Below are 72,089 nucleotides of genomic sequence, written 5' to 3'. Positions count from 1 at the left end.
GTCCTCAAAGCTATAAGGAGACCAAGATAGGCTAGATCTCACCAACTGGGGTGAGGCAAATGGGACTACTGGAGCATTAACTTCTTAAAGGCAGGAACTCTTGCACAGAGAGTCTAGTCATACTCAATGAATTCATCCAACAAGTATTTTTAAGGGCTGACTACAAGCCAGGTACAATATCAGGTACTGGGGAATTTAAGAACAATCACTAATAATAAAGATTTTATGTTAACTGAATAATTATTGTTACTTAATGTTGAACGAGAGGAAGAAATATCAATTTATCCATTATTAATCACATACTATGTGCTGAGGACTCTGCTAAATGCTGAGAATATGAAGAAAAACACAACACTGTCTGCCCTCTAGTACTTTACAATCCAACGTGATTTTCTCCTAAGTCTTACTCTTGCCTCCTTGGGCCCCAATTCTCCCTCCAAATAGCCCTGTTCAAAAAATTTTTTCCCAGGCTTCTTCAGAAATCCTGGATTTTGGGTCAGAGGAGTTTGATCGTAATGTTGACTCTGTCACTTACTAATTATGTGATGAATAAATCAATCTCTCCAGAACTCAGTTTTCTCATCTGTAATATAAGGGACCAGACAAGATAACATTTATTGGCCCTTCCAGGTTTGATCAAAATATTAATACATTTTCTATAAAGAATAACAATCCTTAAAAGAAAAATGGAAGCTCTTTTTCATAGACATTATTTGATGTCTCCCCCTTGTTTCCTTGTTTCAGAGTGGGAGAGAGAACTGATTTGTAGCAGAGAGAAAGCCTTTGTTTTATACTCCTTTCCCCCCCTAACACCAGTGCAGACCTGTCCCTTCATCACCACCCAGATTGCAGAATTCAGCCTGTTATGATTGAGTTAAGGAATTATTGGAAGACACATCTTATAACTCTTGTTGTAATTAATGTGACAAGAAATAATAATTGACTTAGTAATGTAATCAGATCAAAATGTATTTGATTTGATCTGTCAAGTTGTTATTCATATCTCCAGTCTGGATCACTGGAGCTTTCAGCACCTAATTATTTCTGAAAGCCAGGAAAGCAGGGGCAGGAAAAGCCAGGCACAGTTGGACATCTTAGGGAACTGTGACCCTCCATCCCTTTGGTGAGGCAGAGGAGGCAAAAGGCCGTGGCCATTAATTATCCAAATAGAAAAAGGCAGATGTCATTTGTGCTTCTGCTACCTGACCTCTGCCAACCACTTTCTAGAGTAGTATACAGCAAGTAGTGGGGTCAAAGGACTGACTCCCACACTGTATTTACAGGCAAATGTCTTCTTAAAATTAAAAGTCCTTTGTGACTGTGATTCTCCACACCATGCACAAGGGGGGTTGGTAAGAATAATCAAGAATAGGAGTTTCTTAAGTAAATGGCAGTTCTGGTTAATTCTAAAAATGAGGGAAGGGAGTGACTGGACAAAGATCACAAAGGTTGCTAATTCACTGTCATTATATGAAGAATCTTCCTCCCCTCTCCCCTTTTACTTCCAAGTTCCTTCCAGTTACTAAAATTCTATTTTGTTTGGGAGGTCAGGTCTGTGCCCCTACCACCCTCTACAAACATGAAAGATGGATGGATAGATAGGTAAATAGATAGATAGACAAACAGATAGATATAAAGGTAGATAAATAGATAAGAAAGAGAGAGAGGAAGAAAGAAGAAAAAAGAAAGAAAGAAAAAGAGAGAGAAAGGAAGGAAGGAAGGAAGGAAGGAAGGAAGGAAGGAAGGAAGGAAGGAAGGAAGGAAGGAAGAAAGGAAGGAAGAAAGGAAGAAAGGAAGAAAGAAAGAAAGAAAGAAAGAAAGAAAGAAAGAAAGAAAGAAAGAAAGAGAGGGAGGGAAGGAGAGGGAGGGAAGGAGAGAGGAAGAAAAAGAAATGTAGCTAGATAGAATGGTAGACACATAGAATATAGGCAGGTAGATAGATAGACGAGAGAGAGAGAGAGAGAGAGAGAGAGAGAGAGAGAGAGAGAGAATGAGAATTGTGTAGGTGGTTAATAGATAAGTAGATAGATGATAGATAGATAAAGATATAATATATACACTGGTTAAATACGTGTACACACAGATGCTAATTCCTTCTCTTGGAATTGCCTCCCCCCAATGTCAGCACATAAAGATAGGGAAGAAAGTCTACCAAATTAATCAATCACCCCACCTCAATTAAAAAAATTATCTTTATCAAATGAGAACATATCTATTAAATTATTCTTCAGTTGAAGGCTTTGAACAAAGGGTGAAAAATTTTAATCAATTTTGAAGTAGTGAAAGCCCCTGGAAGAAGTAAAATGACCTCACATAGAAATGTTCTCAGATTAGTAGAGAAGATGTGGCCATGCTCCATGGGTAAAATTTACCACTGAGTAAAATAGCAAATCAGTTTGGACCCCAGTTTTTTGGGGAGCAGGACTGCTCAATGATTACAATAGTTCTGTCCAAGCCCTTGAGAGGGAATTTCTTGTGGAGAAGTGCTTTTGTGGCTTCCCTCCCTTTTCCCTTACACCAGGGGATGCCTAGTGAAGGATTGGAGGATTTGGACTTCTCCTAAGTGGCCCAGGGATGTCCTAGAATGGCAAACAGCAGAATCTATGTTGGGAGTTAATGACAAACTAGGAACTGTAAAGAAAGGCAATTGGGAGCTTCTCCAATGAATCCAGTACAAGGACATATCCACAAACCTAAGAGAATCTTTGTGAGCCCTCCAGAAAGGGAGAAAGGACTTCCATCCACCTAGGAGCTGTAAGTTACTCTTTTGAAACGTGTTCAATATATGTATGCCAATTTTCCTTACAGGAGACTATGTTCCAAACTTTGGGGACAACATTTTATGCTGATTATTCTTAATATTTCATCTTAGTAAATAAGTGACTTGATTTGACATCAGATAACAGAGCAGAACGGGACATAGAGTCAGCAGACTTGGGCTTCCCAGCGTGACGGCAAGACATTATAGCGCCTGGTCTGGGGCAAAACTGAGGCTGGCAGACCATTGAGACTGGGGAATTCTGATGGGAGAGGGTAACACTGGCTGGGTGTCAGAAACTGATCCAAATGGCTCACCAATAAAATATAGAGGAAACCAATTATATTGAAATAAAGATGCATTTTTTTCCTCCATTCAAATTCATAGACCCCCAGAAATTTGACCTGTAGTTAAGAAGCCCTGGAATAAAGATTGACAAAACCCCTCCTAGCTCTAAATCCTCTGCTGAATATTTCAATCCCCAGGTTCATGAAACTATATTGTGGTACTGAGAAGAGATCAATAAACTGGCATTGTCAGATTGAAAGGGAGAACCTACGATATTAATATTAATGGCAGAGAAAGACCTGCACAAAATACTGCAAAGCAAAATGAGCAGAACAAAGAGAACATTGTATATATACAACAAATGCAATATTGTTTTAAGAATGACTTTGAATGAATATGTTATTTTGAATATTGTAAATATCCAGATTAATTATAAAGGATAGATGAAAAAATATGTTATATGCATCTTGAGGGGGGGAAAACTTATAAATAGAAATATGTATAGAATAATTTTACATATACATATACACATGTGTGTGCACATATATGTTATATACAATCTGTGTTTTATATGTATATATACATGTAAAACAGATTGTATAGAATTTAAGCATATATATGTTATATATATAAATATATATATATATATATATATATTTATATGTAGGTCTATTGAATCTAATGAAAGCCATCTCTAGGGCAGGAGGGGGAGGGATGAACAAAAAGAAATCCACATAACCATTTTGTTGTATATTTGGAAGAAATAGCAAAGTGTGCATAGTAGGTTAGCACTTTTATGTGCCATCATCATTTTATCACATTATGTTATAAAAATATTTTCTCTATTCCATAAATTAAAAATATATTAATGGGGGAGAGTTTGCAAAACACTCTAAATTCATTGTCTCTTTTGAGACTCACAATATTCTTATAAGACTAATACTGTGGGTATTATTTTCCCTGTCTTGCAAATAAAAGGAGTGGAAAAGGGAACGAAGCTCGGTGGTGGTCATATAGCTAGTATTTGTCAAAAGGAGAATGTGAACCAGATCTTCCTCACTTAAAGTTCAACACTCAATTCACTATACCTCACTTTGAAACCAGATATGATTAACATTATTTAGTTATAATCACCTCATTTTACAAATGAAAAAAATAGAATCTAAAGAACCATTATATCTGATGGACACAGAATCTAAGCACGATGAATACAGAATCTAAGGACGATGAATACAGAATCTAAGGACGATGAACACAGAATCTAAGGATAATGAACACAGAATCTAAGGATGTGAAACTCACTGCTGAGCTAATTTGACAATGCTAACCAGATTCAGTGGTGTCTGCAATCCAGGGCTTTGGGAACTAGAATCTGGATAAAATCCACAATATTATTTTATGGCTTTTAACATTTACTGTTAAACCCCACTGTCATGTTCAACATATGCGTTAGGTTTTCATAACAAAAAATACAAATCAGATTGGCCTGAGGTTTAGACAGAAGTTGTAAAAACCTCCTAGAGGGCAATTGACTATATTAAACAAACAAATGAAAAATCCTTTCATTGTTAATTAAGCATTGATTAGAAAGGAGGGAAACTCAGTGGAAAGAACAGAACTCCATTGCTTGAGTAAATTAGTTACCTAGGGAATCATCTCCTGATTGACAGGTGAGAGTCTTGGGGTTTGGCACATAATTTCATGAGTCATTATATAGCAGAGGTTTCTCACTCTTCCCATTTGGGAATGGAAGATCAAACCCAAGAACTCAAGGGTATCTTAAAGAGGCCAAACGGAAAGGAGTATGTAATGTTAACTGAAAGTGAGCTCCCCTTCCAAGGACAGGATAAGGCAATTTGAATAAAATGGAAATTATATATTTTATACTTAAAGGAAAAAATTCTGAGATCTCAGGAAACAGGCAAAAGTGGCAAATCTCTGGAAAACTGTGCACAAGCCAGGGCTTGTAAAATCAAACTGAAACGTTTCTAAGGCATCACTAATGTGGTTAACACACATACAAAGTATGTCACCCCAAGAATAAAATCACAGAAGCCCAGTGGTTCTAATGCTTACATAATAATTTAGCCAGATACGAGGGACTTAATAAAAGCATATTTAAAGGTTGGAAAATAAAACCATTGGTTGAATAATTTAAACAGAGCTGATAGCATTTGAGATTAGACACAAGACATCAATTTGTACCTATGTTATAGTTAATCAGATTTTGCTCCATTTTATGTCTCATCTTTATACCTTTCACAAAAACTTAACTTGGTTTAGTTGAATCAATATTTACATCAATATTTATTTGCTTGGTTTTTAGGGACCCATCATTTTTCTTCTAAGGAAGTCTCATTGAAGATATGCCCTTTACAAATCTACAATTCAGTGTTTCACACATTTGCCAGGAATCTTTAAGAAGTGGAATGATTTGCTTAGAATCTCATAGCTGGTATGTCACAACTTTAATTTTTGTTTGTTTGGTTTTGTTTTAATTATTTAATATTTTTATTCCAATTCAAAACAAAACCTTTTTTTTTATATTTGTTCCTAAAAATCTTTGAGTTCTAGATCCTTTCTCTTACCCCCAGTCACAATTAAATTATTTGTGAAGTTATACAAAACATTTCCATAAAAGTCAAATTGTGGGGGGAAAAAACATGTCTCTCATTCTAAGGAAAATTTAAAAAAACCTTCAAGAAAATTAAGTTTGAGAAAGAGAGAGACAGAGAGAGAGAGAGAGAGAGAGAGAGAGAGAGAGAGACAGACAGACAGACAGAGACAGAGAGACAGAGTGAGAGAGAGACAGAGTGAGAGAGAGAATGCTTCAGTCTGTATTCAAACACAATCACAACACAACAATCACAAACACAAACACAATCCTTCTCTGGGTATGGCTAGGATTTTTCATCATAAGTCCTTCCTCTCAGAGTAGTCGTGTATGATTGTTGTGTCACAACTTTAATCCAAGAATGTAATTCTTGACTCCAAGCTAAGCACCTCTCAATCAGCATTTCTACTGTTGTTTTAATGGAGATACTATTTTTCTAGATAAAACTAAATTGACTAGAATGCCCTAGCTTTGCTCCATTTTCACATTATCATTGCCTTGGCAGAGATTAATTGTTCAGGGTACAAACAACTAACAAAATTAAGAAATACAAATATTGATGATTTAAGATGTTAAGATCTTGGACGTGACTAAAAAAAACAAGATTTAAACATAATTGCTATCTATGTTGATCCTATATTTGAAGAGCATGTTGATTTGTGTGGTCAACTTCTAGCAGAAAAGATGTGATTCCAAACCTTTGTCTAACGCTCACTGAGTCTGAGTAAACCCATCTTTAAATTTCAGTTTCTTCATTTTGAAATTCAGATACTTAAATTATAGCTTGTATGTGAAGAAAACACTTTGAAAGCTGAGTTATTGATTTTAAATTTGTGTATTGAAGAAAAGTAGGCTAGCTATCACTCATACCAAAAAATGTCTGAGACTGATAATCCCAATTCTCTTTGTCATAGCTAATGAATTTTCAGATAGGAGGGACTTGGGGGATTATTTTAGGATAGTATATTCAGGGGCAAAGAAAACTTTAATTCAATTCCCTCATTTAACAAATAGGGAAACTGAGACACATAGAGTGGAAATAGAATTGCATTTTAAATTTAAAGCTGAAATGGACTATTGAAGTCATACAGTCTACCCACCATCCACTTTATGAAAAGAAAATTAATTGTCCAAGGTCATATGGCTTAGTAAGTAGCAAGGTCTGACTTGGAGTGTGACATAAATCAACACTCTAGCTTCATGATATCTCTTCAGGGACAATCTGGTGATAGTAGAACTAGTTATTGCCTCTAGTTGCTACATATCTAATACTCCATCATCTAATAGCTATTAGTTAAGTGCTTACCCTGGGCTACATGGCATGATGGATAGTGCTATATTGTCACTATTAGAATAATAAAAATATGGGTTCAAATCTAGCCTCAGATACTCACAAGTCATGTGATCCTGCTCACTCAATTTCCTCATCTGTAAAATGGACTAAAGAAGGAAATCGCAAACAAATCCAGTATTTCTGTCAAGAAAACCCCAAATGGGTTCATGAAGAGTTGCACGTGACTAAAATGATTGGATAAAAAAATACCATGAGCACAAGGAACACATTCTTTTAAAGGAGACAGCATTTAAATAAACATATAAACAGCACATTTATTAAATACTACTGTGTGCTAGGCATTGTGCAAAGTCCTTAGAATGCAAAAAAACAAAATCAAGAGGCAGTCCCTGACCTCAAGGAGACTCACAGATTCACTTTAGTGAACACTTGAAGGAAGCCAGGAGCTAAAGGGAGGAGATAAATGTCCAGTTTGTGGCATCTGCCCTCAGTGTGCTCTTCAGTGCAATGTTTAATCCATAGCCATTTTTAAAATTTATTTTTCCTTCCTCAATTAGCTTTTTTGATTCTTCCTCATGCACATGAGAAGGCTTGAGTTTTAGTATTACTTGGGAGCTTGCCATCTAAAATGTGACCGAAAAAATGGCAAGTAAATTGTCTATTCCTATCATATTCGAGTTCCATAAAAGGGGAATAATGATTACTTCCATCTCATAAGGCCATTGAGACAATCAAATGTAAAAGCACTTTACAAAATTTGTTTCTAAAAACTACAGGAATATTTGTATTAGCTATTAGATGTTGACTTACATTGGTAAAGGGATTTTTCTCATGTGATGAAAAAAAATAATTATATATATATATATATATAGCCATCAAAATCACAAATTTCTTCCCATAGTCCTATGTGCCAGACACTGGGACAAGTCCTGAGCATGCAAAGACATAAATCAGATCAGTCCCTCACCTCATAAAGCCTATAGTCTAATTCTTATGTACACAAATACATACAAAATAGATATAAGGGTATAGGAGAATAGTACATATATCCATAAGATACTTTCAGATTTAGGAGGTCTTCTATGTCCATTATACTGTATGAGTCTCTCTCATTAGACTGGTGCTGCAGGTTTATTTAATATATGTTGATGTATATTTGAGGAAATCAAGGCTGAGATTTTAAAAAACTCCCCAATGATCTCACAGCTAACAAGTGTTGGAAGCATGATTCTAACCCAGGTGTCCCAAACTTCTTTCCATGTCACCATGACACCGTTCCCTAAGCTCATTGATTTGATCATGTTTAGTCTGAACAATTAACCATTGACATTTTATCATTCATCTGTTGCTTTTCAAAAACATTAGAATGTCTGTACAATAGCTGTAGGTATAGATGGAGTAGCTGACCTATTTATAGATGACACTAAGCTTGGAGGGACACTGAGCACACTAAATGATAGAGTAGATTTCTAAGTGGTACAAGGAATATAGTGTTGGACTTGGAGGCAGAAAGATTAGCCCAAATCAGGCTTTAGTCACTTCACTCTTCACCTCTGCCTATCTCACTGCCTCCTTGGGGTTAATAATTAAACTTATCTCCCAGAGTTGTTGTGAGGACAAATTGAAATACTTAAAAGATACTTTGAAAACCTAAAGTAATTCATAAATGCTAGTTATTATTATTATTTTTTATTATTTTCTTAGAGAATCGGGATCTAAAATGATCTCTAAAGACAAAACTATTAAAATGAAACTAAAATGAAATTCAATATGAATTTGAGTACCAAAAAATAAAATAAACTTGAATACAAAGCAAAGGAAATGTGGATAAGATAATCACCGTTGTTTTATAAAAAGAGAGATCTGGCAGCCTTAGTGCACCTCAAGCTCAACATAAATTAAAAGTATGATAATGGCAGCTGAAAAAGAGAATGAAATCTTGGATTATATTAAGAGAGACAGCTTTCTGATCACATGAGACCAAACCCAGTACATTGCATTCAGTTCTGGAGAGCACCATATTGAAAAGACTTTGCAGATCTAGAAAAGATCCAGAGGAAGGACACTAGTGATAAAGGACCCTAGGTCCATATCTTGTGTAGATCTTTGCTTCCTCACCTTTGTTCCTCTTCGGGTTTTTTTTTTTTTTTTTTTTTTTTTTTTTTTGTGTGTGTGTGTGGTTTGTTTGTTTTTGTTTTTTGTTTTTTTTCTGAATTCAGATGCTGCTTCTGACACCAACTGGCTATGTGACTCTAAGCTTCTGAGATTGGACTTCTCATCAAAATGGACAGATCCTTAAAAAGCTCAATTGTGGGAAAGGTGCTGACTTGAATTCTAGAATCCCCTCATCAGGGAGGTCCCTGTACCAGTGAGAACACAGATTCTGTCCTATCCCCTACCCTATTTTGAATCGACTTACCCCAGGCTCATGTTGTTCCCTTCATAAAACTTAAGCCTGGTTTTTTAAACTCTCTACTGCTTAGCACAGCACCTGCCCCATAGGGGCTATTTAGTAAAATGCCTGTTACTAGACTGATCCATTCATTCCATAGTTAATGCTTGGGGGAAGCCAATTTAACCTTAATTATAAAAAGAAATTAGACGAACCAGATCATGACTCACCAAATCTAATTCTTTTAGATAATATTGATAATCAATTAGACTCCATTATCTCAAGCAAACTGTCTACTATGGGATGCCATGGAAAGGATTCTCGATCAGATTTGTATTGAATTTCATGACCTCAGAGATTCTATCTAGCTTGGAGACTCTAGGATTCTGGGACCTTTTCTTTTACTTGTCTAAAGAAGATCCAGGGCTAAGAAGATGAAACAGTTTTTATACAGGTCTTGTTCATCTTATTACCCTTAGAACATGTGTTTTTGGTCCTGATCTCTGATTTCCCTAGTACAGAGAGCAAACTGGCAAGGAAAATCCCTCTACCAAGTGCACAGCATCCTCTGCTCAGCAACTTATAACCTCAGAGGGTAGAAAAGGGAAGTGTTTTGTGTGGGGTCATGTGTTATATGGTGAGTTATCAATATTTGAATATAGTCATAGCATGGCTGACTCAGAGCCCGTTTTCTCAAACTAATACCCAGAAAGCAATGGGAAATCACTTTCCCTATCATTGGCTCAAGATGCTACCAGTTGGATTCCCCCCCAATTTTAGGGGATCAATGATTCATACCCCAATTCCATTTAACAACTTAACATCATATTAACTTTTACAAAGGGATACATATTTCAAAGTTATAGGATAGATAAATTTGCAAATATTTTCCCTACAGACACAAAGGAATATACAAACAACCTCTTCTATTCTCTTTCTCATTTTCAGAAAATCATAATTCTTCTCTCAGAGCTGCAGGCAGCAAGTCCGAGGGAGGACCATCCTGCTAACATTTGCAGATGTCTAGGATGTGTCCCCTTCAGGGACACATTATTGAATTTAGACTAAATGACCTATTGTTACTTTACTGGCAGGATGGCTTAGTGAATAATGATAAATTGGGATTTAGGAAAACCTGGATCTGAATCTCACCTCACACACTTTCTGTCTAAAAAATTATTTAATCTCCATCAGCAATAGTCTTCTCATACACAAGATGTGGGAAATACCAACAAAACTGGCCATGTACTGAGGGAGTCTGACTCCCTGGGTTTTAGTTTCTTCTTCTATAAGTTGGACATGATAGCACCTACCTAAGAGGGGTGTTTTGTGATCTGCTTTGCAAATCTTCAAGTGCTATGAAAATGTGAATTTTAAATTTAATTATGAACAATATTGTAGATCATTTTACTGTTTCTATGTCTCTATTCATTTTAGAATGAAGAAAGAAAAGATGATGTTTTCTAAAAGACTTCCTTAAAGTTGAATTCTTCATTTGAAATACATTTTCAATTCCTTAATATTTTTTTAATTTTTAATTTTTTTTAAAAAAAGTCATATTATTTGAATTTGTTTCCTATTACTATCTGAGGATTTTATGTATTTGTTTTTTTTTTTTTCTAGACGGAATCATAAAATAACCACACTGGTTGTTAGATACATGACAAGTACTGAAGGATCATCTCCGGTGACAGAGGAATGACCTTAGTCTTGACCATTCATGACACAATCAATCCACCAGTTAACAAGAACTTACTAAGCAGTTTTAAATGCTCAACACTCTAATAAATTCTAGGAATACAAAGAAAGGCTTTCACTTTAAGGGAGAAGGCAATATTTGTTTAAGATAAATGCAGAGTAGAGGGAAGGGCAAAAGTCTCCAGGAAGAGGTGATCACTGGGTTGAGTCCCAAGATGGCCAAGGATTCTATGTCAGAGCTGGAGAAGGAGAGCACATTAGGTGTAGCAGCAAGGACCCTACATAGCACCCCAAAGAGAATTAGGAAAGTCAGCCTCCAAGAGGACCCCGAAGTCTTCTCAGAGCCTTAATGGGCCATCCATTCCCTGACTCTCTCACCCTCCACAATATGACCATCTCAAAAAGATCAGGTTCTACCTGTATTTAAGGAAACAAAGCTTCCAGATATGGTTGGCGTCCCTGAGGCTCCTCTCATATGGACAAGCTCAGTTACACTTCTGCCCCCACATACATAGTGAAGACAATAAACAAGCAAACAATAGTCTACATATTCATGTCATATTCTTTACTCAACACTTTCAGAGAAGACAAGAGCCCTGTTTTCAATTTAAACCCCTCAGTAAATGAGTCATCAGTCAACCCATTCCCTTTCTGGGGACGCCCCTGGGCACAAGGCTCAGGGATGATGGAGATGACAAAGTTGACTTGGCTTCCAGGAAGCCACATGTTTACTGAAATCTCACTGACCTTAACTAACTTCAGGTTGGTTGTGGGACCTTTTGGAAGCCAGCTTCATGTTTAAAAAGGAGCAGTGACAAGCTCTTGAGCATGAATCAAATCACTGATAATAGTTTCGCTCAGGAAACTGAAGGATTTGAATGACAAGTGATTGATAACTTCAAGAAAGTCCAGCCCCACTGCTCACTCTTCACTTCTTGGTCCCCCTCAAACCTGTTCTAGGAACACTTAATCTGTTCCACTTTCACAGTGGCTTCCTGGCCCTCTGAGGAAGATTAGTGACTGGGAAGGAACTTTTGCCTGGAACCACCATATAGGGAAGAAGCCCCCATTCACCTCTCACTCTACTTCCAACTGAACCTGTGCCAGACAGGTACCACCATCACACCTGTCTCTCTCCTCCACTGGAAGTTCAAAAATTAAGCACTTAACAAAGGCACATGTACGTACAGATGGATGGATATGTACTATATATGGATGTAGGTCTGTGTGAGAGAGTGTACATACATACACACATATATGTATACCTACATTCTACCTCTCTCTTTCTATGTATAATATATATCATATATACTACATATATAACTATATATATAAGTACATAAATGTGTGATTATATATATATACATTCTACCTTTCTATGTAAAATATATATTTTGTATACTATATAAGTACATATCACACATATATTACATATAAGTACATGTCATATATATATGTATACTACATATACATATAAGTACATGAGTGTGGGATTACATATACCTACATTCTACCTCTCTTTCTATATATGAATGATATATATATATATATATATATATATATATATATATACTATATATGTATACATAAAAGTGTATGTAATTACATACACACACATATATCCCTTATTTCCACTTGAGGCATTTATTAAGTGCCTAATATGTGCCCGGCACAATGCTAAGCACCAGGAACATCAAGACAAAATATTCTGCATATTCTCAAGGAGCTTCCAGTCTGATGGAAGATAATCAGCAGGTGGAAGATGCTGTCACTGGCAAGGATTGGCAAAAGTTTCTTGTAGAAGGAAGGATTTTATCTGGGACTTGAAAGAACCTGGAGCGAGAGAGGATGAGGAGGGAGAGCATTTAGACAGGGGGAAGAGTCAGTGGACATTCCCCAAATCAGGAGGTGGGAATGTGTGAGGAATAGCTGACACTCACTCTCTCTCTCTCTCTCTCTCTCTCTCCCATTTCTATCCCTTTGTGTATATCTCTCTGTCTGCATTTTGCTAGTCAGATTCTCAGTTTTCTCAAGAGAATAGAAAACATAAGCAAAGCCAGTTCTCTTGATGTTTCCCTACTGAGGCAAGGAAAATGTTTTGTTTTGGTTTGGTGTTTTTTGGGAGGAACTTATGGGGAAACAAACACTATATAGGAAAGTCACCATTACTGGAGCTTTGCTGCCTAGTCAATCAAAAACCAATAATGAATATGGTTCTCTTTTGTCCTTTTGTGATCAGATATCAATCCTCAACAAATATAAACCAAGTTCTTTCATACCCATGTTTCAAACTGGCTTCCTGGAGGAATGGGGATGACCACAAAGGTCTAGGAAAGTGGCCACACCTGATCTCCTGAAGCATACAGGTGTGGACAGAAATGTCTACATCTACACAAGCTGGTTTTGTTTTTCCTTGGGAAAAAATATGGGGAGGGGAGCACAAAAGAGTCATCACATTTTGAATGAAGATCTTGATTCCTTATTAGTGAATGAATAATTTATCAGCAGCTCCCTAAGCTGGATAATGACACTTTTGTTGTCTGCCCAAAGAGCAGGGTTACTGTTCGACAACAGTAAGAATAGTTTGGGGAAAAACAAAAACCGTCTTTTTCACCCTTGATCTTGCCTTGTCTGAAAATTGCAGACATATTATTAAGGGACTAGCCCTGCCAAGGAACATGAGATAGTCTCCTGTTTGTGTGAGTGTGTGAGTGGGGGGAGTATACATGAATGCACATGTGTAGTTGTTTTTAAATGAACAGAATCCCCAACAAATCACTTAATACGTTTTAAAGAAGTATTTCCCACCACTCCCACTATTTTCTCAAACCAGTAACATTCCACGCTGAGGGATTTTTATTGTAATTTTACTGAGGTTAATTATAACCCTGTTTTTTATAAACACATTACAAAACATAGCTCAACTTAGCTTAGGGAAGGTTGGCCCCAAACTCCATTATGGGGACTTATGGAACAACAGGCAGGTACTGATAAGCAGAACTGAGGGAGGGGAAAAGAGGGGGAATGGGTACCCAATAATACGATCCCCAACAATGGTGCTGGTAAGGGAGGAGGCCATCGGCTGCCCAGCTCCTACTGGAGAATGGGGAGGAGAAAAGTGGGTCTGACAGCGGGACATCATGGTAATGGAAACGTGTCCCCAAGGGGGAACATCCAAAGAGAACTGTACCAGGTACCATGGGCTATTGTAATACCCCATAAACTCAATGATCACAAGAGAAAGAGGAAGCACTTCTTTCTAAATGTGAGTGCTCCAGGACAAAGCTACTTATGTTCTCCCTCTAACCACTATACTTAAGGAACAAATGAGGCAGCATTAAGTCTTCTTGATTCTAAGTGGCACAGGTAGGATGCCAAGTCTGGAGTCCAAAAGCCTCATCTTCCTGAGTTCAAATCCATCCTCAGACACTTACTAGCTGTGTGACCCTGGGCATGTCACTTACCCCGATTTGCCTCAGTTTCCCCATCTATAAAATTACCTGAAGAAGGAAATAGTGAACCACTCCAATATCTTTGCCAAGAAAACCCCAAATGGGGTCATGGAGAGTTGGGCATGATGAACAACAACAAAATCTCCCTCACCATCCCCTGCCCCAGGCTCAGTCTTTAATTCCACAGGGCAGTCTCTTAAGAACATCCAAATCTATTCTAACAAAGCTGCTGTATAGTTCAAGGTCTCTATTCAGAATCGCTTTCCATGGGTTAATAAAAGACCTTTTTTTCAAAAAGCTGGTGTGGTTCCAGAAAATCATTTTATTCCTTAAAACTAAAATCTCTCCCCATCCCACTTACTTCCCTACTGCCTCCAAATAGTGAGGAGGCGAGAAAAGGGAGAGGGACAAAATTATAAGAGGCATTAAACGTAATGGGCCCCAAGCGGGCCCTTCAGAGAAACCCAAGTTTAAAATGCAGGAAATCTGCCTAACCCTCTACCTCTCCCCACTCAGCCTGCCCTGTAGCCACAGATGTTACTAATTCAGTGGGAGAGCAATTCCCAGCTCCCAGAACAGAATCTGAGTGAGAAAAATCGGAAAAGTCATTGGTTGCTATTAGCTACGCATTCTAAAGTACAAAGGAGTGTGGGTAGCCAGGAATCTGCGGCCTGGATTAGGGAGACCCTGGCTATTAAAAAACAATGACAAGAGCATCTCAGTGGCCCAAAGAAGGCCAATGGGAGGTGAGAAGTGGAAGCTGGCCCCACCACCCAGACTCCAAGAACTGGCCAGCATTGCTGCTAGAGGTCAGGTCTCCCTTCCTCCTGACCCACACCCCTTTGGAAGTGACTTAACTGCATAGCAGGGCTGAGGATTTTTTTTTCCTTTCTTAGCTTGCTAAATAGTCAGTCAGAGAATCATAGATTTAAAGCTAGCAGGATATTTAATTCAAACCACTCATTTTCTAGCCTCAGACACTTACTAGCCGTGTAAGTCTGGGCAAATCACTTAAACTCTGTCTGACTCAATTTCCTCAACTATAATATGAGAATAAATACTAATACCTATCTGGAAAGACTGTGAGGGTCTAAGGAGGTAATTCATTGTAAAGCACTTAGCACAGTGCCTGGCATCTAATAGATAGTATATAAATGTTTATTCCTTTGCTTCCTCCTTTTTGTTGTTGTTGCCTAGTTGGGGGTTTCTTGGCAAAGATGTTGGAAAAGTTAAACATTTCCTCTCTACAGATAAGGAAATTGAGACAAACAGGATTATGTTACTTGTCTCCAGTCACACAATTAATGAATGTCTGAGGCCAGATCTAGACTCAGAAAGAAGGGCTTCCCCACTCAAACCCAGCACTCTATCCACTGCAGGACCATCTACCTGCCTTTCCTTCCCCTTCTTCTCCTCCCCACCCACCTTCAAATTACTTATTTTCTATGTGGAGAAACTCAGCAAAACGAAATGGTTAGTCTAAAATCCCATAGATAGTCAGAGATTCAGGGGGTCAAAGCTCCTCCCGCTCCAAAGCTGGATCTCTGTCCATTTTGCCAAACCATTATGGTACCTTGACATGGTGAGAGTGGTCTAAGAAATAAAGCAAATACTGCTTGTAATACTAGGAAATGAAAACTCAGATTCTGATAATAATTGATTGCTAGCAAATAACAATCTCTCTGAGACTCAATTTACTCATTTATAAAATGAGGATAATAATAATGAGATTCAACTGGACTAGAAACTCAATTTGAACACACATCAAATGCATATGAATCCTGGTTCTGCTCTGTGACCTTGACTCAGCCTCATTGAGACTCAGTTCCTTTATGCATAAAATAGAAACAGTGGCACAATACAAATTAGATAAAAGTCAAATACTATTTTTATCTCTCATTTTGTAGTTATCAAGCACTAACTTCTATTTTAAATTTTTATCTTTTTATGTTTTATTTTTAATATTTGCCTTTTGTGTGAAAAAATTCTATTCTATTTATTACTGTGCCTCTGTCAGTGTCCAGAACAGTGCCTTCCATTGGGGTCAGCATGCATTAAATGCCCATTGATTGAGTAACTAAAGATTGCTTTTTAACTTTTTTTCCCATTGATCCATCTACAAACTCCATTATGCTTTTGCCTCTTCAATTTTTCTTCATCTCTATCTCCTCTATGCTTTGAATTAAAATCCATGATTCATCTGAAGAGTTCAGGAAGTTCCACCACTGTGATTTCACAGTATTGCTGTAGAGTCAGAAGAGGTAAATACTTTTATCCTGTGAATAAACTACATTATATTAGATGTAGTCATTCATGAAGCATCATCTGTCAGCTCAGTCTACAAGAGTCCATTCATAGCTTATTGCCAAGTACTTCATGATTGGTTTTAAATATCTATCAGTGCTACCACTTGTTTATATTTGTTCCTAACAAATGGGCAAACAAGAATATAATGTGTAACATGTAATATTTGAGAACCACTGTTTTGTTTTTATTGTTTTAGTTTTGTTTCAGTTGACTCTCTAGGGTTTTCTAAGTAAATCATCAGGATTGGATTTTTCCCCTTGGGCTTCAATCCAAATATATATTGTCAGAACCTAAAACCACCTTCACCAAAGAAGATCACTTGTCACTATCATGACTTTCTAGATTTGTTTCAAAGACCATCTTTACATCAAGCTAATAAAATTTACAAGTATTTGGTTAATTCAGATAAAGGAGGATTTATAGATTTCATACCTCAGAGAAGCTAGCTAAATACAGAAGTGGTAGTAGTGAAGGGGAAATGAAAATTTCAGAAAGAAAACATTATAGGTACCGGTATTTTTATAGTACGTGAAGGTATGTAAAATCATTTAAAGGTATTTGGTCATTGCACAATAATCCTGTATGCAATCTGTTTTACAGGTGATAAAAGCAAAGCCCAGATGGAGTAAGTTACCTGCTCATAATCAAATAGCTAGAATCTTTCAGTGGAAAGATTCAAACGCAGAAGGCTACTGACCAGTTTTCATACTGTTTTGACTAAATATATGTTGCCTCTGAAGGATTCTTAAAATTGGGATATTTATGAGACTTCATTCATAAAGAATCATGAGTAATTTCCATAAATTCTGTTATTTCTAGGAAGAAATTATGAAATCAAGTAACTATAGATTGTTATATCTGAAAGGGATCTTAAAGAGCTCTAGGCTCAGGAGTCCTGGTGGCAAACATAAAAGGGAACTTCAGAATCTTAGAACATGGAATTTTAAACCCAGGAGGAATGTAGAACATAGAATTTTAGAACCTGAACCATTCTAGAATCAAAGAATGTAAAGGAAAGAGTATTAAAATCTAAACAACTTTAGAACTCAAAATGTCAAAAAAATATATATTAGCAGTAAAAAAAAAATTAGAACACATAATGGAAGAACATAAAATGTAGGTAGAATACATTTTTTCAATGAAGAAATCTTCTTGGTTTTTTTTTCCTTTCTTCTCATCTCTATTTCCTCTATCCCTGGGGAAAGAATGAAAGCAAAGGAGAGAAGGGGAGGGAGGGGGAAGGATGGAGAGAAGATGGAGGGAGGGAGAAGGATGGAGAGAAGATGGAGGGAGGGAGGAAGGAAGGAAGAAGGGAAGGAAGAAAGGAAGGAAGGAAGGAAAAAGGCAAGGAAGGAAGGAAGGAAGGAAGGAAGGAAGGAAGGAAGGAAGGAAGGAAGGAAGGAAGGAAGGAAGGAAGAAGGAAGGAAAGAGAAAGGGAGGGAGCAAAAGATGGAATAAAAAAAGAGGTAGGAAGAGAAAAAGAATAAAGTGAGGGAGAAAGAGAGGAAGAAGAGGAGAGAGGATTAAAACCATTGTAACAAAGATGCTTAGTTATAGGAAACAAATCTCCCTATTGGCTTTGTCCAAATATGTGTATCATTCTGCACATTTAACCCATTGCTTCTCTGTCAATAGAGGAGTACCATTGTTTTAATTGATCCTCTACTACCATAAGCCAGCAATATATTGATTAAAGTTCCTAAGTCTTTTGCTGTTGTTGACTTTCCCAGTGCTATTGTTACTATGTAAAATGTTCTCCTGGTTATACTCTTTTCACTATTCATCCTCTCTTCAATGGATGGAGTTCCCATTAGTTTCCAGTTCAGAACAACAGCAGCAACAACAGAAGAACTCATATGTTGTTTACAAATACTCTTCTTTTATCTCTTTGGGGTATAATAGACTTAATGTGGAATCCCTGAGCCAAAGAATCCAAATGATTTAGTAAATTTTGAGGACTGGTTTCAAATTGTTTTCCAGATATTTGTACCAATTCTCAGTTCCACTAACAGTTTATTAACATAACCTGAAAGGGGATTTAGAATATTAAATATTACAGCTAGAAAGAACATGAGATCTAGAATGTTATAACAACCTATAGAATGTCAAAGGTCAAAGGTACCTTAGAATCTAAAATGTTTTTGGTAAATGAAAAGGAAGAACAGTAGAAGAGACAGATTAAAAATATTTTTTTTAAAATGGGGTGAGGTGGGAAATAGCCTAAAATATTAGAACCTAGCATATCAGAATAAGAAACAAACTTTAGAACCCAGGACATCAGAACTCAAGTGTTAGAGTTGGATGGCAATTTAGAACATTAAATCCAGAAAGGATTTTGAAACACAAAATGTTTGAATGTAGTTCATAGTCTGTTTAAAATGGAAGAGATTTTATACGTTAAATAGAATTAGACAGAAATGGAATCGTAGTACAAAGTATGTTATATATCATTTTGTTCCACTCCCTGCCTGATTTTTTCCTCTCTCCAATGAGAAACTTGAAGCCCAAAGTCACTTGTCAAAAGAAATTGAGAAATGCATGATGGGCAGTAAGACAAATCCAGAAGTCCCACTTCCACTGGACTCTAGCTCTGCCATTAAGTAGCAAAGTAACTTTGGGGAAGTCACTTCAAAAATGGGGGTGACAAAAAAGGTAGGTGGCTGCTTTAACAGAGAAAACATTTTTCTATCAAATGATCCAAATGGTTCCCAAGACCCCAGCTTTTAGCAAAGGAAAAAAAAAGCCCAAGGGACCATGGGACCATCTTTATGCTTGTTTGCTGCCCACTCCCTTTTTATAGAGCTCTTTTCACTAAACATCTGAGCCTCTGTTTAATTTCAGAGATCATCTCTGCCTCATTATCTGGCCTTGGCTATTGAAGGGGGCGTGGGATGCTGCTGGTCCTAGAAGCAGATGGGAGATCCCTGGTTTCCAGAGGGAGGGCCAGGGCCTCTGTTCTGTGTCACAGCCACATCCCAAGGCTTCTGGATTTCATCAGTCCCAGTTTCCCTACAAATGTGCACGTCATTACTGCCTCAGACCACGGCTCCCTCAGCAGCCCAGGGAACGATGATGAGAATAAAGGATGGAGCCCCTGGCAGTGGATTTATAACTAACTGGGACAGTCTAAAGGTGTGGGATGCACAGAAAAAAAGAAAGTTGAGGAAAGAGAAATGACTAGGGTGATGAAAGAAAGAGAGGAGGAATGAAAAGCCATTTTGTGTCAGAGATTTGTTTATTGAGTACAGACCTGAAATTTCCTCAGGATAAGGAAATCCCCCTGTGGGATCCAGTAAGTATCTGAATCAGGATTTGAATCAGCATCTTTTTGTCTTTAGGACATTCATTCTCACTCTGATCCCATATACCTTTCAAGCTAACTTCTAGAAACTAGCAAAGACCATTGAATCCAGTAAACATTTTCATTAAATACTGAATGAAAGAGTTAATTAGTTCTAAGTTCCAACCATTAATTTGTCACTCTCTAACTGTGCAACCTTGACAAAACCACAGCATTAGGATTTTGGAAAGGATGTCAGGCTTCAGACAGTCAAACAAAAGGAACTTCTTAAGTGCTTACTGTGTGCCTGGAAATCTGCTGAGGGATGGGGAAAAAGAAAGACCAACCAATGAACCAAAAATAAAAACAACAATCCCAGCTATAGGAAGTTTATATTCTTTTTTGGGGTTCCACATGTACAACCATGGTAAACATGTTTCCATATTATTCATATTCTGAAAGAAGATTCAGAACAAAAAGGAAAAACCACAAGAAAGAAAAAAAAGTGAAAATCATCTGTTTCAATCTGCATTCAGACTCCATATTTTTTCTCTGATTGTGGTCAGCATTTTCCAATATGATCCCCTTGGAAATGTCTTGGATCATTGTATTGCTGAGTCTATTGTAGTTCATCATAAGTGTTGCTCTTACTGTATACAATGTTCTGGTTCTGCTCACTTCACTCAGCAACAATTCATGTAGGTCTTTCCAAGTTATTCTGAAATCCACCTGCTGATCACTTCTTATAGAACAATAGTATTCCATTTCATTCATATATCATAACTTATTCAGCCATTGCTCAATAATTGTGCATCTTCTCAACTTGTAGCTCTTGCTATCATGAAAAGAGTTGCTATACATATTTGTGCACATGAGTGTTTTTCCCTTTTTATAATATCTCTGGGACACAATCCTAGTACTGGTATTGCTGAATCAAAGAATATGTACAGTATAGCCCTTTGGGTATAGTTCCAAATTCCTCTCCAAAATGATTAGTTCACAACTCCACCAGCAATGCATTAGCAAGGAAGCTTATATTTTAAGAGATATGTTCAAGTCTCAGCTCTTCTAATTTCTAATTATATGGCTTTGGCCAAGTCACTTTATTTCTGGGGCCTCAGTTTTCTAATCTGAAGTAATCAGATTGATTGGTTTATTAAACTTCTTTCAAGATCTAAATTCCTATTAGTTACTTTTATGTGCCTTGGTTTACCCTTATGTAGGATGAGAATACTTGTTCTATCAACTTCCAGAAAGAGTCAGGAAATGACTGAACAATGATACAAATAGAAATAAAGGGTTCCTAAGTTTGATCCCAGAGCAGAAAAAATTTCCCTTTCTATTGGTGAGCTCTGGATGTTCTATAGATGCGAAATATTAATTCTGTTGTCAGATGTGGGGATACATTGACTGGCTTTGCTTAACTTTTTTCCCTCCTTTGTGACAAGGGATGTTTTAGGAATTGGGGGAAAGAGAATATCAATAAATAAATCAATATTTGATTAAGTGCCTAGTCTGTGTGATACATTGTGATAAGCTCTGAGGATACAAAAAAAAAAAAGAAGATACAAGGTAGTCCTTGTCTTCAAGGAGCTCATGATGTAATGGAGTATATCCATAAATGACTGTTATGGGCCAGAATTCTGCACTTGAAACAAGGATTCTTATTAGGTGCTAATGAAGTGGAATTGATAAGATAATGGTGATCTAGTTTAACATGGTGATTAATAGTTCTCTAGTTCAGTACATGTACTTAGTACTTAATATAGTTCTACAAGATTGACACCTATTCTACAAGATTCACACCTATGATAATGTAATTAGAATAGAGCATATAAGCTGGGACAAATTCAGCCAGATTCATTCCATCTCACACTACCATGATGGCAGGCCTCTCCTCCTTCATTTCTCCACTGAAACCAGGGCTCATTTGAGCCAGAGACAGACTTAGAGGGCTTGGAGACAGACTTGGGGAAGACAGAGGGCTGGAGGCTGGAGCACAAGCTCCTAGACTGAGATAGACTTCAAGACAGAGACCATTTTGGTGGTCCTCCTGCTTCCCCCACAGAAACCGAGACACATTGAGGAGGAACTCAAGCTAGCCCAGGCCCCAGGTAAGGAAATAAGACTTCGAAGGAGATAGTAAAGAATTTGGACTTGCTATTGTCGTGGTGATTACTTTGCTGAAATGAAGGCTGCTCCAAGACCTCCAGAAAACCAACAAGAACACTGCAAATGATCATGACATAGTAACAGAATATCATTAATACAATTTTTAAAAAGAAAAAAAAAACTTTACAATCGAGAAAGATAATGATATAAGGATCTATATCTTCTAATTTTGTTGTTTTTCTCTGAGAGTTTGTTATTTCTGCAAAGAATCATGGGTAGATTAGTCTTTATGACCCTGAAGAACTATGAGAAATTGCCTTTTTAAATGGAAATGTTGTTTCAAGGAAAAACAATGGACAGTTCAATCTGCCTTAATCACATCCTATTAATATATTGCTTGTTTTTTGAATGTCCCAAATGAACCCCACTCTGCTCTACCCTCATTTGTCTCACATAGTTGCATTACCCTCATTTGTCTTCCAATATTTTGCCATTACCATTTATCCTTTTGTTTTTCTAAACCACAATGAATGACAATAAAATGAGTGTAACTAACTCAATTTGGAGAAAAACTTGGCTATGACCTGAATTAGCTTAAGTTTTTCTTCACAGCTTCCAAATCAAAATATACCTTGACTTTTAAAAAAAGGCCAAAAAGTAGAGTTAATGGTTCCCTTGTTCTGTGCCCTGGTCAGTATTGTTCAGTTAGGGGAGCCCATTTGACAATGAAATATTGCAATATATCTAACAGGGGGGAGCAGCTTAGTGAAGTTCTTGAGATGCTAGCATAAAAGACATGGAAGCAACTGGGGATATTCAGCCTGGAAAAGAAAAGGAAGAACATGGATTCTGTCTTTAAGCATTAAAGGATGTCAAATAATCAGACTGAATTCTATTTGGTCTCAGGGAATGGAACCAAAGGCAAGAAGTGGAAGCTTCCAAGAAGCAGCTAAAGCTTCAAATTCTGGAGGGCTTTGATATGTTCCTCAATTGTTCATTGTTGAGAAGAACTCATTCAAAATTAGACCTGCCCAGGAATGGAATGGGTACTCTCCAGAGTTAGTAAAGAGAAACCAACAGCAAAGTTTTGGTTTAGCTATTACACGGGGGAGAGACATAATTAAGAGATTCTCTGAGGAGCTTTAACGATTGACTTTGTTACCTAAACTATATACATACATATACACATGCATACATAGATAGATATAGATACACACACATGCATGCACATATATACACAGAGATGATATTTTACATATAAATATAGATATAGATACAGGTACAGATCTAGATCTAGATGTGGATATGGATATATAGATATGAACATGGACATAGACATAGACATAGACATGGAATAGATATAGATATAGATATATGGTATGTCAAATGTCATAGTGCAGCTTTAAGCCATGAAAGCTTAAAGTGAGCTACTAAAACTGCTTTAAGCACTACAATTGTTGGGACATTCTACATCACACTTTACTGTCCCCACTCCCTATTCCCCAATCACCGTGCAAATTGTGAGGTTTGCCAAAATTATACCCTTAGTGCTTGAAATGAGGTTCCACACTGCATCTTCCTGAATCCAAAAAGTGATCTTTCCTTTACCTTGAAAGGAGTTCAAGTGCTGTTCTTGAGATATAAGTGACTGCTGCCATTTACTTAAAAATGAGTTTCTGAGTCACCTTTCATCTATGAATCTATGATTTTATCACATTCAAAGTAATTATGTAAGTCTAGAATATTGTTATCCATATTTTCATAGTTAAAGATATCATGACTGATGCTAAGTGAAATGAGCAGAATCAGGAGATCATTATATACTTCAATGACACCGTATGAGGATGTATTCTAAATGGAAGTGGATTTCTTTGACAAAGAGAAGATCTAATTCAGTTTCAATTGATCAATGATGGACAGAAGCAGCTACACCCAAAAAAAGAACACTGGGGAATGAATGTAAACTGCTTGCATTTTTGTTTTTCTTCCTGGATTATTTATACCTTCTGAATCCAATTCTCCCTGTGCAACAAAAGAACTGTTCAGTTCTGCATGCATATATTGTATCTAGGATCTACTGCAACATATTTAACATATATAGGACTGCTTGCCATCTGGGGGAGGGGGTGGAGAGAGAGAAGGGAAAAATCAGAACAGAAGTGAGTGCAAGGGATAATGTTGTAAAAAATTACCCTGGCATAGGTTCTGTCAATAAAAAGTTATTATAATAAAAAAAGAAAATAGTAATAATAATGATAATAATAACAAAAAAGATACCATGATAAAAGTAACAACAGATATAATAGCATCTAGCATTTTGAAAAAGGCAACTAGGTTTCTCAATGGATACACCACTGGATCTGGATTCAAGAAGACTTGAGTTCAAAACCTGCCTCAAACACTTACTAGTTGTATAACCCTGGCAAGTTATTTAATCTGTATTTGCCTGAGTTTTACAGAAAAGGAAACAGCTTTTAAGATGTTAAGTTCCTTGAAGAAGGTTATACAGGTAATAAATATAAATTAATTGAGTTTAACATTTCATTTAATGCTCTGGACCATAATCTCTAACTTCTTGATAGAAGGGAGCAAAGTCTTATTATCATATATCCTGGACATTACATTGTCAGAGCTTCTTTCTTATGGTAGATCCTTCCTTTCTGCACAAGTTTTCCATCTCAAAATGTTTTTTGGAGTAGAAGTGACAACACTCTAGACTTTAAGATAAAGAAAATCTCTGGCTAGACCAGAGCTTAAACTTTTTGTACTCATATCCTCTTTTTGCCTGAGAAATTTCTACTCAACCCTGGCTATATAGATAGATAGATATGTATGTGTGTGCAAATCAAACATTAACTGACAACAAATCATAAATAAATTTATTTTTAAAACAATTCATATGTATGTAATTTTACAATTTTGTTAAAGACAAAATCAAATTTGCATACTAATGCAATTTTACATAAAGAACTAAATCTTGGTGGGATATTTGATACTGCAGGTTGCAGAACATTCAGGAATCTTTTACTGTTGCCAAAGTTTTCATGACCCCACATTTAGTTGTACAATCCCAGATGGGGTTACAGCTTGCACTTTAAGAAACTTTGAGTTAGATTGTGGGATGCATCCTAGATTTAGGAAGAACACATTTCAAAGGAGTTGAGGGAGAATAAATGGAATCTACTGGACTACAATGCTACTGATGAAGTCACTTCTAAATGGTTGGGTGACTCTATGGCACAATTTTTTGAAGCTACAAGAAAGAAGAAGACGTATAATCAATAAATCAGGGGGCAATGTGAAACATGGGCTAGAGGACATATGGCATCAAGAACTAGCACTGGCATCAGCCTTACTTAAATTCTAGTCTTATCTTGGACAAGTACTGTTGTGTTATACTAGCTAAGCCATTTAACTTCTCAGGTAGTCAGACAATATTTAAGAACTATGACTTTCAAGATAGTTAATGTTCAGCATTTGGAAGGAGGAGTTTACTCACCTAGGAATTCTCTACATTAAGAAATTATAGATACTGATAAATAACCAATCAAGAAAGATCAGTTAAATACCTACTGGTTGACAGGAAATACATAAACCAATTTGTATATCAAAAAGCTATACATTTATAGAAGATAGATGAAAGAGCAAGACTGAAAAGACAATGACAAAAACTGGGCACATTCATGGAAAATAAATGCTATATGAACAAAAGTGTATAATAAATTGAACCCAATGACTAAAACCAAAGCCAACAAAAAAATGGGGAAATAGAGATTCCTTTGAGGAGGATAAGATCATTGACCTAAGTCATGCAATTTTTTTAAACAAAATTTTCTTTGGTTTTATCCAAGAACTACTTATTTTTTGTCATTGTATTCCCTAGTCTTGAACATTTTATGCACTTACTATATGCTTGTTGATCATTGGATTGAAAAGTGTCCTGAAATATTGATACTAAGTATTTGATACTCAAATCAACTAAGTATCAAATACTTAGTATCAATAAGTATTTGATACTCAAGATTATTAAGAAGATAGTATATGAATTGCTTTTGATGGGTTCACAAGACTCAGGTGAACTAACTGAGCAAACTGGAGGAATGAACACATGTGAATACTGTGCTACTGGCATGATCTGTGAAAGAGCATTTTGAATGGAATGGAACCCAAAAGACAGAAAAAAAAAGAAATGTTCTGATTTTCAAAAAAGAAAAAAAAAGAAAAAAGATTTCATACTCTAGATCAGTGAAATTTATTCCTACTCTTAACAAAACTCTAGAGTATATCACTAAAAGGATTATTAGTGAATATATGAAAAGTACTGGGGCACAACATATAGCCAAATCATACCAAAGTTGGGATAATTGTGCTCAAGTCCCATGTCTGACATATTAACTGGGTGACCACGGACAGTGTTCTAGGCAATTCTCTCAGATTCAAATATGTAATGAAAGTGCTAACTTGTCTTTGTAGAGGGACTTTTCTCATCCAGTAGTTCCCTAGGCTGATGAAATCGTAGATCTAATAGATGGGATTATTTTTCTAGTGAGTTAAAAGGGAGAATCAGTGTATTAACTTTATCCAAGAAATCATGGTTACCTAATCCAACTTTCCTTTTAGAAAAGATTATTGATCTGGGAGATTGGGGAATCTTACAAATGGAGTTTGTCCAAATTTCAGAAAATATTTGACAATATTGATCATGATTTTTATGGAATAAATGGAGGGGGATGAGATAAAAAATATTACAGTGGGGTAGATACAGAAGTGGTTGAATTACTGGGCACAAAGAGAGTCGCCACTGGTAAAATGTCAAGCTGTATGATTCTTGTGGCACATCCCAGGAATCTGTGTCTTAACTCTCGTGCTTTATGACATCAATGAATTGGTAAAGACAACAATGACATCTTTATCATATGGACAAATGACACAGAAATACAAATCTAGCCATTTTCTAAATGCAAAGGTAGGATTCCAGAAGGATTTGCCAACATGGACCACTTGACCTGATCTTGCAATAGGAGAAAATAGACCATCTTACAATTTGGTTCCCAAAAGTAACTTCCCAAGTACAGTAGTGGAGTGCTGTATTATTATGAACTGAATTTTAGTAAGACTGCAAGCTCAGCAGAAATCAGGTGTGGGTTATGACAGCTGAGAAAGCTAATGCAAACTCAGGCAATATTACAAGAGACACACAGTCCAGAAATAAAAAGGTGGTAATCCCATTATACTCTTCCCTCATCAGACCACATCTGGATTTTGGTGTTTGGTTCTGGGGACTACATTTTAGGAAGGAAATTGAAAATCTTGGGAATACTAGGGAGTGCATCAAGTTGATAAAGACCCTAGAGAGCATTACATATTAAGAGCAAGTGAAGGAATGGGGGATAGATTTTGCCTGGAGAAGAAGAGATTTAGTGAGGATATGATAGATGTCTTTGGTTATTTATAGGACTGGAACATAGAAGCAGGATTAGCCCTCTTCAGCTTGGCCCAGAAGGCAAAAGAAAGAGTAACGGGTGGCAGTTATGAAGAGGCAAGTTTAGGCTAGACAGACAAACAAACTTCCTAGCAATTAGCATTAGATTATAGATAAAGAATTGAAAGAGATCTTAGAAGCCACCAAATCCAACTTCCTTATTTTACAGATGAGGAAACTGAAATACAAAGAAATTAAAGCGATTTGCTCAAAGGCACCATTTTCCCCTTCTGCACACGGCCTGCCCCTTGAGGAGGGCTAAATGTTGACTTTATCTATGAGTGTTTCCACATGTCTCTGAATCTTCGAAACTCCATCTCCATCCTCCGCTACAACAATCACAGTTCTGTGTCACTTATTCACAACTTAGAGATTGTCAAAGCCTATCAGTTCCAACAACAAGTCTGTATTTAACTTTGGTTGAATTTAAGGAATTTGTAGATAGGAGCCTTAACCAAGCTGTCACCATCCTGCCTCATCACCCTCAAGCAAATGGTCAGGCTGAAAGATGAAGCAGACTACAAAGGATGCCCTTTAGCAGATTGTTGGTCACTGGCCAACAAGACTTGCCAAGTTTCTCATCACTCATCATGTCACTCTATCTAAAAGACTATAAACTCTATGACATACTCCTCCATACGAACACCATTTCTTCTCTATCTTTGTTTCCTCTATTTTTCCTGGGACGGTGCTTTATACTGGATAAACCCTGGTAAAATAAAATAAAACCAAGTTAATCCTGATGAAGAACTACTATGATTTTAAGATTTAAGATTTAAAATTATTTTCTCCATCCAGACTTATCTGAGTTTTTATTAGGCAAACATGTATTCTGATATTCTTTAAGTAGCCTCCTTCAATTTCATTCTTCTTTCTTTCCTTGTTTCTTCTTTTCTTCCTTCCTACATTTTCTCCATCCTTCCCTCCCTCCATTTGTTCTTTCTTTTTCACATCCATCCTTTCTTCCCTCTCTCTTCTCTGTTTTTCTTTCTTTTCTTCCTTTTTCCCTTTCTTTCTATTTTCTCCTTTCCCATCTCTTTCCCTTAATTTCTCAGTTCCTTAATTTTTCTTTCCTTTTTAAAGTTTCCATTAATAAAATTAAGGTAATAGGGATTATCTGCTCAACAAGAGTACAAATGGGTCACTGTAGTAACATCATGTTGATCACTTATAAATAAATTCTTCTTTGGGTTATTTGACAATGGCAGGACAAGGTAAAAACATCTCTTCTGGAACTATTTAACATAGATGTTTCTGGTTTTATTGCCTAAAAACTTCCCCAAACTGTAAAGTGAAGGAATAATAATTTTCTTTTGTTTCGTTTACAGCTGAAGTGGAAATCATTTATTTTTAATACAAATTTTATTGATATATTTTGCTATTATGTCATCTATATTTCCTAATGATTTGTTCCACTCTTACCCTAATCTTCCTCCTAGAATGGTACACCTTGTAGCAAAAAATTAAAATAGAAAAAAATAAAGCAAGAGTCAATCTGAACTAACCAACTCACAACCTCTGCATAGAAAGGAGGGAACTGCTTTTTCCTACCTCTAATTTAGGGCTCAATTTAATCAGTATCATTTCACAGCAGTTTCTTTTCACATATTGTTGTTTTCATTATGTGTATTATTTTTTAGTTTTCATTGTTTCTAATAGCACCACAATATTCAATTATTTTCAACTTCTTTATTATTATTTATTATTAATTATATATTATAAATTATATAAAAATATATAAATATAAATTATAAATTATATAAATATATACTAATTATGTTAATTATTTAACACTTCTTTTTTTTTAGCCATTCCTAAGTTAACACATATCTACTTTGGTTACAGTTCCCTGCTACTACTAAAATTTTTGTTAGCCATATTTTGGTCTCTCTGTCTCTTTCTCTGACTGTCTCTCTGTCTTTCTGCCTCTGCATTTTTCTCTCTGTGTGTCTGTCTCTCTTTCTTAGTCTCTCTCTATCTCTGTTTCTCTCTCTCTCTCTCTTGATCTGTGTGTGTGTCTCTGTCTCTCTCTGTCTTTGTGTCTCTCTGTCTATCTTCTACCATAATATAATGTATATACCACATATATATATCATAATTTATATATAAATTTGTATATTATATATAATATGTATGTGTGTATACACACACATATATATTTAATCTATCCATGTATCTAAAGTCATATCTATGTATCTCTAAAGATCTATGTACAGATCTTGAAATCTCTGAATATATCTCTATCTTTATCAACATCGATCGATGATCTCTTTTTTAAAGTATTGTCTTCTTTGGGGGATATGTTTCAACAGTGGTTAATAGAAGCCTCTGCTTTGAGAGTTGAGAGACAAATTAAGGACAAACTATATCCCCGGAAATGCAGCTTCAAGACTCTCCCAGAATCCTAATCCTTGGATCTCGGCAGACAGCTACATCTAAAGACAACTTCATGAGAAAATGATCTTCAGTAATCTGGATCTATGAGTTTATACTTTTCCTAAATGAGCTAAGTCTGATCCTCCTCTCCTCGAGGATCGCGTGTATGCAGGGAAAATGTACCCTGAGCTTCAGTGATGTTTGCTTAATAATTGCTGTAGCTATACATGCTATGTTAGCAAATACACCCTTTTAAAAACTGATTGGCTGGTTGATAATCAATGCTAGTGGGGACTCTTGATTGACAATACTAGAATTCTGTTAAAATTAAATTAGCATTGGGACTCTTAACTAAGCAGTTATTATCTGCCTTCTGGGGACCTGAACTACCAATGTGATTAGGAGATGGGGAAGTGGTCCCAGAAGACATATTAGATAAAAGGAAAGTGACATTTTAAGAAGTGGTGGCTTATTGATGGGCACCCAACTAAAAAGTATCTACCTAAAAAGGTCTAACTTCAGGTCTAATTAATATTCATTCAATTTTACTGTGATGATTCTACAAGTCAATGCTACAGGAATTCAAAGAAAAGACCTTGGGATCAATGCAAGCTGAAATACTCTGGAGAGATTCATGGGAAACATGGGTCAGAAATGGAATCTTAAATCCTTATATGGGATTTGGAGAGATGGAATGGGAAAAGGACATTTTAGGCCCAGGAATGTCATGATCAAAAGTGAAATCATGGGAACACACAAAATGTGTCTGGGCAGCAGTGTGGGAATTGGGTTACTTCTGAGGAATTCTAGTGACAAATAGTCTTCCCAAATTTTCCTAAAACACCTTAAAGTTAAAATACTTTACCTACATGAACTCTTAGATTCTCACAGCACCCAATGAAGGTGGAACTTCAGACATTGATATGGAAAGGTCAGAATAAAAAAAAAGGAAAAATAAAAAATGGACTTGAAAACTGAACACCTGAGTTCAAATCTCAGTTGTTTGATTTTTACCATCTGAATGTGTTCTTGTATGAAGAATTTCTCCTCTCCTCATGAAGCATCTACCTTTAGAGGTATCTTATAATTCTAAATCTATTATTCTAATTATAAAAATGCTCAAGCTAAGGCTTAGAAACTTTAAATGGCTTGTCCATGGTCACATACATAGTAAGAGTGAGATGGAATTTGAGTGTGATTTTTCTAAGTCAAAATGCTTACCATTCTCTCTGTAAAGTTACATTTCTTCATAAGGCTGGGTTTCAGAGCTATGGGATGGAAAGTATACATTTGAATGTCAAACAGAAGAGCTACAACTTCATCTTATAAGTAATAGGGAGTCACTGAAAATTATAGAGCAAGAGTTACATGAGTTTTTGGAAAATTTATCTAAAAGCAGGATGTAGGATGGAGTGAATAATAAAGAGCCAAGAGATATGCAAAGATTCTATCTTGATGAGTCATTTTCCATAGCTAACATTTTATGTTTGATTATATCATTGTCTAAGTAGAATGTCCTCCCTCCTTTTTACTTCCATTGTTCACCCATCCTTTACTTGAGCATGATAAAGGCCTTGAACAACAGATAGACTATGTCCATCATCAAGGTCTTATCAAGGGTTTGCTCTGTAGCCAGATTGACAATAACACTAATATCTGATTAAGGGATTCACTTCACCTAAATAAAGTGAGGGTATGACTCAGTAGTCAACTGAACCATTAAATAAAATCCCATATTTCATAAGCTTAGCCTAGACTGACAATCTACCAATTTAGAGTGGACACTGGCTGCATCACCATACAATGTCTAGGGTCTTCTTCTTCACATGGCATGTTTTTAACCCTTTCTTCACAGGATATCCTTTGCTAAAGAAACCCTAATTGGGGTACTGGTGTAGTTCTATAAGTGTCTACTAAATGCCAGGAATTAAGGACATAAAAACTGAAAAATCATTCCTGACTTCAAGGAATTCACAGTCTACTGACTAGAAGAAACATGAATACAGAAAAATCATCATGAAATATATCCAGAGTACATGCAAAGGAAATTTGGGTGAGGGGAAAGCATTAACAACTGCATAGACCAGAAAAGTCTGCTTTAGAAGATCTTAGGCTTAAGTGAGAACAGAGAACATTGCAGCCATAGGGACCAGGTTGTGCAAAATCAGAGGCAAGAGAATGGGGAAATGACAAGGCAGGGTGAAGTGAATCACAGATTGTGTGAAGATCTTAAAAACAGAATGTTTATCCTCAAAGCAGGAGTGAGCAAATGGACATCATTTACTATCAGCAAGAAGCATCTCTTAGCAGGATCTTGAATGAGAATGAAGAGAACCAAACACCCTCCTTTTTACCATCAAAAACTACTTTTTTTTTTTTTGCTTAAAAATGCCTTTATGGGAAAAAAAAAGGAGAAAAAAGTGGGAATTGTGGGAAATCAAAATGGATACAACTAAATTTAATATTCAAAGAGGGATACTAGATCCCCCATTACCTCTGCAATACCCCTTTTCTTTGTGACAGATTGCAAAGCGCTTTAAAAGCTGCTTAAATATGATTTCTCTCTGGGGTGAGGGCAGGAAGCCAAGAGCGCTGTCAGTGGCCAAAGGCAGCAGGGCCAATCATTCTTCACATTTAGTTCCCTATGGGATTCCCAAGGCCCACGCCGAGCAGACACATGTCCCAGGTGATTGTATCCATGTCACTCTGTGATGGGAAAATGGTCTCCTTGCAGCTCATTACTTTCTGGAAGAAACTTCATAAGGAGGGCCAGTAAGAAGATAAAAGTGAGAGGAAGGTAGGAAGAAAAAGGATGGTCAACACAAGCTGTGATGGACGGGATCCAGGCCGCTTAGGAAGAAAAAATAACTTTGTTGTCTGTAAAAGACATGAGTAGACTGTATGGTATGGCCAAGGTGGGAGCTGGGTTTCAGGATAAGGAAACAGCTGTTAAGCCCATTGTTTAAAAGCTGATGAATAACAGCTTCAAATAGTCATGGTCTAAGGTATAGACATGTCATGGGACAAAGAAAGAAGCTATAATGTGAGAAAAATAGCTACAGTGCTTATGGGTTTAATTTGTTCCAAAACTAAAATCGTACCCAGGATTTATGCTGAATAAAATGCATCAATTAGCTTGGTACATTATGAAGAAACTAATGAGGAAGAACCCTTTCATTTTTCACTTAAGAAAGAGACAGGGTGCAAAGTGCAAAGACAAAGACAGGGAGACAAAATGGAAAGGGACCAGGATCTGAATTTGGAGAAGCTGTGTTCAAATTCCATTTCTGAAGCACCCTGTGCTCAGGGGAAGGTCGCTTTTCTTTCCCAGATAAGGAGGTTGAGATCCCCCAACTGAGTTCCCCCATCCCAGCTATAGAGATATGACCCCATGATGCCAAGTCTCCCACCATGCTGAGCCTCAATTCAGTTACTTGATTAAATAAAGAGATTGAACTAGAGAGATCATCTACACTTGTTTCTAATTCCAGGACTCTGCCCTTCTAACCAAAATGATGACTACTGGCCTTCATTTGCAGAATATGATGGTAAATACACACACTTCTTCTGGAAGATATATTCATTCCAAGTGGGGTTGAACTAGACTAGTGCTAAAATCCTTTTCAGCTCTGAAATTCTATGACATTCACTGAGACAGCAAGGAAACAGACAAAAACAAGAAATGTTCGAAATAAGAGCTTCTTCAAAATTATTGGCCATTAAGGAGGGATTACCAGAAGGTGTCAAAAATTATCCTTTGAATGTTAAGCTTAGCATAGAGGAAAGAGAATTGAATTGGGAGTCACAGTATTCAAATCTGCATCCCAATTTTGCTACTTATTATCATGTGATCGTAAGAGCTATTTCCTCACCCATAAAATGAGACATCTAGACTAAAGAATCTGAGGTCCCTTCCAGCTCTCAATCTGGAGCCTATGGTTTTAAACAGTGAGCTGTTCCATTGCCCTCAAAAGGTCAGTAGAAGCTTTTCTCAGATCAGGTGGATGGAGTTGATGGCTGTTCAAAGAAATGCTGACACTTCCAATTAACTTGAAAGTCTTTTTCCACAAGTCCTTATTGAACACTACCTCTTGTCTCTGTCTCTGTTTCTGCTGTCTGGGTCTTTGTCTCTGTATCTCTCTGTGTCTCTGTCTCTTTGTCTTTCTGTCTCTGCCTTTCTCTGTGTGTCTGCCATGTTCTTAAAGGGTGATACCATAAGCAAATTAGGGGAGCATTGAATAGTTTATCTGTCAGATCAATGGACAAAGGAATAAATTATGCCAAGAAATGGAAAGCATTATGAGATAGAAAATGGATAATTATGACTATATTAAATTAAAAAGATTTTGAACAACAAACCAATGCAGTTAAGATTAGAAGAAAAACAGAAGGCTGGGACATAAGTGGAATTTTTCAGTAAATCTCTGATAAAGGCTTATTTCTCAAATATATAGAGAACTGAGTGCAGAAAGTACAAGTCACTCCCCAACTGATAAATAGTCAAAGGCTATGAACAGGCAGTTTTCAGACAAAGAAACCAAAGTTATCTATAGCAAGACTATTTTTCCCACTCATTACTCCTTTTTTCCCAAGAACTTTCATATAACTGAGTATATAGGTTATAAAAAATACAAAAATAAAACATTTACTGATAACAAATCATAATTTCATGACCCCCATATTCAGTTATACAACCTCATATAGGTCACAATCCACAGAGTAAGATGTTTTAGTCTATTGTGACATAAAAATATTTTAAATCATTATTCATACAAGTTAAAATAACTCTGAAGGACTATCTCACACCTATCAGGTTGACTGACATGACAGAAAAGACAAATTGCAAATGCAAGAGTGGATTTGGAAAATGTCAGAAATTAATGCACTTTTGGTGGAGTTGTGAATTGATCCAACCATTCTAAAAAGAAATTTAGAACTACCCTCAAAAGGTTATAAAACTGTACATATCTTTAATCCTGTAATAGCACTACATCTTAAAGAGATTTTTTTGTCAGAAAATTAGAATTTTTATTTAAACTAGTTTTCATTTTAAAATAAATTATATTTAAATGTTTTCCCCAAGGCGGTTAGGTTGCAAATTATTTTCAATATTTGGAGAATACAAAAGTTCATATGTTTATAACCTTCACAATCTTGGAAAGTATAATCATTTTCTTATTTTCTTCTTTTCAAAACATATGCCTGGATAATTTTTCAACATTAATCCTTGCAAAACCTTGTTTTCCAGTTTCCTCCCCTTCTCCTACCCCAATCTCCTAGATGACAAGAAGCCCAATCTATTTTAAACATGGTAGAAATATATGTTAAATCCAATATATGCATACATAGTTATACAATTATCTTGCTGCACAAGAAAAATTAAATTAGGAAAAAAATGAGAAAGAAAATAAAATGCAAGCAAACAACAATAAAATGAGTAAAAATGCTATGTTGTGATCCACACTCAGTTCCCACAATCCTTTCACTGGGTGTGGATGACTTTTTTCATCACATGATCATTGAAATTGGTCTGAATCACCTCATTGTTGAGGAGAGCCATGTCCATTAGAATTGATTGTCATTTGATTGTTTTGATTGATTGAGTAGATTGGTTGTCATAGTCTTGTTTTTGCTTTCCTATAATGATCCCCTAGTTCTGCTCATTTCACTCAGCATCAGTTCCTGTAAGTCTCTCCAAGTCTCTCTGAAATCATCCTGCTGATTGTTTCTTACAGAACAATAATATTCAACTTATCCAGCCATTCTCCAATTGATGGGCATCCACTCAGTTTCCAGTTCTTTGCCACCAGAAAAAGGGCTTCCACAAATATTTTTGCACATGTGAGTCCATTTCCCTCCTTCAAGATCCATTTGGGATATAAAGCTCAATAGAAACGCTGCTGGGTCAAAGGGTATGCACAGTTTGATAATTCTTTGGTCATAGTTCCAAATTGCTCTCCAGAACAGTTGGATCCAGTCACAATTCCATCAACAATGTATTAGTATCCCAGTTTTCATATATATATATATATATATATATATATATATATATATATATATATAATTGCTTGCCTTCTTAAAGAGAAAAGGGAGGGAGAATATTTGGAACTCAAAATTTATATTCATCTGGGTAGATGATTTTTGGTTGTAATCCCTAGCTCCGTTGTTCTCTGAAATATCATATTCCAGCCCTCCAGTTCTTTAATGTAAAACCTTCTATATCTTGTACTATTGTGACTGTGGTACCAATTTTTCTGGATACTTGCAATATTTTGTCCTTGACTTGGAAGTTACAGAATTTGGCTATACCACTCCTGTGATAGTTTATTTGGGGATCTCTTTCAGAAAATGGTCTACGGATTCTTTCAAATTCTATTTTACCTTATAGTTCTAAGATATCAGGACAGTTTTCCTTGATAATTTCTTGAAAGATGTTGTGCAAACTCTTTTTTTATCATGACTTTTAGGTAGACCAATAATCTTTAAACAATCTCTATGGGATTTACTTTCCAGGTCAGTTATTTTTCCAATAAGGTATTTCACATTTTTTTCCTATTTTCCATTATTTTTATTGCTTTATTGCATTATGATTTCTCATAAAGTCATTGCCTTCCATTTGTTTAATTATGATTTTATTTATTTATTTGTGTTTAATATACATTACTTTATGAATCATGTTGAGAGATAAAAAGTAGGACTCTATTTTTTTTTCTGGTTGCAGATGGCATTTTCTATCCAAAGTCTATTGCAATTGCCTTGGATCACTGAACCATTGAGAAGAACCAACTTTTTCATAGTTGAACATTACACATTCTTGCTGTCTTATACATTGTATTCCTGGTTCTGCTTGTTTTGCTCAGCATCAGGTCATGTAAATCTTTCGAGGCCTTTCTAAAATCAGCTTGTTCACCATTTTCATAGAACAATAATATTCCATTACCTCCATATATCACAGCTTATTCAGTCATTGCCCAACTAATGGGTATCTACTCATTTTCCAATTTTTTGCTACCACAAAAAGAGCTGCTACAAATATTATTGCACATGTGGGTCCTTTCCCCTAATTTATGGTATCCTGGGAATACAGACCCAGTAGTGGCACTGCTTGGTTGAAGGGTATGCACAGTTTTATAGTCCTTTGGGCATAGTTTCAAATTGCTCTCCAGAACAGTTGGATCAGTTCATCACCAACAATGCATTAGTGTCCCAGTTTTTCCACATTCCCTCCAATACTTAACTTTTCCTGCAATCTTAGCCTGAGTGGTCTGATGTGGTCCTTCAGAGTTGTTTTAATTTGCCGTTCTTTAATCAATAGTTATTTAGAACATTTTTTTTCATGTGAATGTAGATAGCTTTAATTTCATCATTTGAAAATTATTCATATTCTTTGACCATTTATCAATTGGGGAATTATTTCAATTCTATTTTATTCTTCTCTTCATTAGCTTTTTGTATTTTCTTTTGCACCATTCTAAATTATTTTCCTAACATTTCTTCTATTTTTCTTACTTTGTTTTCAAAATCCCTTTTGATCTCTTTCATGGCTAGAAACCAATTCTTATTTTTCTTGGAGGCTTTGAATGAAGGAGCTTTGGCTTTTTTATCATCTTATAAATGTGTTTTGATCTTCCTTGTCACCATAACTTTTAATGGTCAGAAACTTTTTCTGTTGTCTGCTTATTTTTCTAGCTTATTACTTGGATTTTTATTCTTTGCTATTATAGGATTCTGTTTTCAGGGTGGAAGATGCATTGTCCCAAGCTTCAGGAGTTTTGTGTAGGTTTTTTTTAGAGCATCTTCTAGGGACCTGACCACAAGCCCTCTTTTCTGCCCTGGAGCTGTTAGGAGCATTCCTGCCCCATTGTAGCTGTAAGATCTACTGTGCTAAAACAACTGTTCTGCTTTGCTGACACTGGGGCCAGGGTTGGGCTCATGGGCTACTCTAGTATGACCTGTGCTGGGAATGCACACCAGACTCTCATCTCATTGCCACAGACCTTCTTTTCTGATCTTCCAAATCTCCCCTGGTGTCCCAGGCCAAGAGGCCCAGAAGCCAGCAGCACTGCCACAGATTGAGATTCAAAGGTACCACTTAGCTGACACTGAGGCCGGGGTTAGAGCTGAGGCTGTGCAGCTTATGCTGGGCACTGCTCACCAACTCCCATCAGTTGCTATAGACCCTCTTCACTGACCTTCCATGTCAATCCTGGGTTCCCCAGGCTGTGAAGTCCTGAAACCACCTGCCTTGCTGACACCGGGGCTTGTGTCAGGGAAGGGGCTGGGGCTGGGGCCAAGGCTAGTGTTGGGGCTGAGGCCAATGCTGGGGCTGTGCTGGTATGGCAGGTACTGAGATCACATCCTGAGCTCCCACCCTGGTTCCACAGAGATTTTTTGCTAACCTATGCTGCCTTCAGTTGGAAAATATTCTTAGGGATATTCTAATACTTGTTTAAAGTCATTAATTAAGGGAATTTGGAGCAGTTTGGGGTACAGATTGGGTGAATTCCTGCCTTTACTCTGCCATCTTGGTTCTGCCTCTAAAAACTTAAAAATAAAACAATGTCATGTCTTTTTGTTAAATTAGCTTTCCCCCTAGTCTAAGAATATTAAAATCCTATGAAACTTTTCAGTATTGATAACTTGTCTTGCTTGATATTATGAAGATGCTCTGTGGAGGTTATGAATAGATAAGAAGGATCAGGTATTTCTACATTTTTGCTTCTTAATATAAGTAATCAGGTGTCCCTAAGAATCATTCCCTCTGCCTCTTGCTTCCTGTTTGGAATGAGGTATTATGATTTCTTCCCCCAGATTCAGGTAAGCAGACAGCAGTGGGCTATATGCCATATTATGGAAGTGCTTTCTCTTGTTAGCATAATTGCACCCTCTGGACTCCAAACTAGCTTGTCCCTTAAAAGGGGGCAGCACCTCTCCAATGGACCATGAGATCTGGCCTAGATCTTGGAATGGAAAAGGTACAATATAGCCTCCATCCCTCAGGGGAAGATCAGGAACTGGAAGAAGGGAGAAGATACTTTTGACTGAACTATTACACATGACCTGAATTGAAATGAAGTTTTATGAAAGATATAAGGAAGACACAGAGGGGACTTCTATTCTTTCTGGCACCCAGCCAAGCCTTGGGGCTTTCCCACCTCCTCCTCACTCTTTTACTGACATGCCATATTTCTAGATTAAACATTAGGCATAAGGATGCAGCCAGCCAAGAACTCATCCAGTATATTCCTTGGCTGTGTGAATGTAGCCATGTTGTTAAGCTTCAGAGCTGCTTCAGCATTTCTGATATTTCACAGCTTGTCTTGGAGAGTTTGCTGTGGTTGAAAAAAAAATTCATATTGTGGTCCACCTGGTGATGACTCTCTCTTAAGTTAGGTAAATATTGTGCCAGAAATCAATGTCTATAATCTGTCACCTTTTGCTGTTGTTGCTCATTCTTTGTTTTCAAGGAAAACCAATCATGTTATGGAGTGATGTATTGACTTGTGGGTGATTTGCCTTTAAATGGACAGAGTTGAATTCTAGAGTTTTTGATGTCCAGGGGCAAAGTAAAAGTCAAAATAACTGGTAATGGTGGTAATTCAACAGGTGATCTTGGGATCTCTGATATCTGGCTAAGCTCTAAGCATGCCTTAGCTCCTGCTTCAGCCACCTTCACGGCCATTGGAATTAGTCTCATCACTCCATAGTCAAAGCCTTTCTACCTTCATTGGACCTTTCACTTTGGGTGCCATTAGTATAATCCTATAGAAATGAAGTTTACTTCACTGTCATGATGGATCCCCAGATCAGAATTTGACTGAACTATTAAGGATATGTATGTCTGTGTAATATATATCATAATATATATACACATATGTAATATATGAACACATGCATAAACACATGACATACATATTCTTTAATGTATATCTGTCAGTGCATTATGTTTATACACACATACACACACATATATACATATAATTTTACATATCCAAATATGTATATGCATTTTATAAATGCAGACAAACAGAGTGTCCCAAAAGTCTTAATATAGTTTTAAGCTTTCATATATATTTTTCACTTTACTGATACCATCCTTGTTAGATTTATACATTTACATCCATCTAGATATTCTCTAGGAATCTCCATGTTTGCTAGTTCTTGTTAAGTATCTTTTCTTTCTACATTTTTCCTTAAAATACCATGTCTGTTTTACTGAGATTCAGTCCACCACAATGCTCTATTGGGCAAAGGAAGTTGAATTGATCCCAAGTTCCTTCTTGGAGTTATGTTCATAAAAAATAATCCATAAGGTTATTTTCAGGATAAATACATCATAAGATCATCAACCCAGGGTCTAATGACAAAGATATCTTTGGAATAATTATAGCATTGAAGTATCTAGCATCAGGGTTCAAGAAACTCTTCATGGATGAAGTAATTTGTGAGGTGAGTCTTGAAAGATGTCAACAGATGATGATGATGATGATGATGATGATGATGATGATGATGATGAGAGGTAAATATAAAATCTGTAAAACTGGGAAATACCATGAGCAAAAGCATGATAGTGGGAAAAGATGAAGTAATATTAGGAAATAAGAAGGAATTTGACCTGGAGAAGGCACAAGGAATGAGAAAGGGAGTATTGGAAGATGTCTGGGAAGATTGACATGGATATTGGATGACTGGATGAGGAGTGTAGACCATGGAATTAAATCTTAATGGCTAAGCATCACATTTAAAGCCTTGCATATAAAAATTAAGTATGTGTGAAACATAAGAAAATAAGGGAACATAGATCAATGTTGAATCCAAAGGAATATGGAGCATAAAATGATTATAAAACAAAAATTACTGGTTTTATTTGTTGTCTCTCGAGCACAGTATGAGTGAACAAACACAAAAGATTTATGGGTTAGATTTGTGAGGAATATTAACTCAAAATAGAAAAAAAGATGTAAAACAGTAATCAATCAACAAGCCATTATTAAATACCCAGTTATGAATCTATCATTCAAGCAGCAGCCATTGCTTGAGTGCCTACTTTGTGCTGCATACTGTGCTAAGAGCCAGGCAAACAGTATATGGTTTATATATTCATGGGAGTTTATAGGCTATGTTGGACATGGCAGGTACATATGTATGTATATAGAGAATATACTAAATTGTCATGATAAGATTTGGGAGGAGAACAGAGGGAGAAGGCACTAGCGATTGTGGGGAGCAGGAGACATTTCATGCAGGAAGTGTTGTTTGATCTAAGTTTGGAAGGAAATCTGAAATTTAAGAAAGTAAAAGTTACAGTAGATATGGCATTAGGTTTAGAGGCAGGAAGATCTGAGTTTTAACTTTGCCTCAAATATTTACTACCTGTGTGACTGAGCAAGTCGCATTGCCTCAGTTTGTCTCAGTTTCCTCAAATGTAAAATGAAGGCAATGATGACTTTTACCTCTGAGAGTTGTCGAAAGGATCAAGTCAGATAATACTTATAAAGGACTTATGAATAGTACCTGGTATATGATGTTGTTTCTTTCCCAAGCAGTGGAGGAGAGGAAGGAGAGTAATACAAACATGGGGCACAACATGTGTAAAAGGCATGGAGAGAGAAGCTACCTTGAAGGACCATCCTCCAATTTACTTCTAGTAAAACTAAAAGTTGGGTTCAATAAAATGCTTCTTGCTTCATATATGCAATGTGTTTGCTAAAGAAAGGTCTATCTTCAACACCTTGAAAATTTCATTCACCAAACATGGGGCTGAGATAGGAAGGTAGGTAATTTCAAAGTGTTTACCATGTTCATCATGTCCGTTGAGTGGGGATGTGATTCTCCATGCTACTTTGGGGGGAAAGTTTATTATTTCCCTTCTTTTACCTCTGAAAAAATCAGGCAGGAAATATAATACAGGAGAATAGCAGCTGATTTTTTTTTTCTGTTAGAATTTTCTACCCTCATGAAGCTCTAACTAAGGAGCCAAAAGTTCGGTTCCAGGGGAACTTGACTCTCTATTTGATATTGGGAGGACCTTTCTGTTAATAATAATTATAATTGTCAGACAATTTCTTTAAATAACAGGCTGCCCTGCATAAAACCAAAAGATACCCAATGACTACAACAATCCAAATTAATTCAAAAATTCCAAAGGGTTTAGAGATGATGTAGACATTCCCTCCAGTGATACAAATCACTGCATATCCATGCCTTCCCATACTAGTCTCTTCATGTCCATGTAATCTTGAGAACACTAAAAGGAAACTTATTTCTGAACAAAAGCATAATCAATATTTATTCTGAAGAACAGACAAACATATGTATTTTCCTCTTCTGGCAAGAGGTGGACAACCATAGGAAGAAAATACTGCAATGATGCTAATGTCATTACTAGTGATTTTGCTTAAGAATTTATCTTTGTTGTAATGGGAAGGGTTGATTCTGGTGGATTAAAGGAATATCTTGAAGGGCTAATAATGTGAAAGCAAAGAGCACACATAAAATTTTAAACTGTTTACTTTTAAAAATATTATCCCTTTTTTGTTCTAATGCAGCGGACATAAATTAACTACTTAGAAGTTGGAAAATAAGAAATAAGCATCCCCAAATGAATCAAGAGCAAATTGGGTTACTGTGATTAATTGAACTGGTTTGAGTCACCTGTGTGGTAGCAATTATGTTCTCATAATGCAATCTGTGAAAGTAGAAAATGGCCATTGTAACAATTACCTTCTCTAATATGCTTTAAGAGTTACCAAGAGACTTCTTCATCCAACAAGAGATTCAAATAATTTAAGTTCCTTTACCAAAGATGGTCAAAGAGAAGGGAATAAACATTTATTAAGCCCTGATTGTATGTTGGTTACTATGCCAAGTATTTTGCAATTATTATTTCATCTGATATTCATAACCATAAAAAGCAGGTGATGCTATTATCCTGAACTTATATTTGAGGAAATAGAGGCAGATGTATTAAATGACTTGCCCAGACTCACATAATTGGTAAATGTCTGAGTCTGTATTTTAATTCAGTTATTCCTGATTCCAGGCCCAGTTCTATATTCACTGTACCATCTAGCTCCCAAGTTCTAGAAAAAAATTAGCATTGGAGACAGGATTGGAACTCAAATCTTTCTTGACTGTATGTCCAGTGTTTCTTTCCATTATATTTGAGATCTCCTTGTAATTCGCATAGCTAAAATGTGTTAAAGTTTATAGAATATATTCTTTTTTATCTTGGATATATGACATTTATTAGAAAAAATTGCTACAAAGATTTTTTTCCCAGTTAACTTCCATCCTAATCCAAATTTTCCTTCTAATCTTATTTGTAGTCAATGTAGACCATGCAAGCCGTCACACCAGAAGTGCTAGTTTTCCTTGAACATCCATTTATCCCTGAAAAATGCATCAAAATTTAATGGAAGGAGCCCTGGATTCAGAAAACCTGGGTTTTGCTTCCCTCTCTGCTCTTTATTCTCTCTCCTTCCTTCTCTCTCTCCCTCCCTCCCTCCGTTCTCTCTCTCTCTCTCTCTCTCTCTTTCTTTCTCTCTCTCTCTCTCTCAGCAGAGTCAGCTGGATGGTTGTTAGGAATGCAAGCCCCTTCTGTTCCATTTCATAAATATGTATTAAGTATATAATATGTGTCAGACACTGGCCTAGGTGCTGAAGATATATAAATAAAAGTAAACACCAAGTTTTTCCAGTGGTTGAATCTGCTTGTTGCATAGAGAAGAGGGCTGGAAGCCTAGAATCAGAATGTAGAAGCATGATTGAGCTTTGGTCAGAAAGCACAGTGTTGGATAGAAGAGCCAGAGATTCAGTTAAAATAATAGAATTGAAGATCTCATAGATTTGACTGGGTCAGGAACCCTAGATTCTGTAGACAGTAATCAAAGCCAGTTGGACAATGCAGCATGAGCACAAACCAAAGATATGAATAAAACTGTGGGAGATCAAGTTGCTAAGAAAAGGACTTCTTACTGATCAGCAATTTGTCCTGTAATGCAGATAAGACTTTTTAGTGCTGATTTGAATAATTTGTCCAAAGGGGATCATAGCATCTCATATGTAGGGGACCATCTTTGCTTTCTAGTCCAACTTCTAGCTGACAAAGATTCCTCTTTGCAACAACCTTTTTTGTGAGAGAAAGTTCATCCATTTCCATTCCATTTGATTTCTTGCTTCCTTAACATTATTCATAATTTGTTCCAACTCCAAAGCCCTATTCAAGGATAAGATGCTATTTCTAATTGTTTGCTGTGTGACTCTGAGCCATTTTTCCCATTTGTAAAATGTGAGCCATAATTGCCCCCTTCCCCACTGAATTGTTATGAGTAAAGGAACATGATGTAAGTAAAGTATCCTACAAAACTTAAAGTTCTATATAAATCTCTATTTAGTCTGCTTGACAAAATTCCCATTTTTGCAATGAGACACTGAACAAATCCCTGACTTTAATCCTCAAAAAAATCACTTATTACAATAATAAAGGGGGAAATATTTGTTAAGATCATAATATAGTCTATATTTTGACATGTTTAACATATAATGGATTTACTTGCCATCTACAGGAGAGAGTAGAGGGAAGAAGGGAAAAACTTGGAACACAAGGTTTTGCAAAGGTCAATGTTGAAAAAGTATCCATGCATATGTTTTGAAAATAAAAAGCTTTAATAAAAAATAAAAAGATTATAATATGTTTTGAGAACTTTGATAGACACCGAGGGAGATGTAAAGCTTAGGTAAGATGCAATTCCTACCCTTAAAAGTTGGCAGCTAGGTAGCATAGTGAATAGGGCACCTGGCCTGAAGTCAGAAGAGTTGAGTTTAAATCTGAATTTAGATACGCTCTATATGACCCTGAGCAAGTCACTTAACCCCCTTTGCCTCAGTTTTTTCATTTGTAAAGTGAGCTAAAGAAAGAAATGTCAAAACACTTCAGCATCTTTGCCAAGAAAACCCAAAATGGGATCATGAAAAATTAGAACAATTGACAAAACACTGAACAACAGCCAAAAAACCCTAAGAGCCTTGAAATCCCAGATCTAGAGATTGAAGGGATGGTGGAATCACCAATCATAAACTGGAAAGGATCTTAGCAGCCACCAAGTTCAACTATAATATGCAATTGTGTGTGTGTGTGTGTGTGTGTGTGTGTGTGCATCTGTGTTTCTGTGTCAACATAGAGGGAGAGAGTCAAAAACTAGTCTCCATCCTCATGGAGTCCACAGTCAATTAAGATAACATTTTTAAAGGGCTTAGCCCAGTATCTGACACATAGTAGGAATTATCTAAATGCAATTAATATCTAAAATGATATATAAATATACAAGCCCTCCCTAAGCTCTCTATCTCAGAGTAATTTTTCAGCCAGCCTTGTAATTTTTCAAAGCCCTTTGTAACTCTTATAACTTAGCTTCCATTGTCCTGAAATAGAACTATTTATCCACAAGATTTATTCCTACTGAGTTCTTACCACCAAGAAGGCCAGAAACATATGCAACAGATCTTACTGCCATTCATATTTTCATATTTTCCATAGTAAATATTCAGGATGCATAAGAAATGGCACATATGCTTTTAGCTGTTGTTCAGTCATATCCAACTCATCAAGACCCCATTTGGGGTTCTCTTGGCAAAGATACTGGAGTGATTTATCATTTCCTTCTCCAGTTCATTTTATAGAGGAGAACACTGAGGTCAACAGGATTAAGTGACTTTCCCAGGATCACACTGCTAGAAAGTATCTGAGATTAATTTGAACTCAGCAAGAAGAGTCTTCCTGAATCTAGAGCCAGTATTCTATCCACGATAGTGCCACCTAGGTGTCTCTGGTACAAATGATGCCATCCATGAAATGTGTTAATGGAAAAGAAGGTACATTGGTCGTGGAGGAACAATACTCTAAGCCTTTTTCTAGGAACCCTTCAATCATTAGTACCTTTGTTTTCCAAATACAACTATCCATCTATCTAGTGTGTATCATCTATGTACCCTATTTATCTCAAAGTCGTGTACTCATTAAAATTCAAGTTCTTTGTGCCCCTGTGAGTACACTTTATAGAGTGATACAATATTGGCTATCATAGAACTAGATGAGAAATGCATTTCAGTCATCAGGAATAATCAATACTATACCAGTGGCAAATTTCTGCAAGTCATAGGAATATATGACATTTGTCATGTTTGGGAGATCTTCTGCTCTTGTCTTATAACTGCCATTTCTAAACCATTTTATTGTTTGCAAAGCCTTCCTCTCACAACAAGAAATTTTAGTAGTTAGTACAAAAATAATAATTATTTTTCAAATGAGAAAAATGATGCAAGAAACAGGTAATAGCCACAAAGATTATGGATCCCACTTAATAGATGATGAAATTGAAGGGCATAAACATGAAGAGCCCATATCACATAGAGAGTAATGGAGCTCATATTTGAATGTAGATCTCCTGCTCTGAGCTGAAGTTCCACCCATCTCATTGCCTTGCCTATATCACTTCTCCAGATTTCATCCTCATTTGCAGAGTCCACCTGAATCTAAAGCTATTTAATTTTGGCCCATCTTCCTTAGATAAGGATTCTGGAGAGACCAAGACTGACTTTCTTCTGATCCTTTGTCATTGTGACTCCCTTTGAAATGGCCTCAGATGGAGACCAATATGAACTGATGCCGAGTGAAATGAGCAGAACCAAGAAATCATTGTACACAGCAACAACAAGACTATATGATGATCAGTTCTGGATGTGGCTCTCTTCAACACTGAGATGATTCAAACTAGTTCCACTTGTTCAGTGATGAAGAGAGCCATCTACACCCAGAAAGAGACTCTGGGTACTGAGTGTGGACCACAACATAACATTCTCACTCTCTCTGTTATTTGCTTGCATTTTGTTTTCTTTCTCACTTTTTGTTTTTCTTCCTTCTTGATCTAATTTTCTTGTGCAACAAGATAACTGTATAAATATGTATACACATATTGGATCTAACATGTATTTCAACAGATTTAACATGTATTAGACTATCTGCCAGCTAAGGGATGGGGTGGGGGGAAGGAGGGGAAAATTTGCAATAAAAGGTTATATGAGTCAATGTTGGAAAAATTACCCATACATATGCTTTGTAAACAAAAAGCTTTAATTTTTAAAATGGCCTCATGTGAATCATAGATGAAACTAGTCAATATGAAGCCCAATTTTAAAGTTTTCAAAAAGCATATTACTCCTAGAAAAGATTTTGCTTTTTTAAGTATTACAAACTGCTTTCTCATGGTATAACTCTATGAATTTATTATTACAACCCTCAACATCATCTGACAAGAAACAAAGGCTTAGAAAAGGAAAATGACTTAGAGCAACACAGCTAATATTCGAGACAAGCTTTAATTCTCAACTTAAAGTTCAGGACCCTATGCATTAGGTATTATTCTCTTGGGAGGACATTGGCGTATCTCTGTCTTGCATAAGGATGAGGTTCTTTATCTAAAGTTTACCTTGAATCTAACATGTTGCAAAAAAATCAGTTTTTCCCTTCTCATGACAAAGAATCAAATGGCTCCATCTTAAATGTTTCTCACCAGTCTTTTTGGGCCAAGATCAAAGGCCATAATATTTCAGGCCCCGGTGTGAACTTTTCAGAATTGTTTTGAGGAAAAGAAAATAAAAGATAAAAACTGGAAGACTATTTCATCATTCATTCTGAAGGTTCCTTTGGTAATAATGAAATGAAATGGAAAATCAAAGCTTCACCTTTGTTTTTTCAAATAGGAAGGAAAACTACTTTTTATCTATGATCCATTATGAAGATTTAGGTTTCTGAAGTTTATTTCCCCTTATGGCTTGTCCTCAACCAATTCAATTTAATTAGAAAACCATCTTAAACACCTACTCTTTGCCAAGCATTATGCTAGGAGCTAAATATAATACCTGAACAAAAGTAAACAGTGACCACATTCAAGGAGATTACAATCTGCCGCCAAATCTATCATCTCTATTTTTTTCAACTTTCACATCCCAAACTATAGTTTGGTTTGGGTCTAAAACTTAACTGTCACATTTATTCTGCAGATGGGAACACATGATAATGTTGTCCTTTTAAAAAACAAAAGTGACATTGTTCATGGTTGGACTGTGCCAATATAATAAAAATGACAACACTACCTATATTAATTCATAAATTTAGTTCCATACCAATAAAATAACTTACAGGATACACATAAGGGAAAGCAGGGAGGAGACTAATCAGTTATTCAATGCTTAAAAAGCACTATTTCCACAAATATTATATCATTTGATCTTCAAGATCCACCTTGAGAGTAGAGGATGGCATTATCTTCTCCATTTGACACTTCAGGAAATGGAGATAAGCAGTAGTTAAATGACTTGCACACAATCACACAGGTAGTAAATGTCTGAGACCAGATTGGAATTCAGGTCTTCCTAACTCCAAGCTCAACATTCTTTTCACTCTCCCATCTAACTTACTTAAAACAACAAAACAAAACTCAGAATAATAACAGTTAATTTGGAGAGAAAAGGGCTTAGAATATCAAAGCAAATCATAAGGAAAACAACAAATGAAGGTGCATTATCCTTAGTAGACTTCATTCTATGTGATGAAATCATCAAACTTAATTGATACTATTTAAAATAATAAAAGTGGGTCAGTGGAACTTATTAGATAAGCAAGAAATAGAAGCAATAAAAATAGTTGCTAACATTTTACATAAACATATTAACATCAGTTACAATGTAAAAAAAAAATTATTGTTTTCATTAGAATGGCTGGGGAAAATTGTAAAGCAATTTGACAGAAATTAAGTGCAGTCCAATATGTTATACAATATTCTACTGGAAGTTTAAAAACTACTATGCCTCTAAATATGAAAAATGACCCAATAAAATATGAAAAGAGACCAGAGGTCTTTCACACTCAAAGTTAAGGGGGAAATTCTTTGTGAAACAAAGAATAGAGAAAATCATTAGAGATAAACCATTTTAACTACTCACAATTCTCAAAATTTCCATGGGAAAAAAATCAAAGAAAAAAATAAGAGTAGGAAAATATTTACATCCATAACAAAATCTCATAGAAAACAAAAAAGTTTTATGTCTCAATGACATAAGTATATAATGTTATTTTATTAAATGAGTGACCAAAACACACAAATTGTTTTCAAAAAAAGTTGGAAACAATGAATGACCCCATTAAATCATTAAATCCAACTCCCTAAGAGTGAGAGGAATACAAATTCAAGTCATTCTGAGGTTGGAGATCACATCATACAAAAATTAGCAAAGATGACAAAAGATGGAACAATCTGTATTGGCAAGTCTATGGCAAAACAAGCATTATTTGGTGGAGCTCTGGGCCAACTCTTCAATTTGGAATCATGGAAGAACAATTACTAAAATAGCCCTGTCCTTAAATTGAACATTCTCATTAACCCTCAATTAAGTCACAGAGAGAAATGAATATGCAATGTACATATACCACAAATATGCAAAACAATTCAATCCATATCAAAAAGGATTGATTAAGGACTTACTGTGTACAAAGTAAATAAAAGTCATGGGTTCAAGGGACTATTTTTCTATGCATAAATAGAGATTGTTCTAGGCCCAGGGCATAATCCAGGTGTTGAGTTTCACAAAGGATCAATTCCTATTTCTGCCCCTACCTAAAAGCTTTTTCCTTTAATTTCCCAGATTCCCCTGAATTAAGATTTGATATGGCTTTTGTATAGGTCTCCTCAGATGTTGGTAACAAGGTTCCCCTTCCACATGGATGATCAATGTACAATATTGATAGCTTTTCTGTCCACCACAGAAGAAAAATATAGATCATAGGATTATGGATTTAGGGCTAATGAGAGATTAGAAATTTTCAAATCCCACACTGTCACTTTACAGATGAGGAAACATTGTTCAATCAGAGACAAGGGCCTCCTGCTTCTTCCTTGAACAAAACACTCCACCGCAGCTCTAGCAATTTTCTCTGGATGTCACCCATGCATAGAATATTCTCCCTTCTCATTTCTTACCTCCTGGATTTTCTGAGTTTCTTCAAATCCCAAATAAATTCAGATTTTCGACAGGAAGGTTTCCCAACCCCTCTTAATCCTAGTGTCTTCCCTCTGTTAATTGTTTCCTATTTTCCTTGTATGTGGCTTATATGTACATATTGTTTGCTTGCTGTCTCTCCATTAGACTGTGAGCTTTTTGATGGTCTTTTGCTTCTTTTTTATATCCCTTATCATAGTGAGTGATACCTAACAGGTGCTTAATAAATATTTGTTGACTGATTAACTACTATTCTATCTCTTTCTAAGAGCTAATTAAATCTGGATAGCAGGTTGCTATCCAACAGTATTCATGGGGGAAAGTGAGGTCTCATGGGCTATAGCACTATAAATGATGTCCCCCAACCCTTTAGTGCTATCACGAAAATCCTAAGGGCCTGCAGTAGTCACACTCTGTGACTCTGAAGTCAATGTAAATGATCTTCCAAGCATACATTGCATCAATTACTGTGAACATTGCTCATTAATATTAGTAGCCCACCATACTGAACTTGGTTCAGGAAGTCCTGGGTTCAAATTCTTCCTCATGTATTTGTTAGCTGTCTGATGATAGGCAAGTATTCCTTAAAGGAAGGAATGGCAATAGCCACCCCTTTACTACTTTGTTATGAGAAACAAATGAGAAAATAGACACTAAGTACTTTGGAAATCTTAAAAATTGTAGATATTCATGACTTCTGCTTCTTGGTGTGCAAATAATAAGAGTTTTGCTGCCCCCATTCTACAGATGAGGAAACTGAGCTGAAGACAAGCTGATTGATGATTTAAGCTGAAATTTCACTTCTGAAGCTCATTGACCACTCTGTAACTTTGATAAAGTCAATACCAGAATATCAGGTTTGGTTTTGTTTTTTGTTTTTTTTTAATTGAGAAAATAAAATGTTATAATAGTTGACTTTGGAGGTCCCTTCCAGGCCCCATGGTCCTATGTGCTCTGGCCAATGTCACACAGGTCAGCTACAGTGAAGGGAGGATGAACCTCAGTCTCCTCACTTTTCTGCATTTGCTGCATGAGGTGCTGCTTGCTGCCTGGGACATAGGGACTTCTCCATCCCTCCAAGGCAGGATACAGGAGGCAAATCTGAGCGCCTAAGTACTATTTAACATTCCTGAACACCCCGGCTAATTCAACCCAGCTTCTTTCTTCTCCTCATTCTTAAATAAGGGCCCATTATACATTTTATAGCATTACCCTGAATTTCCCCTCTAGTACTCTTCCAAGACAGGCCCTTTCTTTGTGAAATAGCCATTTATAGAGAACTTCTTTCCCAGCACTCTCACATTTTCCCAGGGTAGGAACAAAGATCAGATGCAAGGCCAGAAGCCCCAAGTCTCCAATTAGATGGTCCATGTGGCCATCTTCTTGGCCCTTCTCTCTGGCTGAGCCTAGGAATACTAAAACCATGATCAAATGTGGAGGGAAAAAAATTACTCATGACATTTCACTTCTTCCACTTCCTCCCCATCATCAATCAACCAGATTTGAGTATGGAACTTCAAAATGGTGTGTTGGACTGAGTAAGGATCTCTTGTGAATGTGTAGTTTTGTTTGATTGTAAATAATAATTATTTATATGAGCTTGCCTGGAATAAGACATCCCCATAGCCATGTCACAGATTGCATGTAGACTATCTTCTGAAATAAAAATAGCCAAAAGGATTCCTCTAAAACAACCAACAAAATCAATAAAAAGAAAATCATCAATCTGCAAATCTCAGGGCATCCTAGAGACAATAGATAAAATAAAATAGAAAGTGTATTAAAATTAAAATCCCAAGACCCGGGGTCACCTCTCAGTTCTGTTTCTATACTGACTTTGTGATTTTGGACATTTCATTTGTCTGGGTTTTAAGGTCTCTTCACTAAAATGAGATTATGTCAGATGATCTCTAGTATCTGTTTTAGCACTACACTGTGTTTTGTATTTAGAAATCACATTTAAATTGGTTATGAGAATTGAACAAATTTTAAGTTGGGCATTTAAGTCATTGACAACAAGGAGGAACAATGAATAGATTGCCAGGATTAAAGTCATGAAGACCTGAATTCAAATCTACCCTCAGAGACTTCCAGTTGTGTGATCCCGGGCAAGTCACTTCAGTCTGTTTGCCTCAGTATCCCCATCTGTAAAATGAGCTTTAGAAGGAAATGGCAAATCACTTCAGCATCTTTGCCAAAACAAAAAACAAAAAACCTCAAAGGGGGTTGCAAAGAGTAGGACACAACTTTAAAAAGACTGAACAACAACTTCCTGACTTTAGGACCAGAACTCTATTTGTTTTGTGACATGCTCAGCATCACACAACCATTAGGTTACATCTACATTCTGATTTTTAGGCCAGCACTAATTCCATTAGATATTGGGGAAATTACTCTCAGAAAGATGAAATGATTGGACTAAAGTCATCCTCACATTAGGGCTTGTTAGACCTTAATTCAGACATTTTCCAATACCAAATGTAAGGTTCATTTTTCTATGCTGCTCTATGCATTGCTACCCTAGACCCTCTCTGTAGCAAAGCTCATGTGAACACTTACATCCATGGGGTCCAAATAGTTACTTAACTTCAGTTGGGTCAGGAAGAGGTAAAGCTCACTGAATGAAACCCATTTCAAATATTTCCAGAAAACTGAATCCAAACCCCAAATAAACCCGGCTTTGAAATTATATCCATCATCCACGTCACCATCCCCTAATTATTCTCATGATTTATATGACTCTCAAAGTCCATGTTATTGATGTAATTTTCAAAATAGCAAACTGTGAGTGAGAAACCATTTATCTGGTCTGATCAAAGGCTAAGAACACTGGAAATTTCATAAGAGATTGGAGAACATTTCCACACAAGAGTCACCCCAAATTTATAGGTGCTTATGATCCTAGAAGTTGAGAGTATCAAAAAAATTATTAAATAACAAATATACATTATTTTAACATGAACAGTGGTGGAAAGGACCCAACACTTCTCTGTTCTGATAGTCACAAATTACTGTATTCATATACATTGTATGTTGTATCGTTTAATCCCAGATTTGCATTTTGTAGAAAAAGGAGTTGAAACCCAGAGAGATGAAATTATTTGCCCAAAGTCACATTGTCACTTAGCAACAAAGCTAGGGATATCCTGATTCCTTTTCTGGTTCTACTTACCTAAAACTAAAACCACAACCCGGTGGACCACTTCTACTTACTACATAGAAAACCTCCAGTTAACATACTCCTTAGACTAATAGACTTATCCTACAATTAGACTGCAAGGGGTCTCAGAGATCATCAAGCTACGTGTTTTCGTTTTATTTTATTTATTTATTTTAATTTATTGTTAACACACATTGATTTATGAATTGTGTTGAGAGAGAAAAATCATAGAAACCCATGGGAAAGATAAAAAAAAAGAAAGAAAAAAATAAATGAACTTAGCATATGTTGATTTACATTCAGTCTCCATAGTTCTTTTTCTGAATGTAGATGGGATTGTTTTTGATCATTGAACCACTGAAAAGAGTCAAATATTTCATAGCTGATCATCATACAATCTTGTTACTGTGTATAGCCAATTCCTGGTTCTACTTATTTCATCCAACATCAGTTCATGTAAATCTTTTCAGGCCTTTTCTAAAATCAGCTTGTCCATCATTTTTTATGGAAAAATAATATTCCATTACCTTTATATACCATAACTTATTCAGCCATTTCCCCAATTGCTGGGCATCTACTCATTTTCCAATTCTTTGCTAACACAAAAAAAAAGCTACTACAAACATTTGGATCCTTTTCCTTCTTTTATGATTCCCTTGTGATACAGACTCAGTAGGGACACTGTCGGTCAAAGAGTATGCACAGTTTTACAGTCCCTAGGGCATAGTTTCGGATTGCTCTCCAGAATGATTGGATCATTTCACAACTAAGTGGTTTCATTTTAAAATTGAGATAAAGTTGAGACATCAATAAACTTGGCCAGGGTCAGGTGGCAATTAAGTATAAGACTGGGACTAAAATTTTATTTAGGACATTGATGAGATAGTGTCTAGAGAATGATGTCCAAGATGGCTAGAAATCTGGAAAACATGTTATAAAAATGACCAATGTGAAGAAACAGGCATGGAAACATGGAACGGAGTATACACAAGAGGAAAGTGGTCATTGACTCCATGATTTGTCATTTTTTCCAAAGAAGGATTAGACATGTATTTGATACAAGGCATAGAAATTACAAATGGGAATGATTTAATCAGTCTTACGCAAAATACCAATTGTGCAATTTGAGCTGTCCCATTGTGGACTCTCTCAAGGTTCACGGTTTCTTCTTCAATGAAGATCTCCAATATAAATTTAAATGACATATTTCTATCATGTTTAACATATATTGGACTACTTGCCATCTAGGGGAAGGTGTGGAGGAAGAGAGGGTAGATTGGATTAGAAGGTTTTCCAAGGGCTAATGCTGAAGAATTGTCCACGCATATGTTGTGAAAAATAAAAAGCTTTAATAAAAAAAAAAAAAAAAAAACTAAATGCCTACGTGATGAAGATGAAGTTTCTTCAGGCACATGTTGGACCAAATGTCATCCTGGTTCTATGACTCTTTTGACCCAAGTCTTTTTATTCTCAGGTTGGGGCTTTAAATTCTATTTTTGTTTTCAAGTCCTCATGGAAAAAAACCTATTGCTTATACAGCAGATTTCCATCTCCATGCCTTTGCTCTGGTAGCCTGGAAGGCTACCTTCTGTCTGTTTGATGCCTATCTAACTTGTGTCTATTTATGTGCATATCATTTACCTCTTAGAATATAAGTGCCTTCAGAACATAAGCTGCCTTTGATTGTAGCCTCAAGGCTTAGCACAATGCCTGACATACAGTAACTATTTCATAAAAGTTTGTTTAATGATTGCTGAAAATTAAACAAAGATTTTTGATGATAGGGGAGGAAGTCAATTAGGCATATGAATGGCAAACAAACACACCCCTAGAGTTGGTATTCTCCGCATTACCCCATAGCTGTCCTCAGGCTTTTACATTTATAATTTTAATAACTTTAATGGGAGGCACTGTGCTAATTGCATCAAGCCCTGGAACACTGCAGAGCATCCTGGATGAGATCCCAAACCACTTTAAAGAGATTGGTCTAACTCTCCATCACTGGGGGGGTCAGGAGGGGGAGGACAGGGGAAGGGAGGAGTGGATTTAAAAAGCTCACTGTTCAAATTGTGATTTCCAATAGGATGGGTGAGCTGAGGACACCATCAGTCATTATGCATATATATGTAATTTATATATATATATATATATATATATATATATATATATATGTATGTATCTACATGCATGAATACATATATGTGGATTGAATACTGAAAAGGGGCAATGAATTGGGCCCAAAATTAAACAGAAAACAAAAAAAGAATACTAAACTACCTTTGGGAAATCACCAAGTTCTCTTAATAACACAAATTCTGACTTTGGAGCAAAAGTTCATCTTTTTAATCCTGACATTGTTCTGTCATTGTGAGCCCTAAAACCTTTGAGAAATCAAAAATAAATATTACCCAAAGGGTGATGGGAAAGTACATGGTGAGTGGATGCAAGCTGCTATTCATCCCAAGCAGGTCACTATGAAAGAGTAATTAAGTAAAGGATGTCATGATCAAAGGATGCATGAGTGAAATGGAAACTAGGCCAGCAGAAAACTGATGTGCCCCAACAGTAATTTCAGGATACCAACAGAAAGCAAGGTAGCATTATGGGTGGACCCTTTAGAGACATAATTATAGGAAGAAAATTAGAAGAGCCATATAGGTTGGATAGACAGTATGAGTTGAATCATTAGAAGGAATGCTTTTTATCAATAGGATGAGAAATATTTTAGTATTTGTCTATTTTTAGGACAAAGAAAAGGGACTAAGATCTCAGATTTTACTGGTATAGGAAGAATATTCAAATATGCTACCATGTGAATTAATCAATGAGTATCTTCACTATCATTTATAACCAGAGAATTGTCTGGGCCAATGAGAAGCTAAGGGAAATGCTCACACTGAGATCCCGGATCCTCCTGGCTCCAGGAAGAGTTTATCCACAAAAAGCAATCTCTCTGAATATCTTTAACCCAAGAAGTTAAAGGATTGTGGCAGTGTTTGGTTTTTGTCCTTAGCATGATAAAATCTAGAATATTTCAACATAGAATAGAGCATATCCTTTTATGATGTGGGAGACTGTGACCTTGATTACTCAGTAAATCTAAGTCCCCAAATAGCCCTCAGCTCTCCAGACCTCAGGATAGTTTCAGCTGCCACCATTGAATTTCTTATAGTGTATTACATAAGCAAATCCAGCCAGCCCTCTCCCTAAACTTTCCTCAGCACTGAAGATTAATGACTTTAAGTTCCAGAAAACTCCTTATTTCTGTGTGTTTTTTGGTTTGGGGGTTGTTTTATGTTTCAGGGGAATTTGGGAGGGTTAGCAACAACCATCTCCTTCTCTGTGTCTTTTATCTAATCTTACTGTTCCCACCAAAGTCTGTATTTTGCTTAGTGCTTGGCCCAGGGGGAAATGATTTTCCCAATTTTCCACCCCATTCTAATAGGACCATACAAAACTCAGATTGTTTTTATAGAAGTCACTGAAGGCGGGTCACATTTCAAGCAACACCCGAAAAGCACCATGGACTCTGGCTCACCCAGTGATTTATGACTAACCCCTCCAGAGCAATCCCCATTTACGCATTCATTTATCCTGTCTCAGGGTGTCATATTTTTGGCAGACTCATGAGGCACGGTATAGAGTGTCCTAGTTCTCCTCCTGCGCCATCAGAAACCATTTAGCAGAAGTGAAATGATATTGCCTTTTAATTTTCTCATATAAGGCTGCGGCTTGTGTAACATGACTCAGCCAGGGCCTGATTAATGAGAGCGCTTCCAGCCACACAGAGGCCAAGTCCACAGGTATTAAAAGCATTAACGATTCAAACTCCAGGATCCGAAAGCTAGGTCCAAAGAGATTGGAATGGACTGCTGGGAGAAAGATTGCAAAGGAATTGAAAATAAATAGGGTGGAAAAGGCAAGGAAGTGCTTGAGTCCCCCCACTCTGACTATCCTTGCTTCCACTAATGGTTTACTTAAGTTGTTGGAAATCTGGATATACATATGTGGAGAAGAGTAGATCTCTAATGGTCCCTCTATGGAAAAATCGTATTTCAGAATCTGATTTTTGGAAGGTCTCCTCCGAGGATGACTACTGAAGCTTTGGCTTGATCATGTAGGAGACTAGATGGTTTAGTAGTTATAGTCTTGCACTTAGAGGCACAAAGACCAAAACTCAAACCCCAGCTCAGAAACAAACTAGTTGAGTTTCCCCATCTGTCAAGAGGGGATAATAATAGCACCTGTCCCACAGGATTGTCATGAGGATCAAATTACAGGTATCTGTCAACCACTTTGGAAAATTTAAAATTCTATATATTTCTATTATAATTGTTATTTGTCAGTATCTGGTTTAGTATAATGGTGACAATATTCATAGTATAATCAACCCACCAAAGGAAAGTTTCTAATCCAAGAGTTGGAGGAGGGAATAAACAAGCAGCACCAAGGAGAACATGTGGCTGGGTTGTTATTTGAACAGTCATCTTGGGAGTGTTCACCTTGATGAGATCATAGTTCCATTAAAGTCTATGGGATGCCCTAAAGAGAAAGACACAGAAATTGGGAATGACCCAGAACCATGCACGTGACAAACCACCTGGTTCTCCATAACTCACAATCCACAATAGTCCAATTACTAAGGCACCAATCAACAAATTTATTATCAATGACTATTCTTCAGAACCACATGTCTTAACCTAGCAAATATGGCAGGACATAATTATTTCTAGGAATGAATTTTGACAAAGACTTATGGAAGATAAATATAAAGTCCATCCATTCTGGTTTTCTGTTTGAGCTCTAGGTCTTATAAAGCCAATCCCTGTCCCAATTTTGCCTTCTCTCTTGATGTTTTGAGCCACTCACAAATTACTCCTCTCTAATGCGAGTAGCCATTTTTCCAACCAACTTCTGATTTGTGAAATAAGGCCAGACTCTATCAAGGACCTTGGAGAACATTGAACTTGAAGGATACACAGAGGCCATTCCCTCCATCCCCCTGAGGCACAGAACAGTGAAATGGCTTCCCCAGATCACACAAAGCCAGGATTCAAATCCAGGTCCTACTGATTCCAAATCACTTGATTCTGAACCAAGTACTCTTGCTGCTTGAGTCCAGACCCCTTGTTCTATAGAGGGGCAAGCTAATGACTGCAAAAGTGAAGTGACTATTTCCGCATCAAATAGTAAGGGAAACTCCAGTCCCAGGGGTCAGGGAATTTGGATTTTTTTTTTCTAATACACCGCAACCCCGTATCTATCAATAAATTAATCAAATTCATGTCCCATCAATGTGTATTTCTCACTGTTTCTGTAAGACACTTTAATAGATTCTGGAACCAATAAAGGGTTTTTTGTTTTGGTTTGTTTTGTTTTGAAGATATAGTCCCTACCCCTGAGGAGGTTATAATACAATAGAATAATTCAAGTAGGGAATTAACTATGATTAAATAAAACATGAAAAACACATGACAGAATTATTAAGAAAATACTAAGGGAAGTTCAGAGAAAGAAAAGATCAGTTCTGGGTGGAAAAGTAGGAATCCATGATGATTTTAAGAAGGAAATGACATTGAATTTTATCATTCATTAGTGATATTATTTATTTATTCAATAAATATTTATTAAGCACCAACTATGTGCATAGGACTGTACAAAAAAAAAAAAAACATGACAAAGGCAAAGTTTGGATCTAACAGCATTATACTACCATCAAGATTTCTCCCTGCTCCCTGCCCAAACCCTTGTTCATCATGGCATCTAGCAGTTTAGCTGCCAGCTAATTATTCAGTTGCCAGAGAGTCAGTCTGAGAGAGTTTGAGGCACAATTGATGAAGCAGATACACTTCAAAGAGACATGGAAATGTGAAACAAATATTCCAAAGAGGAAGGAGCTTGAAGGAATGGGATTTGGGGAGCAGAAAGAGCCATCTCTGAACTTGAGAAAAGTAGCTTTATTCATTGACAAATAATCTGAGTGACCCATCAAGAAGAAATATTATATTCAAAAGAAGCTTTCTAAGAATTGCAGAGGAAAGGTTGGGATCCTGTAATACTGAAAGTATAAATTATCTTGGCCATAGTCTTCCTCATAAATGTTCCTCAGTGAGCTTTAAACTTCTCATAAGCTAGTGTAAGTTTGTGTGTGAGAGAGACAGAGAGAGAGACAAAGAGAGAGACAGAGAGACAGAGACAGAGAGAGACAGAGACAGAGAGAGAGAGAGAGAATGAGAGTGAGAGTGAGAGAGAGAGAGAGAGAGAGAGAGAGAGAGAGAGAGAGAGAAGGGGGAGGGAAGGAAAGAGAGAGATAGAGAAAGAGAGAGACAAAGACAGAGAGAAGGGTGGAGGAAGGAGGAAAAAGAGAGAGGGAAAGAGAGGAAAAGAGAAAGAAAGGGAGAGGGAAAAGACAGGGGGCAGGCAAAGGAAGAGGGAGAATACTCCAAATTTTTGAGGCAAATGCCATGTTAATTATTTTTTTTTTTTTTAACTATGTCATCTGGGGAAATGTTCTATGAGCCAATTGTGCCTGTTGGATGACTATTAATGGGAAGCACACCAGTTGGGGTTAGTGAGATATAATAAGAAGAAGTAAGACTAACAGACTGCCCGCCCTGAAACTTATGAGAATAGTTGCTTTTCTTGAAAACTTCTGAGTTAGGAATTAGGAAAGCTTTTGAGAGGAAGAGACAAAGACAAAGATACAGAAAAGATAGGAAAAGTAGATAAACAAATAGATAGATACATAGACAGACAGACAGACATGTATTTTTATGTCATATTTATGTTTATATTATCTCCTCAAATATAATGTAATCTCTTTCAGGAAAGAGATTGCCATTTCATTCTTTTTATCCCCAGCACGTAGCATAATGACTGATACATAGTAGGTGCTTAATTAATTATTATTGATGGATTGATGAAAGCAGATTTCTAATTTTATTTTTTGACTAATGCTTAGCATACTCTATGCATAGGAAATGTTTAATAAATGTAATTTGAAATTAATTAAATTGAATTAACTGAGTAAACTTTCTCTACTTTGTAGAGACCATGTGGCACTTTGTGAGGCTGGGTCTGTTTGACACCAGTTTGCCTCCCCCCTCCAGCTTCAGCACAAGAGACCTCCAAAGACTCCTGGTGGTGACAAACCTGCCACAGCTCCCAACTGCAACTGTTTTTAGAAGCGTAATGGGGGCTGACTTCATTCCCGGCACTGAGAAGTCGCCCTGCTGTTCTGCTGATGTATCCATTCTGTTTGGATATTTTTAGAAGGGGAAGAGATTTTGAAGGGTGTGGAGGATGGTTGGTAAAGACTGCAGACCCCAGCTGAATGCTAAGAAACTGAAAAGGAACTCAGCAACAAGAATCTTCTACAAGGAAAAAGCTTTTTCGGGGATGAGGGGAATGATTAACCCAGACTTTCCAAGTCAAGAGAACCACAGGTTAAGGATCCACTCATTGCTGATGTGGGAAATCCAAAAAAAAAAAAAAATGGGGGGCATGAATCAGGCAGTCTAAGGTAGTGGAGTCAGGAAAATTAGAATATTGGGTCTCCCTTTCTTCTTTAAAGAGGAAGAGGTTTATGGATGTGGAGCACTCTATATATTGTCAGATTTAACAGATCTGTTCATTAACTTTTTTTTAACATACTTCTAAATTAGATTGTGAGCTCCTTGAGAGCAGACACTGATTTTTGTTTTTACTTGGGTTGGAGGATCTTTATATTCTAAGAATTGAGCAATGTCTGACACAAAGTAGGTACTTAATAAATGCCACTTATAAGGAATAATGTCTGTTGAATCTCTGGAGGGAGAAAGAAGAATATACTGGGAAATGATGGTTCAAAAAATACATTTGTGTGTGTATTTCTCACAATAAACAGACCTAGATTCAGGAAGTCTTAAATGCAAATCCAGCCTCAGAATATTAGCAATGAAAGAGAATTGAAAGACCATTTAAATCAACCTATGTTTGTAGTGGCTGGAAACTGAGTGGATGCCCATCAGTTGGAGAATGGCTGATTAAGTGATGGTATATGAATGTTATGGAAGATTACTGTTCTGGAAGAAACGATCAGCAAGATGATTTCAGAAAGGCTTGGAGAGACTTACAGGAACTATTGCTGAGTGAAGTGAGTAGAACCAAGAGATCACTATAAACAACCTGTAAATTTTACAAAATAGGAAAGTAAATGAAACAAAGAAATGACTTTTCACAAAGTTCAAAAATCACAAAGTAAGTTAATTTTGCTTATGTTGGTTTGATTTGAGGACCTGACTATAATTTCATTGTTATGGGTAACTCCCAGTAGAGAAGGTCACTCCATCCAATGATGGAGTACACAGCAACAACAAGATTATACAATGATCAATTCTGATGGACATAGTTCTTCTTAACAATGAGGTGATTCAGGTCAATTCTAATGATCTTCTGATGGAGAGAGCCATCTGCTCTCTCCAGAGAGAGGACTGTGGGAATTGAATGTGATCCACAGAGTATTTTCACTTCTTTTGTTGTTGTTTGCTTGAATTTTATTTTCTTTCTCATTTTTCTTTCTTTTTGTTCTGATTATTCTTGTGCAGCAAGATAACTGTATAAATATGTATGGCTATATTCGATTTACATATATTTTAACCACATTTAATATCTATTGGATTACTTGTCATCTAGGGAAGGAGACGGGAAAGAGAGGAGGGAAATTGGAACACAAGGTTTTACAGGGATCAATGTTGAAAAATTATCCTTGCATATGTTTTGAAAATAAAAAGCTTCAATAAAAACAAAAGATTAGCAAACTCTTAGCCATCTAGAGAAAGAATGACCCCAATCCTTAATTATTAAAATTCCAAATCAAAACAATCATGAGGTTTTACCTAATACCCAGAATATGAAAAAAATGAACAATAAGGCATGGTTGATAGAGCTGTGTTTAGGCACAATCATTCTGGAAAACAAATTTGAGTTAGTAAAATGACTAAGATGTTCATACTTCTCAACCCAGAGATCTCACTGATAAGAATATATCCCAAGGAGGACATTGACAAAATAAATATACCAAGTGCACTAAAATATTTATGGTACATTTTTTGTAATGACAAAAAACTGAAAAAAATCAAGTAAATGCATATTAAATTGTGATATAAAACATAATGGATTATTCCTGTTCTGAAAAAAATTGATGAAAATGATAAATGCAGAGAAGCATGGAAAGAACTATGTGAACTGACAGAAAGTAAAATAAACAAACAGAAGCAGGAAAGCCACACACACACACACAGAGACACACACAGACACAGAAAGAGAGAAAGAGGGAGGGAGGAAGGGAAAGAGGAAGGGAGGGAGATTACAACTCCTCCTGATCCTTTATAGAGACGAAGGCCAATAGGAGTAGAATATTGCATATATTAGAATTTTATTGTTTTTGCTGATTTTTACTATTCTTCTATCTTTAAAATTGTATTCCTTCAAGTTAAGAAGCAATAATTAAGCACCTACTATGTGCCAGACACTGTGGTAAGCACTGGAAGTAGAAAGACAAAATTAATCACTGTTTTCAAAGAGTTCACAAGTTGAGTTAATGGGCACATACCACTTAATAATCTTACATATGTGAGTTATCATCTCATGAAATCAGAGGATCAAAGGATCTTATGAGCTACAAAAGATCTCAGAACCTAGGTCAGCCCCTTCATTTTGCAGATGAATAAACTGAGGCATAGAATAATTAAATAGTTTTTTTTTTTTTTCCAGCATTACAGAGGTTGTAAAACCCAGTAAAATCAGGGCTTTGTTGCTGCTGCTGTGGTGGTAGTTGTTCTTTTTATTCCAGGTCCTCTGACTTCAGAACCACAGCTCCCCCCCTTGTATAATGCCCCCAACATCACTATTATCACTGTAATTACCATTTGGTATATTAGATAAGATGATAAGGTAGGAAATTGAAGCCCTTGGTTCTATTCCATATCTGCCACCTTCTAATTGACAGACCATTCACTGGGATTACTGTACAAAGCACTGAATTTGGGGGTTCGGGGATACCAGGGTTTTAATTCCAATTCTGCCAGTTATTTACTTACTGTTCAAATTATCCAATTTACTTAATTTTCTTGTGCCTCAATGTTCTTATCTGAAAAAAACATGTGAATTGAACTCAATGACCTCTGAGTTCCCTTCCAGCTCTAATCTCTATTCTCCTAAGAGCCAACAGAACATGCAAATGCATCTGAAGGAAGGCTTTAAAGAAATTATCATAAGGCACATTCTTTGGCAGAGATCAGTGGCAGGGTAGAACTGGTGGGGGTGATGGCATATGTCAAGCCCCAGAAGATGAAGCCAGGAAATCTATGCAACTATGGCAACAAGCTTCTTAGAATAAGTACTGAATCCAAGTCAATTAAAATGAACACACCTTTACTAAACCCTAGTAGGTTCAAGATGACTACTTAATGACTAGAATGTGATGATAAAAACTGACATGGGCCTGGTCCTCAAGGAATTCAAAAGTAATAAAAGAAAAAAAATAAGACTCTCCCTATTGATGGATTGTTCTTCCTTCTGAAATATGTGAATCCCAAGTTCCTCAAAAAGAATGAGAGACATAGGTAACAATCCTGGATTGTTTGTTTTCTGATGCTTCCTAAACTATATATAATATATAATATATATAACATAACATATAAATATATATATATATATATATTATGTATTCATATTAAAATATATAATATATAAATATATAAAATAAAGAAAAAGTTGTACTCAATGACTTCTAAGGATCATGTGCTAAATATTTGAGCCTATAAACAACAATAGTGGCTGGAAATGGTTTAGTCTATGAATCTTGACTTCCAGTCATGATATTCTTGACTTTTTATTCTTCCAAGTAAATTTCATTATTATCTTTTCTAATTAAGTAAAACATTTTTGGTAATTTAATTGGGATGTCTTCTTGTTCATTCATGACCTAGTCCTATCGTTTCTGATTCCAATTGGATCCTGAATGAGTTGGACCAATTCAGGCCATTGATATTGTTCTGGATTCCATATTTTGGGAAGGACATTGCCAAACTGAGACATGTTTAGGGAAGGATGACCATGCTAGCAAGGACTTATGGAATCAACCATGACATATAAGAACAGGTTAAAAGAACAGAGGGACTTTAAACCTGGAGAAGAGAAGATTTAGAGGAAGCAAGATCTCAGTCTTACTCTTTGAAGTAAAATCACATGGAAGATAGATTCAACTTTGTACATGGCCTCAGGACAAGAATAATAGCAACAGATGGTTGTTTGATATTCAGAAGGACTGCCTAATATTGAAATGGTCCAAAAATTAAATGGGTTTTCTATAGAAAAAGTGAATTCTCTACTATGTTAGCACTTTGAAGAAAGCCTTGTTGGCTATTTATCAAGTAAGATGTAGAAGGTATGCATGCTTAATTCTGGATTGATTATCCAGATTTTATAATGGATTGAATTCTGCTCTCCGATTCTGGGATTCTAAAACTCAATTACAAGCTCCTGCCTTCAGTGTCCTATTGGTTTTTCTAACCTTCAAATATGATATGTACCAGTTACATGTCTACTATGTTCCTGGTACTATGGACACAAAGTTAAGATAAATCAACAACAAGCAGCCCATTCTCAAATAGGTGCATATGAGTAGGGAAATCAAAGTAGAAAAAGATGAGTATGAGCATGATAGCATAAGGAAGGATAGAGCAACAATGTAGATGTCAAAGGTCAAGACAAAAACTCAAAGAACAAGAAAACTTCCTCTGAGAGAAGTCTTTCCATCCTACATTTTTTTCCCCTTTCTTAGATCTCAACCTAAATACGACAACCTAAAAATACTCTCTATCACATATTTGGAAGGTCTCGAATCTGTCTTTTGACTCTTCCATTGCCTCATTAATTGTTCTCACATTTGATTATTCAAATACCAAGCCTTTGGATTTCCAGGCCACACGATCAACAAGTGGGAATAAACTGCCTTCATTGAATATTATGTCATGCAGAGTTGTGGCTAGTCTTTCTCACTTTCCAGAAATGTGTGGGTATTAAGCAGCTCTGTTGAACTAACACCGGATTGACAGACTTTCAATGTTTCTTATCAGGAGAGAGGGCTTCCTGCCAAACCTCTATCCACTGATACTCTGATTATCAAAGAAAAGTATATTCTGATATACTTGGTGGGATTAGGGGGGAAACTGCACCACATGTCAATGATATAAAATTTCAATTCATGGTTTTTAAACATGAATTTTAATTTTATTAAGTACCTATTATTACAGGATGAGTATATAAAGACATGAAAAAAAATTCTTGTCTTCAAGAAGCTTACATCCTGCTGAAGATTGATATGACATATACAACATTTATATTAACATGTAAATAAAAACTAATTTGAAAGAGAGAGAGAACTGAATGGAAGACTGAGGAAAAAGCAAAAAGAAGAAGCTGAAAAATGAGAATAGTCCTGGCAAAGAGCCTCAGAGAATAACAATTAAGAGATGAGATGATGGTTCATCATCTGAGACTAGTGGGAAGAAGGTGACCCTGGAAAGAACAAGATGATGGATGTCATCCATCATCATGGAAGATGATGGATGGGTATCTATGAAACCACTTCTCATTAAGAAAGCACAGGATTTGGGTCTCGGTGGTTATGGACCTGTTATTTCTATCTCAAGTATCATATTTTAGGAAGGACACTGATAAGTTAGAGAATGTCTAGAGAAAGGCAGCAGCAGATTCTATATGTGGATAATTTGAAGAAAATAAGCAAGTTTATCATGGAAAAGAAAGGGAGGCAAAGTAGCAGCATACTAGATATTTTGAAATGGATACCCAATGTTCATTCAACTTCTCCAAAATGAATTCATACTCTCCCCATCTCCAAACCTACCCTTGTTAATAACTTCCCTATTTCTTTTAAGGGTTATTACCATTATTCCAGTCTCAGTTCCATCACTCTGGAGTTATCTTCAAATCCTACTCTCCCCTCATTCTACACATCAAGACCAGGTTGTGTTGATTCTAACAACACACCAACTTCACATACATATTCTATCTGCTCACATGGCTGCCAATGAACTTCTCCCGGATTACCTCAGGTCCTGACATTTACTAGCTTGGTAAACTTGACTTTCTGGATGACTCCAAGGATTTGATGGGACATTTTGTAGAAGAAAGATAAAACTTATTCTGATGATAAGATTCTTAGATAGTGACCTCTGAAATTGAAGAGATGACAATGTTGTTGCCCATTCTATTTTCTATGAGCTATCTCCTCCACTTCCTTGTTTGTGTTTTCGCATTTCTTGAGCTCTTAACTCGTTTTCTAAAATTATAAGTACTTAATAAATGAGGCTATCAAAATGATGACGATGAGTGAAGAGAGAGATAAAATGAGATATAGAGAATGAGAGACAGACAGAGACTTTATTAAGTGCTTGCTATGTTCCAGACTCTCTCTTCTCAGTACTGGGATAACAAATTCAAGGAAGCAAGGAAGTCCCTATTTTCTAGGAGTTTAAACTCTAATGGTGGAAGACAATATAAAAAGGGAGCTCAAAAGGTAAGGAGAGACCTTACCTTGTGTATGGCATGGATGACATTGAATAGACTAGAAGTGATCATGACGACAGTAAAAATCATCACAACAACATTAATAGCATTCACAGTGTATTTTAAGTTTTGGAAAAACTTTTTGTACTCATTAGTAAATTTTACTTATTAGTAAATAATTTAGCTGTACATAAAACATTGGAGATGACCGATAACTCTTTCTGTATTATCTTTCTTGACTGTTCTCCATGTGTGTTGTAATTGTCTCATCACATAACACATGCAAAGTGGAGGCATTCTTACAATTACTGAATCATTTGCCCTGGTTTGTGTTCATTAAAGCTGAAAACAATTGAAGTGGTCCAACGAATTCCCCTTCCAAGTAGTCTTTATTAAGAATTACTTTTCATTTTATCTCCTACCTAGAAAGGGCAAAGCATTCAATCTTTTAGTTGATTTCCACACCACAGCCCTCATTAACAGAAGAAAAAAATCGAGACCTTCTGACATGGTAGAGACTCGGGAGATCTGTATGTCATGATAGCATCATGTCCCACAAACAAAAAGGATTCTGGTTGTTGAGTGCATCCCATACTGCTCTTTTTATGCCATTGTCTTCTTCCCAGACCCCCAAAAGGGGCTTTGTTTCCCTTTAAGTCCCCTCCCCCTAATCCACTTGGATCTGATTGCAGGCACTGGTTAGGTTAATTAAAACAATTAAGATGCACCTGGGGTATAAATACCATTTTTAGTTTATCTGAAAAGAGCCATACCATTGGGCTTAACAAGCTGCTTCTCTCTCTGACTGGAAAATAGAATTGAAATAGCTGAGCTTCTGCTCTGGGCCAGCTCCTTCAATGTTCTCTCCAACCCTCGAGTGAAATGAGGCTCCAGACGGTCGGGCAGCTGTAGACAAGACTGCCAGGGGTCCATTGCTTCTCTGGTATGGGAACTGAGCTGAGGGAAAAGCATGTCAGTGTTTGGGAGAATTGAATCTCCACCTGGACTAACATCTGTTTAGACTAGGGTAACAAACAGACCCCAAATATCCATTCCAAGAGCAGTAATGTGATAATAACTCACAATTAAATAGCTCTTTATACATGTCCCTCTCAGAGTCTTCATCATGTCAGGGAGATGGTGCTGGATTTTCAGAGGACTGCAGATTTTAGGAGATCACAGCTCCAGAGCTGGGAAGGCTCTCAAGGGCCATTAGTTCCATCTGCTATCCTGCCATATTACAGATGAGGAAACTGAAGCTCAGGGGCTGAGATCCAAGACTTGTCTAAGGTCACACAGATAGCAAGTATTACATCTAAGATTTGGTTCTGACTCCACAAGCCAAGAAGCAAGAAGGGATGCCAGAAATAATCTATTCTATCTCCTCATATACAAATGAGGAAATTCATAAGAAGTTAAATCCCCAAAATGTTCAATATTTTCCCCAAGGTCACATTGGTCATAAATAGTAGATTTAGGACTTGAACCCAGATTCTCTGCTGTCAAATAAAGGGTTCCTTCCAAGTCAAGACACTATCTTTGCTTGATAGGGCCATGCTTATACTTTGGCGGACCCACCCAAACTGAAAATGTTTTGCAGCTGGTTGGGGCATCCTCCATCTGAGAATTTCTTTAGCTGAGTTCAAAGAGTTTGACTGCTAGATTGACCTTGATGTAATGATTTTTTCAGCTGTAATGAGTCACAAAGGTAGTTTAGTAAAGTATAGAGGGAATGCAATCCATATCAGTTCAATGAAAATCCAAATCGATGAAATCTCACCAGCCCCTGACCCTTTAGAACTAGAGATCAAGTACTGGAGGACATAAGCCTTTCAGCTCCTCAACTCTTAGCCCTGCAGTCATGAGTACTGATTGGGTACTTCGTGTGGCCCACTTCATAAAGGAAGTTTTAATCATGAACTTATACATAAACATTTTTACATAAATGTTTCCTTTACTTTCCATGGCAGCCTTCTTGACAATTGCTCTTCCTAGCAAAACACCCATTTTTCAGCTCTGAAATCATAATCAAATCACTATAATCAGTGTTACTGGAAAGGATGAGAGAACCTATGGCTCTACACACTATCTCTAACTTTTCAAACCAAAATTCTCATCCCAAACTACAATTTCCATACACATGCTGTCTCCCTACTTAGAATATTAGCTCCTTGAGAATAGGCATTTTCTCCCCTTTTGTATTTCTATCCCCATGTTTAGTGTAGGCCATTTATGCTTAGCCTAACTCCTGTTCTCACTAACAGATCAAGTACTCAGAGCTTGGTTATATATTTCCCTTAGGATTCTTATGATACTCCTGAGAAATCAAGGGTTATTCTGTAAAACCATTGGCTTGAACCCCCACTAGTATGCTTTCCATCAAGACTATCAGTTGAAAATCATTTTAATCATCTGATCTTAAGTAGTTTTTATAGTGTTATTAACTAAAGTGGAATAATAAAGAACAGTTGGTACAAACCAGCTTCCCCATACACACACACACACACACACACATACACACACACACACACACACACACACACACACATGCACATACTACATCCTGCTCTCCTATTAGTACATAGAGAAATCAAGGGAAAAGAAGCTCAAACTTGAAAAGAATATGTGGCAGAGAGATAATTTATAAATCCTAATTTCTAAAAATCATTTTCTCCTATTTGTGAAGTACTTGAGAAGTTCTCCTTAGACATTATTAATCTTTGTCGATCTACCCTTTGCTCCTGGTCCAAACATGTCATTAGCTGATTCAAGGACATGACTAAGACACCAATGAAAGCAAGGAAAGTCCAACATCCTCTGGACTCTTTAAAGTTTACAAGGTTCTCCTCCAGCTAAAAGAGGTGGTGATTTTAGGGGAAAAAATTAGAAAAGGACAAAGTTGGTATCTCTCTTCCCTGGCTCAGGTGCTTCCTCCTCAACTGCAGGAAAGTCATGCTTGTTCCAATGTCTAGAAATCACTTTCTAACTTGACTGATAATTTGTATACAAGCCCAAGTTGCCTCAGTCTATTGGAACAGGTTTCTCGTCTTAGCATTTCACTGCATTTAATGACTTTCAAAGACTTTTTACACAGTCTGATGTCATTTAATTGATTGAGAAATGTTCTCAGTTAAGATATCAGAGTTAAAGTGGAGTAGGCAATTTTCAAAATCCAGCTTTACATCAGCACACTCTTTGTCACATAGCAAGTGCTTCATTTTTTTTTTTTCATTTCTTCATCCATTCACTGAAGTATAAGAAATGTGTTAACCACGACTAATATAAAAATAAGATTTTCATGATTATATCAAATTGCTCTCCTCAATGAGTGGAGAGTATGTAAAGGGATAGAGGGGGAGAATTAATTTTTTTTAATTTTTAAATTTTAAATTTTAATTTTAAAATTTAAATTTATTTTTTAAAAAGTGAATTAAAAATTTTACATGTTATTGGAAAAAATATTTTTAAATGTAATCCATGGGGGGGAAAAAATTACCTCATTTGAGCTTCAAATCTCTATGAGAGAGTTAGTGTAACCAATCAACAAGGATTGTGAATCAGAGATAAAGATGTTTCTATCCTCAAGGAGTTTATATTTCCTAGGGGGACTTGTAGATAGAGAAGCAATATAGGATACATATGTGATAAATATATCATTATTCGGGGGGAAGAGAGGTCACCAACAATAAGGGCAATCAAGAAATACTAATCCTTGAAGGAATCTAGAGATCCTAAGAAAACAGATGAGAAGGAAGAACATATCAGGCATGAAGAACGGTCATTGTAAAAGCACCTAAGTGGGAGATGGAATTGTTTGTAGGAATTAACAAATAGTGTTGTTTAGAGGGATAATAGGGTGGGTGATAAGGAACAATGAACTAGTAAAGGTATGTTTGCCCCAGATTGTAAAGGGTTTTACATACTAAATAGCAGTTTTCTTTAATCTAATTCCAATGGGGAACTTTTGACCTCTGAGCTCAAGGGGGAAAGTTCCTGAATTTTGATTGGGAAGTTCAACATCCTTGAGCCCACACTGGTATGTATGTGTGAAATACACACAAGCAGCTACATATACACACATAAGGAACTGATGAATTGAGGGACAGAAATAAATCACATTAAACATATATTAGGCTTTGCCAGAAAATTCTTTAAAATCTATATTTTGTTATATTACTTGAATTTTCAGATGTATAGTTCACTCCTCCCTTAGCCAGATAGCCATCCTTTCTTCCAATGAATAATGAGAAAGAAAAGAAGGATTTTAAGAGAAACCACAGAGGGACAAAAAGGTAATGTTGCAACCAGCCGAGTTTGACAGTACATGTATGTCCATGCCCAGAATTTCCCACTTTTCCAATTCAGGAAAAGAGGCTCATTTTTTAATCTCATCTCTAAGTTCAAAGTTGGATACCATAGTTAGAAAACATTCATTTGCTCTTAATTTTTAGATTTTTTGTTCTTTCCATTTATATTGTTGTAGTCATTGTACATATTGTTCCTCAATGCTGCTTACAATATTCTCCATCAGTTCATTTACCTTGCTCTACTTCTCTGCATTCTTTGTATTGATCATTTCTTTTTTACCTGCGATCTTATTTATTTTATAATATTAAGGTTTTTTTTTTTTTTTTTTTTTTTTTTGCTTTTGCCACTTTTTTCTTTTTTTAAAAAAATGTATTTTATTGGGACAGCTAAGTGGTGCACTGGATAGAGCGCTAGCCCTGCTGTCAGGAGGACCTGAGTTCAAATCTGATCTCAGACACTTAACACTTCCTAGCTGTATGACCCTGAGCAAGCCATTAAAGTAAATATATATATGTGTGTGTGTATGTGTATGTGTGTGTGTGTATAATTTTACCAAAAATAGAAAAAAAAAAAAAAGGAAAAGAAAATAGAACAAAACAGAATATGGTCAAGTGATCATCAGAACATGAAACGATATATAATAATAGAAGGAATTATATTCTTCAGTGTCTGTCTTTTCTTTGCTTCCTTGTAGGTTATTCTTTTGTTCTTTGCAGTGTATTTTTTTACCTTATTCTTTTTTTTTTTTCCTTTTCCATATCTTCCTCAAAGAGGCTATAGTTAAACACAGATATATGTTCTACAGATACATATATACGTACATACATACACATGCATACACCCATTGATCATTTCTTTTGAACCATTAATATTCTTTGCCACCATAAGAAGGACTGCTTTGAGAATTTTGGTGTGGGTACATGGAACTTTTTTCCCTCTCT

The sequence above is a fragment of the Sarcophilus harrisii genome, chromosome 4, assembly GCF_902635505.1.
Source record: "Sarcophilus harrisii chromosome 4, mSarHar1.11, whole genome shotgun sequence".
NCBI lineage: Eukaryota > Metazoa > Chordata > Mammalia > Dasyuromorphia > Dasyuridae > Sarcophilus > Sarcophilus harrisii.
The sequence above is the reverse complement of the archived record's forward strand: the minus strand, read 5'-3'. Positions refer to the sequence as shown.